This window comes from Petromyzon marinus, unplaced genomic scaffold (genome assembly GCF_048934315.1).
Source record: "Petromyzon marinus isolate PM22_M1 ecotype Great Lakes invasive population unplaced genomic scaffold, UKy_Petmar_22M1.pri1.0 PM_G_Scaffold_9, whole genome shotgun sequence".
NCBI lineage: Eukaryota > Metazoa > Chordata > Hyperoartia > Petromyzontiformes > Petromyzontidae > Petromyzon > Petromyzon marinus.
This window is the reverse complement of record NW_027423046.1, coordinates 5,717,364-5,789,452: the sequence shown is the minus strand read 5'-3', so window position 1 is coordinate 5,789,452 and position 72,089 is coordinate 5,717,364. Positions and strand designations below refer to the sequence as shown.

Sequence of the window (72,089 nt, the reverse complement as noted above, 5' to 3'; positions counted from 1 at the left end):
TGCCTGGCAAAGCGATGTTAAATAATTCTTGTCAGGACCTTTCCAGGCACACTGAGGAGTGATATGCCCCTGTCATTGTTACAGTCTGTGCGGTCCCCTTACTACAAAGTGGGGGACCACCAGGGCATCCTTCAAATCCTGCAGAACCCATCCAGTGGTCCAGACTGTTGTTATGATGTCATGTAGGGCAGTCTATGCACAAATGCCACCATCCCTCAGCATTTTGCTTGGGAGATCATCTCTGCCCGGTGCCTTTCCTGGTCTCAGGCTCTGGATCGCCTTCAGTACTTCCTCAACAGATGGCACCTCAGCCAGCCACTCACAGGGGGTGACTTCTGCTTCCAATATTTGCGGCACCTCAGCCTCAGCAGGGTCATCCCCACTTTGTCCCATGATGTTTTCCAGGCCGAGGGATTTCACCTTCCCCAGGACCTCACAGAAATGCTCAGCAAATCTGAAAACCTGTTCCTGGGGGTTGGAGATTGGATCACCGTTTTTTTCCCCTAATGATGGTAATAGGTGTGCCGCTGCAGGTTACTTTTTGATGGAATTAAAGAGCGATTTGTGATCACGGGCCATTGAGGCAGATTCCATCTCCTCAAAAACCCACGAGCACCACCCATCCTTGCAGCGCCTCACAGTTCTCCGAACCTCCGAGAGAAGGCTGCGGCCAGCCTCCTCATTCTCTGACGTGGAATGCTGTAGACAATGAGAGTGGGCCTGTCGCTTTTTCTCAGCCAGCCTGAACTTGTCCTCTGTCAGCCAGGGTCTCTGAGGAGGTGTGGACCGCGTACCCAAAGCAGCCATTGCAGCTGCATGAGTCACAGTCCTAAACCTCGCCCATTTACCCTCGACATCTGGAGGAGTGAGGGACGATGCCAACCCCAGCCGCAAGCGATGATGAAATTCTCGCTTGCAACTTTCATCAACTAGTTGAGACCAGGCCGCCTTAGGTTGAAATGGGGTCCTGGGTGTACACCCACCACCGGAGTGGAAGAATGGCAGGCGCATCTTACAGATGACAAGTCGATGGTCAGTCGGCAGATCAGCTCCACGGTAGGTCCTGGTATGAAGGACATCGGCCCGCATCCGCTGTTCTGTCACTATGTAGTCCAGCAGATGTTCTTGCTTGGACCCGGCATGCATCCATGATGTTGTGTGGATGCGCCGATGCCGGAACAGCGTGTTGGTAATTACAAGCCCATGGGCTCCACAAAAATAGCAGCCTCCTACCGTTGTTATTGAGCTGATCTGGCCCATGCCTTCCAATCACCCCAGACCAGTTGCCAGCATCATGACCAACTCGGGCATTGAAGTCACCAAACAAGACGACTCTATCCCGAGGGGCCACTTTAGCCAGCACCTGTTACAGGAGGTCATAGAAGGCATCTGACTCATCGACCTTGCCTGCATCCTCCCAAAAGATGTCCGTCTTCGGTGGGGGCTTAAGTAACCACGACCACCACTCCTCGCCTCTGGTTGATGGGAAGGCGAGCCCAAAGTAGCCTGGGGCTTACAGCTTCCCACACCACACAACAACAACCGCCATTCGCCACTAAGTGGTGGTGACATGACCACGACGCTTGTGCCAAGCTATGTGCACCCTGAGGCCACGTGAAGTGGCGAATGCCCACTGGCAGGAGGTCACGGGGCAGACCCAGGTGCCACAGGTCAACTGACTGAGATGACTGGCTGATGCACCACCTGTGCCCCCTACTGTGCCAACCTGCTGTGCTTTAGCCACCCGGCGCTCCGCTCGTTGTTGTGAGCGTCGCTCCTCCGCCCTCCGTTGTTGTTGGAGGGCGACTACCTCCAACTGCCCAGTAGCATCCTTCACGAGCCTCCTCCACAGAGGCCGATCTTGACACCGCTGGTACCAGTCATCGGCAAGTCCACTCAGCTCCACGTCCTCCTGTACTACATCACTCCATCTCTTCTCTAGCCCGAGCCGCGCCCGCTTAGCCCCCTCAATCCAGCCGAACAAAAGCTGTTTCGGCATGCGTTGGCTGGGCATGCGGGCTTACATGACCCAGCAATCGCAGCCTTGCCCGCCGGAGGAGCTCACCGATGGGACTTTGTCCAGATCTTTCAAGGATTTGTGAGCTCCTCACACAATCCAGTCTGGTTAAACCCAGGATGGATCGTAGGCAGGCCAGCCTAAATGTTTCTAACCGGCGAAGATGTTCCATTAGGGGGGTCCACGAAACCACGAGTTAAACCACACCACACACACACACATACACACAAACACCTACACACCACACACACACAAACACCTACACACTCACACACCTACACACAAACACCTACACACACACACACCTACACACTCACACACCTACACACTCACACACCTACACACACACACGTGGGTGAGTGTGTGCGTCCTGACCCTCACCTCTTCCTCCTCACCCTCCTCCTCTTCCTCCTCCTCCTCCTCCTCCATTTTCTCACCAGCAACACCATCACTACCACCATCACCACCATCACCCCCACCATCATCACCACCACCACCACCATCACCACCAGCACCACCACCAGCACCACCACCATCACCACCATCACCCCCACCATCACCACCAGCACCACCACCAGCACCACCACTACCACCACCACCAACACCACCATCACCACCACCACTACCACCATCACCACCACTACCACCACTTCCACCACCACCACCACCACCATCACCACCACCACCACCATCACCACCACCATCACCACCAGCACCACCACCAGCACCACCATCACCACCAGCACCACAACTACCACCAGCACCACCACTACTACCATCACCACCACCAACACCACCATCACCACCACCACTACCACCATCACCACCACTACCACCACTTCCACCACCACCACCACCATCACCACCACCACCACCACCACTTCCACCATCACCACCATCACCGGCGCCAGCTCCTCTTCCACGTGCAGGCGTCTCGGCCTCCCCCGTACAGTGGCGGCAGTGGACCTGTGGGAGGCAGAGAGACGAGGGCTGGTGCCCAGCGCTCCTCAGTGTGACCACTACCGCCATCGCCACCACCATCGCCACCACCGTCACCACCATCGGCATCGCCACCACCGATATCATCACCACCATCGCCACTATCGTCACCATCACCACCACCACCACCCCGACCACCACCACCACCGTGGTGGGTCACACACACCCCCACACAGACACAGACACACACACAGGGTCACACACACAGGCACCAACCCACACACACACACAGGGTCACACACACAGGCACCAACCCACACACACACAGGGTCACACACACAGGCACCAACCCACACACCCCCACACACACACAGTCACATACACCCACAGGGTCACAACAACCGCCATTCGCCACTAAGTGGCGGCGACGTAACTTCGTGGCTACGTGACGTCACCACGACGCTTGTGCCAGGCTATGTGCACCTTGAGGCCACGTGAAGTGTCCAACGCCCGCTGGCAGGAGGTGCCGAGCCCGTTTAGCCCCCTCGATCCGGCCGAACAAAAGCTGTTTGGGCATGCGGTGGCTGGGCATGCGGCTACATGACCCAGCCAACGCAGCCTTGCCTGCCGGTGAAGCTCACAGATGGGACCTTGCCCAGATCTTTTAAAGGATTTGTGAGCTCCTAACACAATCCAGCCAGGTTAAACCCAGGATGGATCGTAGGCAGGCCAGCCTAAGTGTTTATAACCGGCGAAGATGTTCCGTTAGGGGGGTCCACGTTTCGCAAGCGTAGAGAAGGGAGGGAAAGACCGTGGCCGAGGAGACAACCCCCTACATCCTCGTAGTGCCGGACGGGCAATGCTGTCGTGGACAGTGCTGTGGGGGGAGGGCCAATTCCGATTGGCTTTTCCCCTCAAGGCGTTTGTAGCTACCACAGCGGCTAAATGGGGGCTCTGGATGGGTGCGAGGGGCTGGTAACCCCTCCACCTTCAATAAATTACCACAAAATCACGTGACAAAATATATCTAACAGACACACACACACAGGGTCAACAACAACAACAACCGCCATTCGCCACTAAGTGGCGGTGATGTCACCACGACGCTTGTGCCAGGCAGGGTCACACACACACACACACACCCCCACACACACACAGGGTCACACACACACAGGGTCACACACACAGGGTCACACACACAGTCACACACACCCACGCAGGGTCACAAACACACACACAGGGTCACACACACACAGACAACCACACACACACACACAGGGTCACACACACGTAGTGTCACACACACCCGCACACACCCCCACACACACCCAGGGTCACAAACACACCCCCACATACACACAGGGTCACACACACGCACACACCCCCACACACACGTAGTGTCACACACACACAGGGTCACACACACACAGGGTCACACACACACAGGGTCACACACACACACACACAGGGTCACAAACACACCCCCACATACACACAGGGTCACACACACGCACACACCCCCACACACACGTAGTGTCACACACACACAGGGTCACACACACACAGGGTCACACACACACACACAGGGTCACACACACACAGGGTCACACACACACACACACAGGGTCACACACACACACACAGGGTCACACACACACAGGGTCACACACACACACACAGGGTCACAAACACACCCCCACATACACACAGGGTCACACACACGCACACACCCCCACACACACGTAGCGTCACACACACACAGGGTCACACACACACAGGGTCACACACACACACACAGGGTCACACACACACAGGGTCACACACACACACACAGTCACACACACACAGGGTCACACACACACCCCCACACCTGTGGGCACGCTGCAGACGGCGTGATCTGAGTCATCGTTCTCTTCCTCCTGCCGGAGACGGAGCTGTGGACAACCAGGGTGACAGTGAGACTCAGCCACAGTGACACTCACAGTGACACTCACAGTGACACTTAGCCACAGTGACACTCACAGTGACACTCACAGTGACACTCACAGTGACACTCAGCCACAGTGACACTCAGCCACAGTGACACTCACAGTGACACTCACAGTGACACAGCCACAGTGACACTCAGTGACACTCACAGTGACACTCAGCCACAGTGACACTCACAGTGACACTCACAGTAACACTCACAGTGACACTCAAAGTGACACTCACAGTGACACTCACAGTGACACTCAGCCACAGTGACACTCACAGTGACACTCACAGTGACACTCAGCCACAGTGACACTCACAGTGACACTCACAGTGACACTCAGCCACAGTGACACAGTGACACTCACAGTGACACTCAGCCACAGTGACACTCACAGTGACACTCACAGTGACACTCAGCCACAGTGACACTCACAGTGACACTCACAGTGACACTCACAGTGACACTCAAAGTGACACTCACAGTGACACTCAGAGTGACACTCAGCCACAGTGACACTCACAGTGACACTCACAGTGACACTCAGCCACAGTGACACTCACAGTGACACTCACAGTGACACTCAGCCACAGTGACACTCAGTGACACTCAGTCACAGTGACACTCACAGTGACACTCACAGTGACACTCACCCACAGTGACACTCACAGTAACACTCACAGTGACACTCACAGTGACACTCACAGTGACACTCAGCCACAGTGACACTCACAGTGACACCCACAGTGACACTCAGTGACACTCATCCACAGTGACACTCAGTGACACTCACCCACAGTGACACTCACAGTGACACTCACCCACAATGACACTCACAGTGACACTCACCCACAGTGACACTCACAGTGACATTAACCCACAATGACACTCACAGTGACACTCATCCACAGTGACACTCACAGTGACACTCACAGTGACACTCAGTGACACTCATACACAGTGACACTCACCCACAGTGACACTCACAGTGACACTCACAGTGACACTCACCCACAGTGACACTCACAGTGACACTCACCCACAGTGACACTCAGTGACACTCACCCACAGTGACACTCACAGTGACACTCACCCACAGTGACACTCACAGTGACACTCACCCACAGTGACACTCACAGTGACACTCACAGTGACACTCACCCACAGTGACACTCACAGTGACACTCACCCACAGTGACACTCACCCACAGTGACACTCAGTGACACTCACCCACAGTGACACTCACAGTGACACTCACCCACAGTGACACCCACAGTAACACTCACAGTGACACTCACAGTGACACCCACAGTGACACTCACAGTGACACTCACAGTGACACTCAGTGACACTCATACACAGTGACACTCACCCACAGTGACACTCACTCACAGTGACACTCACAGTGACACTCACAGTGACACTCACAGTGACACTCACCCACAGTGACACTCACAGTGACACTCACCCACAGTGACACTCACCCACAGTGACACTCACAGTGACACCCACAGTGACACCCACAGTAACACCCACAGTGACACTCAGTGACACCCACAGTGACACTCACAGTGACACTCACCCACAGTGACACTCAGTGACACCCACAGTGACACTCACAGTGACACTCATCCACAGTGACACTCACAGTGACACTCACCCACAGTGACACTCACAGTGACACTCACAGTGACACCCACAGTGACACCCACAGTAACACCCACAGTGACACTCAGTGACACCCACAGTGACACTCACCCACAAAAGTGTCATGCTGCTGACAGTTGGGCTACATTAACATAAGCTGCCCCGCCCATGCTGCTGACGACACTTGGGCCACGCCCATTTTCAACCTTTATAAACAGTTTGCCTTTAGAGGCTGACCCCCTTTGCCTGATGTGTGTACACACACATTCTCTGGAAAGAACCAGAGAATGTGTGTGTAAGTGTGTGTGTGTAAGTGTGTGTGTGTAAGTGTGTGTGTGTAAGTGTGTGTAAGTGTGCGTAAGTGTGTGTAAGTGTGTGTGTAAGTGTGTGTAAGTGTGTGTAAGTGTATGTGTGTGTGTGTTGGTGTGTGTGTGTAAGTGTGTGTGTGTGTGTGTAAGTGTGTGTTGGTGTGTGTACGTAAGTGTGTGTGTGTAAGTGTGTGTAAGTGTGCGTAAGTGTATGTAAGTGTGTGTGTAAGTGTGTGTAAGTGTGTGTGTAAGTGTGTGTAAGTGTGTGTGTAAGTGTGTGTGTGTGTGTGTGTAAGTGTGTGTGTGTAAGTGTGTGTAAGTTTGTGTGTGTAAGTGTGTGTTGGTGTGTGTACGTAAGTGTGTGTGTGTAAGTGTGTGTAAGTGTGCGTTAGTGTATGTAAGTGTGTGTGTAAGTGTGTGTAAGTGTGTGTGTAAGTGTGTGTAAGTGTGTGTGTAAGTGTGTGTGTGTGTGTGTGTAAGTGTGTGTGTGTAAGTGTGTGTAAGTTTGTGTGTGTAAGTGTGTGTTGGTGTGTGTACGTAAGTGTGTGTGTGTAAGTGTGTGTAAGTGTGCGTAAGTGTATGTAAGTGTGTGTGTAAGTGTGTGTAAGTGTGTGTAAGTGTAAGTGTGTGTATGTGTGTAAGTGTGTGTGTTGGTGTGTGTGTGTAAGTGTGTGTAAGTGTGTGTGTGTAAGTGTGTGTAAGTGTGTGTACGTAAGTGTGTGTGTGTAAGTGTGTGTAAGTGTGCGTAAGTGTATGTAAGTGTGTGTAAGTGTGTGTAAGTGTGTGTAAGTGTGTGGAAGTGTGTGTAAGTGTAAGTGTGTGTAAGTGTATGTGTGTAACTGTGTGTGTTGGTGTGTGTGTGTAAGTGTGTGTAAGTGTGTGTGTGTAAGTGTGTGTAAGTGTGTGTACGTAAGTGTGTGTGTGTAAGTGTGTGTAAGTGTGTGTGTGTAAGTGTGTGTGTGTAAGTGTATGTAAGTGTGTCTGTAAGTGTGTGTGTAAGTGTGTGTAAGTGTGTGTAAGTGTGCGTGTGTAAGTGTGTGTGTGTTGGTGTGTGTGTGTAAGTGTGTGTAAGTGTGTGTGTGTAAGTGTGTGTTGGTGTGTGTACGTAAGTGTGTGTGTGGGTGTGTGTAAGTGTGTAAGTGTGTGTGTGTGTAAGTGTACCTCTGGTGTTGCCGTTTGCGCGTCTTCTCCGGCACTGTGGGGACGGAGCTGTCAGAGTCCTCGTTCAATCCGGCACCACCACGGCCACCGTCACCGCGCTCACCACCGCCGTGACCGCCACGGCACTCAACACCACCACCACCACCACCATCGTCGTCATCGTCGTCGCCAATCCTGTCCATGTCGCCGGCGCTGTTGACGTCGCCGAAGCCAAAGCCGTCAACGTCGCCGATGATGTCGCCGTAGGGGACGCCGACACCGTCGCAGTCGGCGCTCCTGTCGCTGAAGGCGACGCCGCCGGAGTCGCTGCAGTCGGCGCCGTCGGAATCGCCGAAGCTGTCGACGTCGCCAAACCTCACGCGGACGAAGTCGCTGAAGGCGGCGGCGACGGCCGCGGCCGCGTCGTTCGTGGCGGCGGCTCTGACGCCGCCGCCGGACGCAGAGCGGCGGCAGGGGCACGGTCCGACGCTGCCCTCGCTCGAGGCCATCCTGCAACCTGCACACACTGCGACCACCGCCGCCGTCACCACCACCACCACCACCACCACACGCACCACCGTCACCACCACCATAGACTCAACACTGTACCATAGACTCAACACTACACCATAGACTCAACACTGCACCATAGACTCAACATTGCACCATAGACTCAACACTGCACCATAGACAAACACTACACCATAGACTCAACACTACCCATAGACTCAACACTACCCATAGACTCAACACTGCACCATAGACTCAACACTGCACCATAGACTCAACACTGCACCATAGACTCACACTACACCATAGACTCAACACTGAACCATAGACTCAACACTGCACCATAGACAAACACTACACCATAGACTCAACACTACCCATAGACTCAACACTACCCATAGACTCAACACTGCACCATAGACTCAACACTGCACCATAGACTCAACACTGAACCATAGACTCAACACTGCACCATAGACAAACACTACACCATAGACTCAACACTACCCATAGACTCAACACTACCCATAGACTCAACACTGCACCATAGACTCAACACTGCACCATAGACTCAACACTGCACCATAGACTCACACTACACCATAGACTCAACACTGAACCATAGACTCAACACTGCACCATAGACAAACACTACACCATAGACTCAACACTACCCATAGACTCAACACTACCCATAGACTCAACACTGCACCATAGACTCAACACTCCACCATAGACTCAACACTGCACCATAGACTCACACTACACCATAGACTCAACACTGAACCATAGACTCAACACTGCACCATAGACAAACACTGCACCATAGACTCAACACTGCACCATAGACTAACACTACACCATAGACTCAAGACTGTACCATAGACTCAACACTGCACCATAGACTCAACACTGAACCATAGACTCAACACTGCACCATAGACAAACACTACACCATAGACTCACACTACACTATAGACTCAATACTGCACCATAGACTCAACACTGCACCATAGACTCAACACTGCACCATAAACTCAACACTGCACCATAGACTCAACACTACCCATAGACTCAACACTACCCATAGACTCAACACTACACTGACTGTGTGTGTACTGTGTGTGGGGAGCGATAGTGTAGCGGTTAGCGCGCTGCGCTATGAACCTGGCGACCCGGGTTCGATTCCCGCTCACAGCCAACACCAGTGACGATTATCTGAACCGGTCCCGGGCCTCCCCTAGGTCGACTCAGCCTCAAATGAGTACCTGGTGCGGTGTGTAAACATCGTCACTAGGGAGACAAAGGCGGTCGGGCGTGGTGCTGGCCACCCACCCCCTCGTGTACCGTTCCAGCCTTCATAGGTGCTCGCTAACAGCACTTGCCCCTACAGTCTGTTAAGGCTATACGGGGGATCTTTGATCTTTTTGCGTGTGAAAGTGACTGTGTGGCTGGCTCACCACCCACTCACCACCCACTCACTCACTCAACACCCACTCACCACTCACTCACCACCCACTCACCACTCACTCACCACCCACTCACTCACCACTCACTCACCACCCACTCACCACCAACTCACCCTTCCACCACCCACTCACCACCCACTCACCACTCACTCGCCACTCACCACCCACTCACCCACTCACCACCCACTCACTCACCACCCACTCACCCACTCACCACCCACTCACCACCCACTCACTCACTCACCACCCACTCACCACCCACTCACTCACCACTTACCACCCACTCACCACCCACTCACTCACCACCCAGTCACCACTCACTCACCACCCACTCACCACTCACTCACTCACCACCCACTCACTCACCACTCACTCACTCGCCACCCACTCACTCACCACTCACTCACCACCCACTCACCACTCACTCACCACCCACTCACCACTCACTCACCACTCACCACCCACTCACTCACTCACCACCCACTCACCACTCACTCACCACCCACTCACCCACTCACCACCCACTCACCACCCACTCACCACTCACTCACCACCCACTCACCACTCACTCACCACCCACTCACCACCCACTCACTCACTCACCACCCACTCACCACTCACTCACCACCCACTCACCACTCACTCACCACCCACTCACTCACCACTCACTCACCACCCACTCACCACCAACTCACCCTTCCACCACCCACTCACCACCCACTCACCACTCACTCGCCACTCACCACCCACTCACCACCCACTCACCACTCACTCACCACCCACTCACCCACTCACCACCCACTCACCACCCACTCACTCACTCACCACCCACTCACCACCCACTCACTCACCACTCACCACCCACTCACCACCCACTCACTCACCACCCACTCACCACTCACTCACCACCCACTCACCACTCACTCACTCACTCACTACTCACTCACTCGCCACCCACTCACTCACCACTCACTCACCACCCACTCACCACTCACTCACCACCCACTCACCACTCACTCACCACCCACTCACCACCCACTCACTCACTCACCACCCACTCACCACTCACTCACCACCCACTGACCCACTCACCACCCACTCACCACCCACTCACCACTCACCACCCACTCACCACGCACTCACTCACCACCCACTCACCACTCACTCACTCACCACCCACTCACCACCCACTCACTCACTCACCACCCACTCACCACTCACTCACGCACCACTCACTCACCACCCACTCACCTCCCACTCACTCACCACTCACTCACCCACTCACCCACTCACCACCCACTCACTCACCACCCACTCACTCACCACCCACTCACCACTCACTCGCCACTCACCACCCACTCACCACTCACTCACCCACTCACCCACTCACTCACTCACCCACTCACCCACTCACCACCCACTCACTCACCACCCACTCACTCACCACCCACTCACCACTCACTCGCCACTCACCACCCACTCACCACCCACTCACCACTCACCACCCACTCACCACTCACTCATTCACCACCTACTCACCACTCACTCACCACCTACTCACCACTCACTCACCACCCACTCACCACCCACTCACTCACTCACCACCCACTCACCACTCACTCATTCACCACCCACTCACCCACTCACCAACCACTCACCACCCACTCACTCACTCACCACCCACTCACCACTCACTCACCACCCACTCACCACTCACTCACCACCTACTCACCCACTCACCACCCACTCACTCACTCACCACCCACTCACCACCCACTCACCCACTCACCACCCACTCACCACTCCCTCGCCACTCACCACCCACTCACCACCCACTCACCACCCACTCACCACTCACTCGCCACTCACCACCCACTCACCCACTCACCACCCACTCACCACTCACTCACTCACTCACCACTCACTCACTCGCCACCCACTCACTCACCACTCACTCACCACCCACTCACCACTCACTCACCACTCACCACCCACTCACTCACTCACCACCCACTCACCACTCACACACCACCCACCCACTCACCCACTCACCACCCACTCACCACTCAGTCACCACCCACTCACCACTCACTCGCCACTCACCACCCACTCACCACTCACTCACCCACTCACCCACTCACTCACCCACTCACCCACTCACCACCCACTCACTCACCACCCACTCACTCACCACCCACTCACCACTCACTCGCCACTCATCACCCACTCACCACCCACTCACCACCCACTCACCACTCACTCATTCACCACCTACTCACCACTCACTCACCACCTACTCACCACTCACTCACCACCCACTCACCACCCACTCACTCACTCACCACCCACTCACCACTCACTCATTCACCACCCACTCACCCACTCACCACCCACTCACCACCCACTCACTCACTCACCACCCACTCACCACTCACTCACCACCCACTCACCACTCACTCACCACCTACTCACCCACTCACCACCCACTCACTCACTCACCACCCACTCACCACCCACTCACCCACTCACCACCCACTCACCACCCACTCACCACTCCCTCGCCACTCACCACCCACTCACCACCCACTCACCACCCACTCGCCACTCACTCGCCACTCGCCACCCACTCACCCACTCACCACCCACTCACCACTCACTCACCACCCACTCACCCACTCACCACCCACTCACCACCCACTCACTCACTCTCCACCCACTCACCACCCACTCACTCACCACTCACCACCCACTCACCACCCACTCACTCACTCACCACCCACTCACCACTCACTCACCACCCACTCACCACTCACTCACTCACCACCCACTCACTCACCACTCACTCACTCGCCACCCACTCACCACTCACTCACCACCCACTCACCACTCACTCACCACCCACTCACCACTCACTCACCACCCACTCACCACTCACTCGCCACTCACCACCCACTCACCCACTCACCACCCACTCACCACTCACTCACTCACTCACCACTCACTCACTCGCCACCCACTCACTCACCACTCACTCACCACCCACTCACCACTCACTCACCACCCACTCACCACTCACTCACCACTAACCACCCACTCACTCACTCACCACCCACTCACCACTCACACACCACCCACTCACCCACTCACCACCCACTCACCACTCAGTCACCACCCACTCACCACTCACTCGCCACTCACCACCCACTCACCACTCACTCACCCACTCACCCACTCACTCACCCACTCACCCACTCACCACCCACTCACTCACCACCCACTCACCACTCACTCGCCACTCACCACCCACTCACCACCCACTCACCACTCACCACCCACTCACCACTCACTCATTCACCACCTACTCACCACTCACTCACCACCTACTCACCACTCACTCACCACCCACTCACCACCCACTCACTCACTCACCACCCACTCACCACTCACTCATTCACCACCCACTCACCCACTCACCACCCACTCACCACCCACTCACTCACTCACCACCCACTCACCACTCACTCACCACCCACTCACCACTCACTCACCCACTCACCACCCACTCACTCACTCACCACCCACTCACCACCCACTCACCCACTCACCACCCACTCACCACCCACTCACCACTCACCACCCACTCACCACCCACTCACCACCCACTCACCACTCACTCGCCACTCACTCGCCACTCACCACCCACTCACCCACTCACCACCCACTCACCACTCACTCACCACCCACTCACCCACTCACCACCCACTCACCACCCACTCACTCACTCACCACCCACTCACCACCCACTCACCACTCACCACCCACTCACCACCCACTCACCACTCACTCACCACCCACTCACCACTCACTCACTCACCACCCACTCACTCACCACTCACTCACTCGCCACCCACTCACTCACCACTCACTCACCACCCACTCACCACTCACTCACCACCCACTCACCACTCACTCACCACCCACTCACCACCCACTCACTCACTCACCACCCACTCACCACTCACTCACCACCCACTCACCACCCACTCACCACCCACTCACCACCCACTCACCACTCACCACCCACTCACCACGCACTCACTCACCACCAACTCACCACTCACTCACTCACCACCCACTCACCACCCACTCACTCACTCACCACCCACTCACCACTCACTCACTCACGCACCACCCACTCACTCACCACTCACTCACCCACTCACCCACTCACCACCCACTCACCACCCACTCACTCACTCACCACCCACTCACCACTCACCACCCACTCACCCACTCACCACCCACTCACCACCCACTCACCACTCACTCACCACCCACTCACCACTCACTCACCACCCACTCACCACGCACTCACTCACCACCCACTCACCACTCCCTCACTCACCACCCACTCACCACCCACTCACTCACTCACCACTCACTCACCACTCACTCACCACCCACTCACCACCCACTCACTCACCACTCACTCACCCACTCACCCACTTACTCACTCACCCACTCACCCACTCACCACCCACTCACTCACTCACCACCCACTCACCCACTCACCACCCACTCACTCACCCACTCACTCACCACCCACTCACCACTCACTCGCCACCTACTCACCACTCACTCACCACCCACTCACCACCCACTCACTCACTCACCACCCACTCACCACTCACTCACAGGGTAGCAGTAGTGATAATAACAGTAGTAATACTCACAAGGTAGCAACAGTAGATATATAAGTAGTATTAGTTGTGATTGTGATACTCACAGGGTAGCAGTAGTGATAATAACAGTAGTAATACTCACAAGGTAGCAACAGTAGATATATAAGTAGTATTAGTTGTGATTGTGATACTCACAGGGTAGCAGTAGTGATAATAACAGTAGTAATACTCACAAGGTAGCAGCAGTAGATATAAAAGTAGTTGTTGTTGTTGCTTGGCGATGTCCGAGCGTCTCTCAACACCACGGCGACCTCAGACGCCCCCTGCTGTCGCGAGGCGCTCCACCGATTGGCTGCCGGCGTTGCCGCGTCACCCCCCCCCCAACCCCTCTTTTGATTGGTGGAATGAAAACCCATCACGGAAGATGGCTTCCTGTTACAGAAGGTGACCGCCCCGTGCCAGGCTAGGTGCACGAGGAGGTCACGTGGGCAGACCCAGTTGTCACGTGTTGACCTCCCTGTGCCAGGCTAGGTGCACGGGGGCTGACCTCCCCCTCCCCACTGTGTGTGTGTGACTGTGTGTGTGACTGTGTGTGTGTGACTGTGTGTGTGACTGTGTGTGTGACTGTGTGTGACTGTGTGTGTGTGTGACTGTGTGTGTGACTGTGTGTGAGTGTGTGTGTGACTGTGTGTGACTGTGTGTGTGTGTGACTGTGTGTGTGTGTGAAAGTGACTGACTGTGTGTGTGTGACTGTGTGTGTGACTGTGTGTGTGTGCCTGTGTGTGTGACTGTGTGTGTGTGTGACTGTGTGTGTGTGTGACTGTGTGTGTGACTGTGTGTGTGTGACTGTGTGTGTGACTGTGTGTGTGTGACTGTGTGTGTGTGGGTGACTGTGTGTGTGACTGTGTGTGTGTGACTGTGTGTGTGACTGTGTGTGTGTGACTGTGTGTGTGTGTGACTGTGTGTGTGTGTGACTGTGTGTGTGTGTGAAAGTGACTGACTGCGTGTGTGTGACTGTGTGTGTGACTGTGTGTGTGTGACTGTGTGTGTGTGTGACTGTGTGTGTGTGACTGTGTGTATGTGTGACTGTGTATGTGACTGTGTGTGTACTGTGTGTGTGACTGTGTGTGACTGTGTGTGTGTGACAGTGTGTGACTGTGTGTGACTGTGTGTGTGACTGTGTGTGTGTGAGACTGTGTGTGTGTGTGAAAGTGACTGACTGTGTGTGTGTGTGTGACTGTGTGTGTGACTGTGTGTGTGTGACTGTGTGTGTGTGACTGTGTGTGTGACTGTGTGTGACTGTGTGTGTGTGTGTGAAAGTGACTGACTGCGTGTGTGTGACTGTGTGTGTGACTGTGTGTGTGTGTGTGACTGTGTGTGTGTGTGTGACTGTGTGTGTGTGTGACTGTGTGTGTGTGACTGTGTGTGTGACTGTGTGTGTGTGACTGTGTGTGTACTGTGTGTGGGGAGCGATAGTGTAGCGGTTAGCGCGCTGCGCTATGAACCTGGCGACCCGGGTTCGATTCCCGCTCACAGCCAACACCAGTGACGATTATCTGAACCGGTCCCGGGCCTCCCCTAGGTCGACTCAGCCTCAAATGAGTACAAGGTTCGATGTGTAAACATCGCCACTAGGGAGACAAAGGCGGTCGGGCGTGGTGCTGGCCACCCACCCCCTCGTGTACCGTTCCGGCCTTCATAGGTGCTGCTCGGTAACAGCACTTGCCCCTACAGTCTGTTAAGGCTATATGGGGGATCTTTGTCTTTATCTTTGTGTGTGATAGTGACTGTGTGTGTGACTGTGTGTGTGACTGTGTGTGTGTGACTGTGTGTGTGTGAAAGTGACTGTGTGGCTGGCTCACCACTCACTCACCACCCACTCACCACTCACTCACTCACCACTCACTCACTCACCACCACTCACCACCCACTCACCACCCACTCGCCACTCACTCGCCACTCACCACCCACTCACCCACTCACCACCCACTCACCACTCACTCACCACCAACTCACCACCCACTCACCACCCACTCACTCACTCACCACCCACTCACCACCCACTCACCACCCACTCACTCACCACCCACTCACCACTCACTCACCACTCACCACCCACTCACTCACCACTCACTCACCACTCACTCACTCGCCACCCACTCACCACTCACTCACTCACCACCCACTCACTCACCACTCACTCACCACTCACTCACTCGCCACCCACTCACTCACCACTCACTCACCACCCACTCACCACTCACTCACCACCCACTCACCACTCACTCACCACCCCCTCACCACCCATTCACTCACTCACCACCCACTAACCACTCACCACCCACTTACCCACTCACCACCCACTCACCACTCACTCACCACCCACTCACCACTCACTCACCACCCACTCACCACCCACTCACCACTCACTCACTCACCACCCACTCACTCACTCACCACCCACTCACTCACCACTCACTCACTCACTCACCACCCACTCACCACCCACTCACTCACCACTCACTCACCCACTCACCCACTCACCACTCACTCACTCACCACCCACTCACTCACCACCCACTCACCACTCACTCGCCACTCACCACCCACTCACCACTCACTCACCCACTCACTCACTCACCCACTCACCACTCACTCACCACCCACTCACTCACCACCCACTCACCACTCACTCGCCACTCACCACCCACTCACCACTCACTCACCCACTCACCCACTCACTCACTCACCACTCACTCACCACCCACTCACTCACCACCCACTCACCACTCACTCGCCACTCACCACCCACTCACCCACTCACTCACGCACCACTCACTCACCACTCACTCACTCACTCACCACCCACTCACCACCCACTCACTCACCACTCACTCACTCACCACCCACTCACCACTCACTCGCCACTCACCACCCACTCACCACTCACTCACCCACTCACTCACACACTCACTCACCACCCACTCACTCACCACCCACTCACTCACTCACCACCCACTCACCACTCACTCACCACCCACTCACCACTCACTCACCACCCCCTCACCACCCACTCACTCACTCACCACCCACTAACCACTCACTCACCACCCACTTACCCACTCACCACCCACTCACCACCCACTCACCACTCACTCACCACCCACTCACCACTCACTCACCACCCACTCACCACGCACTCACTCACCACCCACTCACCACTCACTCACTCACCACCCATTCACCACCCACTCACTCACCACCCACTCACCACTCACTCACGCACCACTCACTCACCACTCACTCACTCACTCACCACCCACTCACCACCCACTCACTCACCACTCACTCACCCACTCACCCACTCACCACTCACTCACTCACCACCCACTCACTCACCACCCACTCACCACTCACTCGCCACTCACCACCCACTCACCACTCACCACTCACTCACCCACTCACCCACTCACTCACCACCCACTCACCACTCACTTGCCACTCACCACCCACTCACCACTCACTCACCACCCACTCACTCACCACCCACTCACTCACCACCCACTCACCACTCACTCGCCACTCACCACCCACTCACCCACTCACTCACGCACCACTCACTCACCACTCACTCACTCACTCACCACCCACTCACCACCCACTCACTCACCACTCACTCACCCACTCACCCACTCACCACTCACTCACTCACCACCCACTCACTCACCACCCACTCACCACTCACTCGCCACTCACCACCCACTCACCACTCACTCACCCACTCACTCACACACCCACTCACCACCCACTCACTCACCACCCACTCACTCACTCACCACCCACTCACCACTCATTCACCACCCACTCACCCACTCACCACCCACTCACCACTCACTCACTCACCACTCACTCACTCACCACCCACTCACCCACTCACTCACTCACCCACTCACCACCCACTCACCACCCACTCACTCACCACCCACTCACCACTCACTCGCCACTCACCACCCACTCACCCACTCACCACCCACTCACCACTCCCTCACCACCTACTCACCACTCACTCACCACCCACTCACCACCCACTCACCACCCACTCACTCACTCACCACCCACTCACCACTCACTCATTCACCACCCACTCACCCACTCACCACCCACTCACCACCCACTCACTCACCACCCACTCACCACTCACTCACTCACTCACCACCCACTCACCACTCACTCACCACCTACTCACCCACTCACCACCCACTCACCACCCACTCACTCACTCACCACCCACTCACCACTCACTCATTCACCACCCACTCACTCACTCACCACCCACTCACTCACTCACCACCTACTCACCACTCACTCACCACCCACTCACCACCCACTCACGCACTCACCACCCACTCACCACTCACTCATTCACTACCCACTCACCACCCACTCACCACCCACTCACTCACTCACCACCCACTCACCACTCACTCACCACTCACTCACCACCCACTCACCACTCACCACCCACTCACCACTCACTCACCACCTACTCACAACTCACTCATCACCCACTCACCACCCACTCACTCACCACCCACTCACCACTCACTCACTCACGCCCCACTCACCACTCACTCACCACCCACTCACCACCCACTCACTCACCACTCACTCACCCACTCACTCACTCACCACCCACTCACTCACCACCCACTCACTCACCACCCACTCACCACTCACTCACCACTCAGCACCCACTCACCCACTCACCACCCACTCACCACTCACCGCCTACTCACCACTCACTCACCACCCACTCACTCACCACCCACTCACTCACCACCCACTCACTCACCACCTACTCACCACTCACTCACCACCCACTCACCACCCACTCACCACCCACTCACTCACACACCACCCACTCACCACTCACTCACTCACTCACCACCCACTCACCACTCACTCACCACCTACTCACTCACCCACTCACCCACTCACCCACTCGCCCACTCACCACCCACTCACTAACCACCCACTCACCACCCACTCACCACTCACTCGCCACTCATCACCCACTCACCACCCACTCACCACTCACTCACCACCTACTCACCACTCACTCACCACCCACTCACTCACTCACCACCCACTCACCACCCACTCACCACTCACTTACCACCCACTCACCCACTCACCACCCACTCACCACCCACTCACTCACTCACCACCCACTCACCACCCACTCACTCACCACCCACTCACCACCCACTCACTCACCCACTCACCACCCACTCACCACTCACTCAACGTGACTTTTACCTAAAGAGCTAAGAATAAGATGGTTGATGGTGTTAACGATTTGCGATGATGATGATGATGATGCCGACGACGACGATGATGATGATCGTGGTCTTTAATGGGGACGCTTAATTGCAGGTCAGACATCATCATCGTGAGTTTTGTTTACCTCGGAGGCATTTCTGCGTCGTGTTAATCCCCAGTAGTCGAAGGTAAAATAACAACAACCATTTGCGGAAATTCGTTACGACTAGATCGTCCGGCAACATTCTGAGGATAATTATTTTGTATTTATTGAAATAAATTGTTCAATTGTCTTGACACTCCCCTTCCCCCCCCCCTTTAAGAGTTGTGCTCCTAATCTCAGCTCGTTACCTGTATAAAAGACACCTGCTGAGATTAGGAGCACTCCCTTTAAGAGTTGTGCTCCTAATCTCAGCTCGTTACCTGTATAAAAGACACCTGCTGAGATTAGGAGCACTCCCTTTAAGAGTTGTGCTCTTAATCTCAGCTCGTTACCAGGTGTCTTTTATACAGGTAACAAGCTGAGATTAGGAGCACTCCCTTTAAGAGTTGTGCTCCTAATCTCAGCTCGTTACCTGTATAAAAGACACCTGGGAGCCAGAAATCTTTCTGATTGAGAGGGGGTCAAATACCTATTTCCTTCATTAAAATGCAAATCAATTTATAACATTTTTGACGTGCGTTTTTCTGGATTATTTTGCTGTTATTATGTCTCTCACTGTTCAAATAAACCTACCGTTAAAATTATAGACTGATAATTTCTTTGTCAGTGGGCAAACGTACAAAATCAGCAGGGGATCAAATACTTTTTTTCCCTCACTGTACGTAGAAGTTTATCGGTTAATCTCGACATACCCGAAACAAAATTCCACTGACGTCGAGTTGGGGAGTTTTGCACAAATTTTACGGCAAAAAAAGCGTCGCTTTTCGATGACATTTCGTGGGCCTGTTGCCGTACAGGTTTTGATGCTAAGTCCGCCAATTGTTCAAGTAGTGGTACCACAAACTTTCGCAGCACATGCGTGTGCATGTGCACCCGCATGTTCACCCTCTCTACACCTTTCATCATGCTAAATCCGCCAATTAAATGCTAATTTTTTTATGCTGATTCCTTTGTTGAGGCACCTTATATCCCTCTCACGCAGCTTAAAGGTCCGCGGTCTGAGCGTGGCCGTGTTTCACTCCAGCGCTGTCCTCCAGACAGCCCGGGCCCTTCACCCGATGAAGGCCACTTGTGTTGTGGCCGAAACATCGTGATTTTTGTTGTTTCATTTTTTTTACCTACGTGGTGACTTTACCGAATAGAACCAATGCTAAATTCTATGCTAATTCCTTTGTCAAGGGGTGCCTCTCCGGATGTGTATACTTTAATTTAGCTATTTCAATGCTAAATTCTATGCTAATTCCTTTGTCAAGGGATGCCTCTGCGGATGTGTATTCTTTAACTCAGCTATTTCAATGCTAAATTCTATGCTAATTCCTTTGTCAAGGGGTGCCTCTGCAGATGTGTATACTTTAACTCAGCTATTTGAATGCTAAATTCTATGCTAATTCCTTTGTCACGGGGTGCCTCTGCGGATGTGTATACTTTAACTCAGCTATTTCAATGCTAAATTCTTTGCTAATTCCTTTGTCAAGGGGTGCCTCTGCGGATGTGTATACTTTAACTTTAACATAGCCTTTTCTGTGAACAGTCACAAGCTTATCACTCAGCCATTTCAATGCTAAATTCTATGCTAATTCCTTTGTCAAGGCGCTTTGTTTCCTCTCACACAGCTTAAAGGCCGTGATCTGAACATGGCTCTTTCACTCCAGCGCTGTCCTACCAGACAGTCTCGTCCCTTCACCTGATGAAGGCCGCTTGTGTTGTGGCCGAAACGTCGTGATTTTTATAATCTTAGTTCTTTCGGAAAAGTCACGTTGAAGGGAAACAATAAAATAATAAAATATATATAAAACAATACAAAAATTCTCACGACCGTTTGTGTTGTGGTCGAAACGTCGTGAGAATTTTTATATTTATATATATTTTATTATTTTATTGTTTCCCTTCAACGTGGTGACTTTACCGAAAGAACTAACAATATGAATTACTGCAGTCACGAAAGCTTTAAATCAAAAAGTCGTGATTTTTGTTGTTTTATTTTTTTACCTACGTGGTGACTTTACCGAATAGAACCAAAGAGTGCAGGTTTTGATGGCTCGTGCTGCAAAGCAAGGAGCTTGCGTGCTTTTTTTGCGAAATTTTATCTACGTAAAAAAAAAATTTTTAAGCGCATTTCTGAAATTTGACGCGGCATTCCCCCGCTCGCCTCTCCTCACCCTTTGTAGAAAAAAAATAAAAACGCAAAAAATTTTGCCGGTCTCGATTTCCCCATCGTCTGGAACATTCCAGAATTTTTGTCGAGCGCACAATGACCACGGAAAGGAAAATGTTCGATTCAAAGTGGAGTTGGCTCCACCTCTGACCGATTCGCCATCTAGCTGTTTAATTTTGATGTGTTCCCACCACCACCCCCCACTACCACCACCACAATCACCCCCACCACCGTCACCACCGTCACCACCGTCACCACCACCCCCACCACCACCCACACCACCACCACCACTACCACCGTCACCACCATCACCCCCACCACCACCACCACCACCCCACCCCCCACCACCACCCCACCCCCCCAACTCTCCTGTCCGCTCAATGCTTCCTGTGTGTGCTGCTCGCCAGCGAAAAGCTGCGGCTGCATTCAGCTGTCAGCAGCAGCAGCAGCAGCCTGAACATCCATCGCAGGGAGTTTCCTCCTCCGAGTGGAAAACGCGGCCTGCCTCGATTTCACAGAAGGCTGCTGAGCACCGTTACACCGATGGCGAGCGAGTGCCTCGCAACACGAGCGTGGACTTCCTGCACGGCGGCATGTTAATCGTGCTCCATCGTAACAACAACGGGAGGTGGTGGTGGAGGAGGAGGGGGGCCAATGTATCCAGCCGCTCGCATCGTTCCACTCCACCCCACCACGTCAGTAGCCCCCTACCCCCTCCCGCCGGGAGGCTCGTGAAGCTAAACCCACGAGGTGAATTCCGCGAGCCCCCCCACGACTCCAGGGGGGGGGAGTCTCGGGCCCTCAACCCGCGCGACGGATCAACGGGGGGCGCTCGCGTGACGTCACTCGCCGAGCGACGTCGGCCACGACGTTCAAGGACGGAACCCTGGGGCGCGCCGAGTTCAACGGCGCGGCCGCAGCCGGCCACCGCACGGCCACCCTGCACAACTCCGCTGAATGTCGTTTGCGAAATTCGCGATCGCAACGCTCTCGGGCACGCACTTGTCAATATTTCGGCGAGCGATATAATGTCTCACAGGGCTATACCAAATAAATGAACTATGAACTATGAACTCTCTCTGTGTCTCTGTGTTGTTGCTGTGTTTCTCTCTCTCTCTGTTTCTCTCTGTGTTGTTGCTGTGTCTCTCTCTCTCTTTGTGTCTGTCTCTGTGTTCTCTCTCTGTGTCTCTGTGTTGTCTCTCTCTCTCTGTGTCTGTCTGTGTGTCTATGTTGTGTGTCTCTGTCTCTGTGTTAGCAGTGGTGTAGGCAATTCCAACAAGACCTACATCTCTGCTTTATTGACCTGGTCAAGGCCTATGATACCATCAGTAAGCCTGGGCTCTGGGTTGTTCTTCGTGCTTTTGGAGTACCTGACCCTCTGCTCACGATCATTAAGGACCTTCATGATGGTGAGCGGACCCGGGTAAAACTACGTGGCTGGGAGTCAGAGCCATTCCCTGTACACCTTGGGGTGCGACAGGGATGTCCTCTGGCTCCCACATGATTTAACATCTATTTTGACCACGTAGTTCGTGAAACCTTCAGTAGCTGTACCAGAGGAATTTCCATCTGGTACAGATACAATCGGAGGCTGATCGATGCCCGGGTGCAGTCAATGGATGGCTCCCTATTGGTCAACCACGTTATGTATGCCGACGACCTGGTAATTGGGGTTCACTCAGAGGAGGCGTTTGAGGTGCTGCTGCTGAAACTGGAGTGTGCCACTAAGAGGTGGGGCCTTACCATCAGCCCCACCAAAACTAAGCACCTGCCTGGGTATTTTGTACCATCGGGCACTCCACCCCCGAAACTCACAATCGGTGATGGGACAGTTGTGGAGAGAGTGGAGAGTTTCCCATACCTGGGCAGTGTGCTCATGGCCGGCTCCAGTTTAACAGCAGAGGTCTCACTCCGAATCAGTCGAGCGGCATTATCTTTTCATCGGTTGCGTAACGCTGTGTGGAAGCTACATGGTCTGTCGCTCAGCATCTCTACGCTTGCGAAACATGGACCCCCCTAATGGAATATCTTTGCCGGTTAAAAACATTTAGGCTGGCCTGCCTACGATCAATCCTGGGTTTAACCAGGCTGGATTGTGTGAGCAGCTCACAAATCCTCGAAAGATCTGGACAAAGTCCCATCGGTGAGCTCCTCCAGGCAGGCAAGGCTGCGTTAGCTGGGTCATGTAGCCCGCATGCCCAGCCACCGCATGTCTAAACAGCTTTTGTTCGGATGGATTGAGGGGGCTAAACGGGCGCGGCACGGGCTGGAGAAGAGATGGAGTGATGTGGTACAGAAAGAAGTGGAGCTGAGTGGACTTGCCGATGACCGGTACCAGCGGTGTCAAGATCGGCCTCTGTGGAGGAGGCTCGTGAAGGACGCTACTGGGCAGTTGGAGGTAGTCGCCCTCCAACAACAACGGAGGGCGGAGGAGCGACGCTCACAACAACGAGCGGAGCGCCGGGTGGCTAAAGCACAGCAGGTTGGCACAGTAGGGGGCACAGGTGGTGCATCAGCCAGTCATCTCAGTCAGTCAACCCGTGGCACCTGCTGGGTCTGCCCCGTGACCCCCTGCCAGCGGGCGTTCGACACTTCACGTGGCCTCAGGGTGCACATGGCCTGGCACAAGCGTCGTGGTGATGTCACCGCCACTTAGTGGCGAACGGCGGTTGTTGTTGTTGTTGTCTCTGTGTTATCTCTCTGTGTCTGTGGCGAGGGGTGATGCAGCGGGCCGTGAGCGGTGTGCTCCCTCTCCACGCCCCCGCGCTACGTCCTGATGACACCCAAACGGGCAGAATCATTCTTCGTTACATTTTCGGAAAAGGCAAACAGCGATGCTGCTGCTGATGATGATGATGCTTGTTACTGCATGATGATGGGTGATGATGATGCTGCTGATGATGATGCTGCTTGTTACTGCATGATGATGGGTGATGATGATGCTGCTGCTGCTGATGATGATGCTGCTTGTTACTGCATGATGATGGGTGATGATGGATGCTGCTGATGATGATGATGCTGCTTGTTACTGCATGATGATGGGTGATGATGGTGCTGCTGCTGCTGATGATGATGCTGCTTGTTGCTGCGTGATGATGGGTGATGATGCTGCTGATGATGATGATGATGCTTGTTACTGAATGATGATGGGTGATGATGGATGCTGATGATGATGATGATGCTTGTTACTGAATGATGATGGGTGATGATGGATGCTGCTGATGATGATGATGCTGCTTGTTACTGCATGATGATGATGGATGCTGCTGCTGATGATGATGCTTGTTACTGCATGATGATGGGTGATGATGGATGCTGCTGCTGATGATGATGCTGCTTGTTACTGCATGATGATGATGAATAGGGGAGTGTATTGCCTAGAGCTCCTGCGTTATCTCCCGCAGCTGCAGCAGCAGCTGGAGCTGCAGCAGCAGCAGCTGGAATTCCAGCAGCAGCGGCTGGAGCTGCAGCAGCAGCAGCAGCTGAGGCGTCAGCAGGAGGAGCTGCTTTTCCAGCAGCTGGACGCGAGCCTGGAGCTGCACCTGGTGACGAGGCTTCAGCACCACGAGTGGCTGGAGCAGGCGGAGCTCCGGCAACAGCAGCAGGAGCAGCAGCAGCATCTGGAGCTGCGGCACCAGCAGGCGCTGGAGCAGCAGCAGCAGCAGGAGCTGGAGCTGCAGCAGCAGCTGCAGCAGCAGCCGCTGGAACTTCGGCAGCAGCAGCAGCAGCCGCTGGAGCTGCGGCACCAGCAGCAGCTTGTGCAGCAGCTGGAGCTGGAGCTGCAGCAGCAGCTGGAGCTGCTGTAGCAGCAGCATCAGCTGGAGCAGCAGCAGCAGCGGCTTGAGTTTGAGGAGCAGCAGCTGGACCCGCACCTGGAGCTGCACCTGGTGCTGAGGCACCGGCAGCATCAGCGGCCGCAGCAGCTGGAGCTCCGGCAGCATCAGCGGCCGCAGCAGCTGGAGCTCCGGGAGCAGTGGCTGGAGCAGCGGCTGGAGCATCCGGAGTGGCAGTAAGCTCCAGCGGATGTAGCTTGACCTGGAGCATGCGGAGCGGCAGGCTGCTGCTGCCGCTGCTCCTCGGTGAGCATCCAAACGACGTCAATCAGCCGACGCTGACACCGAGAGTGGTGGTGCTGGGGGTAGCGGTGGTGGTGGTGGTGTCAAGAAGCCGCTGTTTGCTTCTCTTGGACAGCCGCTCAGCGTGCAGCAGCACGATCACAGCCAGATGCTGAGTGAGCTCTTGAGTCGAAAGTGATTGGGGGGGGGGCAATAAGCCAATTGCTTGACCACATTCATTTTTTTATTTTTCCATCCCCATAGGAGATACTCTGAGGCGCCACAAGCGCCGGTGCTTTTGCCGAGATTGTTGACAAAGCACGCTGGCCTTGAACCAGTTGATGCGTGCTGCTGTATGCCTCTTCGTGCTTACCTGCAGCGTGGAAAATAAAGACGATTTCTTGTCTTCTGTCCGGGCCACTTTATCACAGTTCGTTACACAACACTCGCCTGCTAGGCCCGTCGCTCGTTCGCTCCCTCACTCGCCTCGTCCTTATCCTATTACTACACTCCTTCACGATCCTATTACTACCCTCCTTCACGATCCTATTACTAAACTCCTTCCCGATCCTATTACTACACTCCTTCACGATCCTATTCACTACTCTCCTTCCCGATTCTATTACTACTCTCCTTCACGATCCTATTACTACACTCCTTCCCGATCCTATTACTACCCTCCGTCACGATCCTATTCACTACTCTCCTTCCCGATCCTATTACTACTCTCCTTCCCGATCCTATTCACTACTCTCCTTCACGATCCTATTCACTACTCTCCTTCCCGATCCTATTCACTGCTCTCCTTCCCTACTCTCCCCGTTTCACCCCTCCCGGCTGCCGTGTCTCGCCGTGTCTCAGCAGCCCCCGGGGGGTCAAGCGTGCCGATGTACGGACCGCGCTTAACCCCCTAGCGGCCCTACCCTAGGTAGCTATGCAGGGCCACACAGGGCCACTCTCAGCCTGGCGAGCTTGGCCGGTCCGGCTTCTCTCGTCCTCTGTCTTCATCGACTCGACCCCTCCGGCTCGTCTTGCCTCCCTCTCTCTCGTGTGTCCCTCGTGACCCCTCCCAAGTCTCCCCGTCGATCCTCTCGTTTTGTTTATTTCCGTGTTTTTTTGCGTGCACCGGGATCATCCGTCCCGAGAGACAAAGTGCACGGCGGCTTGCGGCTCTTGGTTTTGATTGACGTGCCATTAAATGACCCCCATTGGGCGAGGCAGTCACGCCCCAAAACCCGTTGGTTGGCTTCCGCTACATTTGCTGTCCTTGGCCTGCAAGCAGACAGGTCGGAAATTAATACATCTGTAACTTTAGACGGTGGTGCACGTGGGGGCGCATTGTCAGAACTCCACAATTGTGCTGTAAATTTAAGTCGTTAATACCAGCTAACATCGTCAATACCAGCTAACATCGTCAATACCAGCTAACATCGTCAACACCAGCTAACATCATCAACACCAGCTAACATCGTCAATACCAGCTAACATCGTCAACACCAGCTAACATCGTCAATACCAGCTAACATCGTCAACACCAGCTAACATCGTCAACACCAGCTAACATCATCAATACCAGCTAACATCATCAATACCAGCTAACATCATCAATACCAGCTAACATCATCAATACCAGCTAACATCGTCAATACCAGCTAACATAATCAATACCAGCTAACATCGTCAATACCAGCTAACATCGTCAACACCAGCTAACATCATCAATACCAGCTAACATCATCAATACCAGCTAACATCGTCAATACCAGCTAACATCATCAATACCAGCTAACATCGTCAATACCAGCTAACATCGTCAATACCAGCTAACATCATCAATACCAGCTAACATCATCAATACCAGCTAACATCGTCAACACCAGCTAACATCATCAATACCAGCTAACATCATCAATACCAGCTAACATCATCAATACCAGCTAACATCATCAATACCAGCTAACATCGTCAATACCAGCTAACATAATCAATACCAGCTAACATCGTCAATACCAGCTAACATCGTCAACACCAGCTAACATCATCAATACCAGCTAACATCATCAATACCAGCTAACATCGTCAATACCAGCTAACATCATCAATACCAGCTAACATCGTCAATACCAGCTAACATCGTCAATACCAGCTAACATCATCAATACCAGCTAACATCATCAATACCAGCTAACATCAATACCAGCTAACATCATCAATACCAGCTAACATCATCACACGCCTCACCAAAGAGAAGCAGTTCCAGCCCATCGCATTAGGGGGCGAGTTAATTAAATGTTTGACCAAATATTAACGGGCAAATTTTTAAGTTGATGATTTTGTATGGCCCTGCGAATGATGATGTTATAAATATCCGAATGTCCCTTGGCAGAAAAAATGTTCCCCACCCCTGCTCTAAGACTTCCAGTGATTTCTTTTCAGCTGTCATTGCTTCAAGGAATGCAAGAGGGCAGCTTTACAGGAGGCACTTAGCACAACAAGCTGCAACCATAACCTGCTGTACCAGCTGGGTTGTGACGAGTGTTGTCGTGGTGTCGTTGTGCACGGTACGATACCAGTTCTCGCTATTAGGTACGACGATTGTCGCGATATATGAACGTTCCATCACGGGAGAGAAAACCACAGACTCGGTATTCATATCCGTTATTAACGTTTTAATGTTCGGTTTTTCACGACTGCAACAGACGTAAAAAAAAAAGTTACCGTCAAAATAAACGAAATGTATAAACACTTGAACACGTGGTAGCAGTAGGAAGCTTTTGCGACCAATTTTATCCATGAGGAGTTTTTTTGGGGGGGGAGTTAGATCACTTAAATGTGTGTCGTGAAACCCGCCACCACCCGACAGCCAAACAGGGAGGTTTGTCACGTGAACAAGACGTGCCAATTCGTTACGAGTGCAGCACGACACCGGCTGTGTGTTGGGGAGCCAAATCTGGCTGTCGCCTGATGATGCCGGCTGTAATTACTGGTGAAACAGCATCCTCAAATAGTAAATGTTGTGGATTTACCCTCAAACACAGCGGTGTGCTGTACTAGTAAGGAATTGTCCACGTTCTATTTACACTCAAACACAGCGGTGTGCTGTACTAGTAAGGAATTGTCCACGTTCTATTTACACTCAAACACAACGGTGTGCCGTACTAGTAAGGCATTGTCCACGTTCTATTTACACTCAAACACAGCGGTGTGCTGTACTAGTAAGGAATTGTCCACGTTCTATCTACACTCAAACACAGCGGTGCGCTGTACTAGTAAGGAATTCTCCACGTTCTATTTACCCTCAAACACAGCGGTGTGCTGTACTAGTAAGGAATTGTCCACGTTCTATTTACACTCAAACACAGCGGTGTACTGTACTAGTAAGGAATTCTCCACGTTCTATCTACCCTCAAACACAGCGGTGTGCTGTACTAGTAAAGAATTGTCCACGTTCTATTTACACTCAAACACAGCGGTGTGCTGTACTAGTAAGGAATTGTCCACGTTCTATTTACCCTCACACACACCGCTGTGCTGTACTAGTAAGGAATTGTCCACGTTCTATTTACACTCAAACACAGCGGTGTACTGTACTAATAAGGAATTGTCCACGTTCTATTTACCCTCAAACACAGCGGTGTGCTGTACTAGTAAGGAATTGTCCACGTTCTATTTACACTCAAACACAGCGGTGTACTGTACTAGTAAGGAATTGTCCACGTTCAATTTACCCTCAAACACAGCGCTGTGCTGTACTAGTAAGGAATTGTCCACGTTCTATTTACCCTCAAACACAGCGGTGTGCTGTACTAGTAAGGAATTGTCCACGTTCTATTTACCCTCAAACACAGCGGTGTGCTGTACTAGTAAGGAATTGTCCACGTTCTATTTACCCTCAAACACAGTGGTGTGCTGTACTAGTAAGGAATTGTCCACGTTCTATTTACCCTCAAACACAGCGGTGTGCTGTACTAGTAAGGAAATGTCCACGTTCTATTTACACTCAAACACAGCGGTGTGTTGTACTAGTAAGGAATTGTTCACGTTATATTTACCCTCACACACACCACTGTGCTGTACTAGTAAGGAATTGTCCACGTTCTATTTACACTCAAACACAGCGGTGTACTGTACTAGTAAGGAATTGTCCACATTCTATTTACACTCAAACACAGCGGTGTGCTGTACTAGTAAGGAATTGTCCACGTTCTGTTTACCCTCAAACACAGCGGTGCGCTGTACTAGTAAGGAATTCTCCACGTTCTATTTACCCTCAAACACAGCGGTGTGCTGTACTAGTAAGGAATTGTCCACGTTCTATTTACCCTCAAACACAGCGGTGTGCTGTACTAGTAAAGAATTGTCCACGTTCTATTTACCCTCAAACACAGCGGTGTGCTGTACTAGTAAGGAATTGTCCACGTTCTATTTACACTCAAACACAGCGGTGTGCTGTACTAGTAAGGAATTGTCCACATTCTATTTACACTCAAACACAGCGGTGTGCTGTACTAGTAAGGAATTGTCCACGTTCTATTTACCCTCAAACACAGCGGTGTGCTGTACTAGTAAGGAATTGTCCACGTTCTATTTACCCTCAAACACAGCGGTGTGCTGTACTAGTAAGGAATTGTCCACGTTCTATTTACACTGAAACATACCGCTGTGCTGTACTAGTAAGGAATTGTCCACGTTCTATTTACCCTCAAACACAGCGGTGTGCTGTACTAGTAAGGAATTGTCCACGTTCTATTTACACTGAAACATACCGCTGTGCTGTACTAGTAAGGAATTGTCCACGTTCTATTTACGTGACACCATACCAATTGGTTGGCGGGTTTAACGGCACATTTGTATTGAAGTGATCTCACCCAGAAAATAAAACCGTATGGATATATAACTGTCTTGGTACGAAGCGTACCAAATGCCACTAGGTTTTTATTTAAATTCTAGTATGCATTATCTCCACTAGGGTGCACACACACATATACATTGTACCCAGGTTTAATGATATCTTATCGCAAAGAGGAAACATGCTCTTTGGTTCTTTCGGTAAAGTCACGTAGGTAATCAAATAAAATAAATGACGTTTCGATTGTAACACAAGCGTCCATCATCATCATTGGGAAAACCACAGCAAGAATTGCGTGGACGCTCCCCTCCCCCTACCCGATCAACGTTGAAGATAAACAACAAAATAATAAAATATATAAAACAATAAAAAATTCTCACGACGTTTCGACCATAACTCAAACGGTCATCTTCAGGTGTTTATGCAAACCAACACACCTGAAGATGACCGTTTGAGTTATGGTCGAAACGTCGTGAGAATTTTTTTTATTGTTGTTTCTCTTCAACGTGACTTTACCGAAAAAACTAAGAATATGAATTACTGCAGTCACGAAAGCTTTAAATCAAAACTGTATAACCTCTTACCACAGCATCTCTCTCCCACTTCATCAAATAAATGTTCTTGCTGTGTCCTGACTGTAGTGAGTGTCAAGGCACGTGCATGCTGGGTGTGTGTTCACTGTCATCAGGAAACGTTTATTAAGAAGTCTGTTTACTCTTTAATTCAGCAGGACGTGTTTATTTAAAGTTGCGCATTTTGACGTGACGTCACATTTCTCAAACACCCCCCCCACCTCCTCACACATCGTCACAAATGTCTGACCTCTCCCCCACCCCCCCAGCTGGGTTACGTCATTTATGGACGGCCCCTTAACACATGTTTCAGCTATCATTTGTATTACCATACTCATCCTATCTACGAAATTCATTATATTACCTATCCAGACTAGGATTTAAAGTCTGAATCTTATCCTGGCTATCATTTGTATTGCCCGACTTATCACGTCTATGATAAGCACTAAACAGCCCCGCCGTGACTGAGAGGGACAATACGAATATCTTAGCACTGTGAGAATCACTGCAGAGCTTACGTTAACTAGAACCGATAACGCTCGCGATCATTCATCAATCAAGCGATACGTAAGGTCTAACTTACACACGTTACGACTAAGCAAAATGGGCCTCAATTCTGGCAGCCCAAACAAATGAACAATTTCAAACGCAGCAAAATCGTCAACAACTATTTAATACTTATTTAAAACAATTAACAAATAAGTGTACGCGCAGACACACACACAGACACACACACAGACACACACACAGACACACACACACACAGACACACACACAGACACACACACACAGACACACACACACACACAGACACACACACAGACACACACACAGACACACACAGACACGCACACAGACACAGACACACACACAGACACACACAGCGATCAAACCCCTAACATCGATGCGCTAGCCATGCGGATCGCACGCCCAGAGAGAGACGAGACATCGCCCTGGAGAGAGACGCCGCCACCACCCATCATCGCCCTCCTCCGTGTTCGCGTGAATCACCTTCGCCACCTTCGCCACCTTCGCCACTTTCGCCACCTTCGCCACCTTCGCCACCGTCGTCGTCCACACCGCCGCCACGTCCGACTAAAGAGTTTCGTGGGGGGCTACGGCAACCGGGGGGGGGGGGAGGATTGGGGGGGGAGGAGGAGGGGGGACAGCCCCCCAGGACCTGGGCAGCTCTCCCTCACGCCAAAAACAAAACCTTCACTCGCGACGTCGTCGCCATCGCCGCCAACGACCGGGACGTGACGAGAGTGGCACGCGGACGAGGGGGACCCACTACCAGGGTCCCTCTACCGGGGTCCCCCTACCAGGGTCCCTCTACCAGGGTCACTCTACCAGGGTCCCACTACCAGGGTCCCTCTACCGGGGACCCTCTACCAGGGTCCCTCTACCAGGGTCCCTCTACCAGGGTCCCTCTACCGGGGTCCCCCTACCAGGGTCCCTCTACCAGGGTCCCTCTACCAGGGTCCCTCTACCGGGGTCCCACTACCGGGGTCCCTCTACTGGGGTCCCACTACCGGGGTCCCTCTACCAGGGTCCCTCTACCAGGGTCCCTCTACCAGGGTCCCTCTACCAGGGTCCCTCTACCAGGGTCCCACGACCAGGGTCCCACTACCAGGCCTCTACCAGGATCCCTCTACCAGGGTCCCTCTACCGGGGTCCCTCTACCGGGGTCCCTCTACTGGGGTCCCACTACCAGGGTCCCTCTACCAGGGTCCCTCTACTGGGGTCCCACTACCAGGGTCCCTCTACCAGGGTCCCTCTACCAGGGTCCCTCTACCGAGGTCCGTCTACCAGGGTCCCTCTACCAGGGTCCCTCTACCAGGGTCCCACTACCAGGGTCCCTCTACCAGGGTCCCTCTACCAGGGTCCCTCTACCAGGGTCCCACTACCAGGGTCCCTCTACCAGGGTCCCTCTACCAGGGTCCCACTACCAGGGTCCCTCTACCAGGGTCCCTCTACCGGGGTCCCTCTACCAGGGTCCCTCTAACAGGGTCCCTCTACCAGGGTCCCACTACCAGGGTCCCACTACCAGGCCTCTACCAGGATCCCTCTACCAGGGTCCCTCTACCAGGGTCCCTCTACTGGGGTCCTTCTACTGGGGTCCCACTACCAGGGTCCCTCTACCAGGGTCCCTCTACCAGGGTCCCTCTACCAGGGTCCCCCTACCAGGGTCCCACTACCAGGGTCCCTCTACCGGGGTCCCTCTACCGGGGTCCCTCTACCAGGGTCCCTCTATCAGGGTCCCACTACCAGGGTCCCTCTACCAGGGTCCCTCTACCGGGGTCCCTCTACCGGGGTCCCTCTACCAGGGTCCCTCTACCAGGGTCCCTCTACCAGGGTCCCACTACCAGGGTCCCTCTACCAGGGTCCCTCTACCAGGGACCCTCTACCAGGGTCCCTCTACCGGGGTCCCTCTACCGGGGTCCCTCTACCGGGGTCCCTCTACCAGGGTCCCTCTACCAGGGTCCCTCTACCAGGGTCCCTCTACCAGGGTCCCTCTACCGGGGTCCCACTACCAGGGTCCCTCTTCCGGAGTCCCTCTACCAGGGTCCTACTACCAGGGTCCCACTACCAGGGTCCCACTACCAGGGTCCCACTACCAGGCCTCTACCAGGGTCCCCCTACCAGGGTCCCTCTACCAGGGTCCCTCACCGGGGTCCCTCTACCGGGGTCCCACTACCAGGGTCCCTCTACCAGGGTCCCTCTACCAGGGTTCCACTACCAGGGTCCCTCTACCAGGGTCCCTCTACCAGGGTCCCAGGGTCCCTCTACCGGGGTCCCTCTACCAGGGTCCCCGCTAGTCTGAGGCGCTAGTCTGAGGCGCTAGTCTGAGGCGCAAGTCTGAGGCGCTAGTCTGAGGCGCTAGTCTGAGGTGCTAGTCTGAGGCACCAGTCTGAGGCGCTAGTCTGAGGCACTAGTCTGAGGCACTAGTCTGAGGCGCTAGTCCGAGGCGCTAGTCTGAGGCGCCAGTCTGAGGTGCTAGTCTGAGGCACCAGTCTGAGGCGCTAGTCTGAAGCGCTAGTCTGAGGCGCTAGTCTGAGGTGCTAGTCTGAGGCGCAAGTCTGAGGTACTAGCCTGCGGCGCTAGTCTGAGGTGCTAGTCTGAGGCGGTGCCCTCGTGAGGACCGCTCCTGCGGCTGCGCTTGCTGGGAATCTCCTCCTGGCTGCAGCCCTGGAAAGGGAGGGGGTGGGGAGTTACCCACACACAGAGACCCAAAGACTCACCACACATAGAGACCCATAGACTCACCACACACAGAGACCCATAGACTCACCACACACAGAGACCCATAGACTCACCACACACAGAGACCCATAGACTCACCACACACAGAGACCCATAGACTCATCACACAGAGACCCATAAACTCACCACACACAGAGACCCATAGACTCACCACACATAGAGACCCATATACTCACCACACACAGAGACCCATAGACTCACCACACACAGAGACCCATAGACTCACCACACACAGAGACCCATAGACTCACCACACACAGAGACCCACAGACTCACCACACACAGAGACCCATAGACTCACCACACACAGAGACCCATAGACTCACCACACATAGAGACCCATAGACTCACCACACAGAGACCCATAGACTCACCACACACAGAGACCCATAGACTCACCACACACAGAGACCCATAGACTCACCACATAGAGACCCATAGACTCACCATACACAGAGACCCATAGACTCACAACACACAGAGACCCATAGACTCACCACACACAGAGACCCACAGACTCACCACACACAGAGACCCATAGACTCACCACACACAGAGACCCATAGACTCACCACACACAGAGACCCATAGACTCACCACACACAGAGACCCACAGACTCACTACACAGAGACCCATAGACTCACCACACACAGAGACCCATAGACTCACCACACACAGAGACCCATAGACTCACCACACACAGAGACTCATAGACTCACCACACACAGAGACCCATAGACTCACCACACACAGAGACTCATAGACTCACCACACACAGAGACCCATAGACTCACCACACAGAGACCCACAGACTCACCACACACAGAGACCCATAGACTCACCACACACAGAGACCCACAGACTCACCACACAGAGACCCATAGACTCACCACACACAGAGACCCATAGACTCACCACACACAGAGACCCATAGACTCACCACACAGAGACCCATAGACTCACCACACACAGAGACCCATAGACTCACCACACACAGAGACCCATAGACTCACCACACACAGATACCCACAGACTCATCACACACAGAGACCCATAGACTCACCACACACAGAGACCCATAGACTCACCACACACAGAGACCCATAGACTCACCACACACAGAGACTCATAGACTCACCACACACAGAGACTCATAGACTCACCACACACAGAGACCCATAGACTCACCACACACAGAGACCCATAGACTCACCACACACAGAGACCCACAGACTCATCACACACAGAGACCCATAGACTCACCACACACAGAGACCCATAGACTCACCACACACAGAGACCCATAGACTCACCACACACAGAGACTCATAGACTCACCACACACAGAGACCCATAGACTCACCACACACAGAGACCCATAGACTCACCACACACAGAGACTCATAGACTCACCACACACAGAGACTCATAGACTCACCACACACAGAGACCCATAGACTCACCACACACAGAGACCCATAGACTCACCACACACAGAGACCCACAGACTCATCACACACAGAGACCCATAGACTCACCACACACAGAGACCCATAGACTCACCACACACAGAGACCCATAGACTCACCACACACAGAGACTCATAGACTCACCACACACAGAGACCCATAGACTCACCACACACAGAGACCCATAGACTCACCACACACAGAGACTCATGGACTCACCACACACAGAGACCCATAGACTCACCACACACAGAGACCCATAGACTCACCACACACAGAGACTCATAGACTCACCACACACAGAGACCCATAGACTCACCACACACAGAGACCCATAGACTCACCACACACAGAGACCCATAGACTCACCACACACAGAGACCCACAGACTCACCACACACAGAGACCCATATACTCACCACACACAGAGACCCATAGACTCACCACACACAGAGACCCATAGACTCACCACACACAGAGACCCATAGACTCACCACACACAGAGACCCACAGACTCACCACACACAGAGACCCATAGACTCACCACACACAGAGACCCACAGACTCATCACACACAGAGACCCATAGACTCACCACACACAGAGACCCATAGACTCACCACACACAGAGACTCATAGACTCACCACACACAGAGACCCATAGACTCACCACACACAGAGACCCATAGACTCACCACACACAGAGACTCATAGACTCACCACACACAGAGACTCATAGACTCACCACACACAGAGACCCATAGACTCACCACACACAGAGACCCATAGACTCACCACACACAGAGACCCACAGACTCATCACACACAGAGACCCATAGACTCACCACACACAGAGACCCATAGACTCACCACACACAGAGACCCATAGACTCACCACACACAGAGACTCATAGACTCACCACACACAGAGACCCATAGACTCACCACACACAGAGACCCATAGACTCACCACACACAGAGACTCATGGACTCACCACACACAGAGACCCATAGACTCACCACACACAGAGACCCATAGACTCACCACACACAGAGACTCATAGACTCACCACACACAGAGACCCATAGACTCACCACACACAGAGACCCATAGACTCACCACACACAGAGACCCATAGACTCACCACACACAGAGACCCACAGACTCACCACACACAGAGACCCATATACTCACCACACACAGAGACCCATAGACTCACCACACACAGAGACCCATAGACTCACCACACACAGAGACCCATAGACTCACCACACACAGAGACCCACAGACTCACCACACACAGAGACCCATAGACTCACCACACACAGAGACCCATAGACTCATCACACAGAGACCCATAGACTCACCACACACAGAGACCCATAGACTCACCACACATAGAGACCCATATACTCACCACACACAGAGACCCATAGACTCACCACACACAGAGACCCATAGACTCACCACACAGAGACCCACAGACTCACCACACACAGAGACCCATAGACTCACCACACACAGAGACCCATAGACTCACCACACACAGAGACCCATAGACTCACCACACACAGAGACTCATAGACTCACCACACACAGAGACCCATAGACTCACCACACACAGAGACCCATAGACTCACCACACACAGAGACTCATAGACTCACCACACACAGAGACTCATAGACTCACCACACACAGAGACCCATAGACTCACCACACACAGAGACCCATAGACTCACCACACACAGAGACCCACAGACTCATCACACACAGAGACCCATAGACTCACCACACACAGAGACCCATAGACTCACCACACACAGAGACCCATAGACTCACCACACACAGAGACTCATAGACTCACCACACACAGAGACCCATAGACTCACCACACACAGAGACCCATAGACTCACCACACACAGAGACTCATGGACTCACCACACACAGAGACCCATAGACTCACCACACACAGAGACCCATAGACTCACCACACACAGAGACTCATAGACTCACCACACACAGAGACCCATAGACTCACCACACACAGAGACCCATAGACTCACCACACACAGAGACCCATAGACTCACCACACACAGAGACCCACAGACTCACCACACACAGAGACCCATATACTCACCACACACAGAGACCCATAGACTCACCACACACAGAGACCCATAGACTCACCACACACAGAGACCCATAGACTCACCACACACAGAGACCCACAGACTCACCACACACAGAGACCCATAGACTCACCACACACAGAGACCCACAGACTCATCACACACAGAGACCCATAGACTCACCACACACAGAGACCCATAGACTCACCACACACAGAGACTCATAGACTCACCACACACAGAGACCCATAGACTCACCACACACAGAGACCCATAGACTCACCACACACAGAGACTCATAGACTCACCACACACAGAGACTCATAGACTCACCACACACAGAGACCCATAGACTCACCACACACAGAGACCCATAGACTCACCACACACAGAGACCCACAGACTCATCACACACAGAGACCCATAGACTCACCACACACAGAGACCCATAGACTCACCACACACAGAGACCCATAGACTCACCACACACAGAGACTCATAGACTCACCACACACAGAGACCCATAGACTCACCACACACAGAGACCCATAGACTCACCACACACAGAGACTCATGGACTCACCACACACAGAGACCCATAGACTCACCACACACAGAGACCCATAGACTCACCACACACAGAGACTCATAGACTCACCACACACAGAGACCCATAGACTCACCACACACAGAGACCCATAGACTCACCACACACAGAGACCCATAGACTCACCACACACAGAGACCCACAGACTCACCACACACAGAGACCCATATACTCACCACACACAGAGACCCATAGACTCACCACACACAGAGACCCATAGACTCACCACACACAGAGACCCATAGACTCACCACACACAGAGACCCACAGACTCACCACACACAGAGACCCATAGACTCACCACACACAGAGACCCATAGACTCATCACACAGAGACCCATAGACTCACCACACACAGAGACCCATAGACTCACCACACATAGAGACCCATATACTCACCACACACAGAGACCCATAGACTCACCACACACAGAGACCCATAGACTCACCACACAGAGACCCACAGACTCACCACACACAGAGACCCATAGACTCACCACACACAGAGACCCATAGACTCACCACACAGAGACCCATAGACTCACCACACATAGAGACCCATAGACTCACCACACACAGAGACCCATAGACTCACCACACACAGAGACCCATAGACTCACCACACACAGAGACCCATAGACTCACCACACACAGAGACCCATAGACTCACCACACACAGAGACCCATAGACTCAGCACACACAGAGACCCATAGACTCACCACACACAGAGACCCATAGACTCACCACACACAGAGACCCATAGACTCACCACACACAGAGACCCATAGACTCACCACACACAGAGACCCATAGACTCATCACACACAGAGACCCATAGACTCACCACACACAGAGACCCATAGACTCACCACACACAGAGACCCATAGACTCACTCAAACAGAGACCCATAGACTCACCACACACAGAGACCCATAGACTCACCACACACAGAGACCCATAGACTCATCACACACAGAGACCCATACACTCACCACACACAGAGACCCAGAGACTCACCACACACAGAGACCCATAGACTCACAACACACAGAGACCCATAGACTCACCACACACAGAGACCCATAGACTCACCACACACAGAGACCCATAGACTCACTCACACAGAGACCCATAGACTCACCACACACAAAGACCCATAGACTCACCACACACAGAGTCACAGCATTACCGTCCGACACCAATGAGGTAGGGGATCGTTTCGCTGGACAGACAAACACACGCACACTTACACACAAACACACGTACACACACACGTACACATCCACACACACACACACATGTACACACAAACACACACACATACACACAAACACACATACACACAAACACATACACACACAAACACATATACACACGTACACACACAAACACGCACACATACACACAAACACACATAAACACATATACATACACGCGTACACACACAAACACGCACACATACACACAAACACACACACACGTACACACATACACACAAACACACGTACACACACGCACAAACACACACACGCACACGTACACACGTACACACACACAAACACGCACACATACACACAAACACACATACACACGCACACAAATACACATACACACAAACACACGTACACACGCACACACATACACACATACACATACACACGTACACACACACACACACCACGCATCGTGACGGTGCCCTCACCAGGTCAGCCAGCAGTGGAGTGAACTTCCCACTGCTGCTGTTGCCGCTGCTGCTGTTGCTGTTGTTGTTGCTGCTGCTGCTGTTGTTGCTGGGTAGCTCCTCGGTGCCCGGCCCTCGTAGAACCTCGGTTCCACTCCTGGCCAGGGCTGACGCACGGACGGCGCCACCACCACCACCACCAGCGACCATTCCTCCTCCGCCGGCAACGAGCACGGCGCCGGCGGCGCCGTCGGCACCGAGCCGGGGAGCCGGCGACGCCGCCGACGGGCACAGCCGCGCCACCACGGCGCTCACGTTGTCGGCCTTGGTGCCGAGCCGGTGCCAGCGGGACAGCGCCTCCGCCACCAGCGCCTGCGCCAGCGTCAGGTCTACACCGCTGCTGCTGCTGCTGGCACCACCGGCACAACAACCAGCACCACCAGCAGCACAACCACCGGCACCACCAGCAGCACAACCACCGGCACAACCACCGGCACCACCACCAGCACAACCACCGGCACCACCACCGACATCACCACCACCACCACCGGCACCACCACCACCGCTGGCCTGCAGGATGAGACGTGTAAGTGCATGTAGACGTGTGTGTGTGTAGATGTGTGTGTGTGGATGTAGACGTGTGTGTGTGTATGTAGACGTGTGTGTGTGTATGTAGACGTGTGTGTGTGTATGTAGATGTGTGTGTGTGTATGTAGACGTGTGTGCGTGTATGTAGACGTGTGTGTGTGTATGTATAGTGTGTGTGTGTAGACGTGTGTGTGTATGTAGACGTGTGTGTAGACATGTGTATGTAGACGTGTGTGTGTATGTAGACGTGTGTGTGTGTATGTAGACGTGTGTGTGTGTAGATGTGTGTGTGTGGATGTAGACGTGTGTGTGTGTATGTAGACGTGTGTGTGTGTATGTAGACGTGTGTGTGTATGTAGATGTGTGTGTGTATGTAGACGTGTGCGCGTGTATGTAGACGTGTGTGTGTGTGTATGTATAGTGTGTGTGTATGTAGACGTGTGTGTGTGTATGTAGACGTGTGTAAGTGTATAGTGTGTGTGTATGTAGACGTGTGTGTGTGTATGTAGACGTGTGTGTGTGTATGTAGGCGTGTGTGTGTGTGTAGACGTGTGTGTGTGTATGTAGACGTGTGTGTGTATGTAGACGTGTGTGTGTGTGTGCATGTAGACGTGTGTGTGTATGTAGACGTGTGCGTGTATGTAGACGTGTGTGAGTGTATGTAGACGTGTGTGTGTGTATGTAGATGTGTGTGTGTATGTAGACGTGTGTGCGTGTATGTAGACGTGTGTGTGTGTATGTATAGTGTGTGTGTGTAGACGTGTGTGTGTATGTAGACGTGTGTGTGTATGTATGTAGACGTGTGTGTGTGTGTATGTAGACGTGTGTGTGTGTATGTAGATGTGTGTGTGTATGTAGACGTGTGTGCGTGTATGTAGACGTGTGTGTGTATGTATAGTGTGTGTGTGTAGACGTGTGTGTGTATGTAGACGTGTGTGTGTGTAGACGTGTGTGTGTGTAAACGTGTGTGAGTGTATGTAGACGTGTGTGTGTATGTATGTAGACGTGTGTGTGTGTGTATGTAGACGTGTGTGCGTATGTAGACGCGTGTGTGTGTGTAAACGTGTGTGTGTGTATGTAGACGTGTGTAAGTGTATAGTGTGTGTGTATGTAGACGTGTGTGTGTGTATGTAGACGTGTGTGTGTGTATGTAGGCGTGTGTGTGTATGTAGACGTGTGTGTGTGTATGTAGACGTGTGTGTGTATGTAGACGTGTGTGTGTGTGCATGTAGACGTGTGTGTGTATGTAGACGTGTGTGTGTATGTAGACGTGTGTGTGTGTATGTAGACGTGTGTGTATATGTGTGTGTGTGTATGTAGACGTGTGTGTGTGTATGTAGACGTGTGTGAGTGTATGTAGACGTGTGTGTGTATGTAGACGTGTGTGCGTGTATGTAGACGTGTGTGAGTGTATGTAGACGTGTGTGTGTATGTATGTAGACGTGTGTGTGTGTATGTAGACGTTTGTGTGTATGTAGACGTGTGTGTGTGTGTGTATGTAGACGTGTGTGAGTGTATGTAGACGTGTGTGTGTATGTAGACGTGTGTGCGTGTATGTAGACGTGTGTGAGTGTATGTAGACGTGTGTGTGTATGTATGTAGACGTGTGTGTGTGTATGTAGACGTTTGTGTGTATGTAGACGTGTGTGTGTGTGTGTATGTAGACGTGCCCGTGCTCGCTGCTGCTGCTGTGCGTCCGCACGATGACAGAGCGCCACGGCCTCTGTGGGCGTGAGGACATCCCAGACTCCGTCGGTGGCCAGCACCAGGTAGCGGTGGTGCCCTGGGTCCAGCCTGTAGGCGCTGACGTCCGGCTCGGGGGAGACCACAAACTGGGCGCTCGCAAAGTCGTAGCTCCAGAGGTCCCCTGTGGGATATCGCCAACACACACACACACACACGTACACACACACACACACGTACACACACACGTACACACACATACGTACACACACACACGTACCACACACACACACGTACACACACACACGTACACACACCCACACGTACACACACACGTACACACGTACACACACACACTCACACACGTACACACTCACACACGTACACACTCACACACACGTACACACACACACACGTACACACACGCACACGTGCACACGTACACACACACACACACACGTACACACACGTACACACACACGTACACACACACATACACACACACACGTACACACACGTACACACACACTTACACACGTACACACACACGTACACACACGTACACACACACGTACACACGTACGCACACACATGGACATGTACACACACGGACACACGTACACACACACGTACACACGTACACACACACGTACACACACACACACGTACACACACGTACACACACACGTACACACACGTACACACACACGTACACACACACGTACACACACACATGTACACACACGTACACACACTCGTAAACACACACGTAAACACACCTATGCGTACACACACATATACATGAACACACGTTTCACAACAACCGCCATTCGCCATTAGGTGGCGATGACATAACCAGGGCGCCTGTGCCAGGCTACGTGCACTTTTAACGCCAGATGAAGTGTCGAATGCCCGCTGGCAGGAGGTCGCCAGGAGGTGCCACGGGTGTGTATAGGTGTGTGTGTGTGTGTAGGTGTGTGTGTAGGTGTGTGTAGGTGTGTGTGTGTAGGTGTGTGTGTAAGTGTGTGTGTGTAGGTGTGTGTGTGTAGGTGTGTGTGTAGGTGTGTGTAGGTGTGTGTGTAGGTGTGTGTGTAGGTGTGTGTAGGTGTGTGTATAGGTGTGTGTGTAGGTGTGTGTAGGTGTGTGTGTAGGTGTGTGTGCCGGACGGGCAACTCTGTCGTGGACAGTGCTGTGGGGGGAGGTCCAATTTTGATTGGCTCCTCTACATACACACACAGGGGCTAAACGGGGGCTCTGGATGGATGCGAGGGGCTGGTAACCCCTCCACCTTCAATTAATTACCACTAAACCACGAATTAAGAATATATAACTAATAAGCTTGTGCCGGAGGCCCCGGGAGGCCAGGCGTCTATGACGTCTCCTGGCCAAACCCCAATTGGCGGAGCCAGGAGATTGAATATCTACCCTCGGGGCTCCTCCAGAAACAACGAAAAACCACTACGGGTGGCCACGTGGAATGTTCGAACACTCACTGCGGAGGAGAGGCTGCCACTCCTCTGTCGGGAGCTGGACCGGTACCGCCTGGATCTATGTGGCATTCAGGAGGTCCGGTGGACCGGCTCTGGCTCCTGCCACTATGAGGGGTGGACAGTCCTCTACTCGGGGCAGCAGACTGCCAAACAACAGGGTGTGGCTCTTCTTTTGAACAAAAGAATAAAGGGGCGTGGGAACATGGCGGTGAGGTGTGGGAAGCTGTAAGTCCCAGGCTACTTTGGGCTCGCCTTCCCATCAACTGGAGGCGAGGAATGGTGGTCGTGGTTACTTATGCCCCCACCGAAGATGAACATCCGTGGAGGGATGCAGGCAAAGCCGATGAGTCAGATGACTTCTATGACCTCCTGTCACAGGTGCTGGCTAAAGTGGCCCCTCGGGATAGAGTCATCATGTTGGGTGACTTCAATGCCCGAGTTGGTCATGATACTGGCACCTGGTCTGGAGTGATTGGAGGGCATGGGCCAGATCAGCTCAATAACAACGGTAGAAGGCTGCTAGATTTTTGTGCAGCCCATGGGCTAGTAATTACCAACACGCTGTTCCGGCATCGGCGCATCCACACAACATCATGGATGCATGCCGAGTCCAAGCAAGAACATCTGCTGGACTAGATAGTGATGGACCAGCGGATGCGAGCCCATGTCCTTGACACCAGGACCTACCGTGGAGCTGATCTGCCTTCTGACCATCCGACTAGTCATCTGTAAGATGTGCCTGCTATTCTTCAACTCCGGTGGTGGGTGTACACCCAGGACCCCATTCCAACCTAAAGTGGCCTGGTCTCAGTTATCTGATGAAAGTTGCAAGCGAGAATTTCATCATCGCTTGCGGCTGGGATTGGCATCGTCCCCGACTACTCCTGATGTCGAGGGTAAATGGGCGAGGTTTAGGACTGTGACTCATGCAGCTGCAATGGCTGCTTTGGGTACGCGGTCCAGACCTCCCCAGAGACCCTGGCTGACAGAGGAAGTGTTCAGGATGGTTGAGAAAAAACGACAGGCCCACTGTCATCAGTTACAGAATCCCATGTCAGAGAATGAGGAGGCTTACCGCAGCCTTCGCTCGGAGGTTCGGAGAGCCATGAGGTGCTGCAAGGATGGGTGGTGGTCGCGGGTTGCTGAGGAGATGGAGTCTGCCTCAGTGGCCCGTGATCACAAATCTCTATTTAACTCCATCAAAAAAGTAATCTGCAGCGCCACACCTATTACCATCATTAGGGAAAAAAACGGTGACCCAATCTTCGACCCCCAGGAACAGGTTTGCAGATTTGCTGAGCATTTCTGTGAGGTCCTGGGGGAGGGAAAATCCCTCAATCGGGAAAACATCGTGGCACAAAGTGAGGATGACCCTGCTGAGGCTACGGTGCCTCAAATATTGGAAGAAGTCACCCCCTGTGAGTGGCTGGCTAAGGTGCCATCTGTTGAGGAAGTACTGAAGGCGATCCGGAGTCTGAGACCAGGAAAGGCAGCGGGCAGAGATGATCTCCCAAGCGAAATGCTGAGGGAGGGCGGCGTTTGTGCACAGACTGCCCTATATGACATCATAACAACAGTCTGGACCACTGGACGGGGTCCGCAGGATTGGAAGGATGCCCTGGTGGTCCCCCTTTTTAAGAAGTGGGACCGCACAGACTGTAACAACTACAGTGTGCCGGGAAAGGTCCTGGCAAGGATTATTCAACATCGCCTTGCCAGGCACGCTGAGGAGAGGCTTGCGGAGCCCCAATGCGGTTTCAGGAAAGGGCGGTCCTGCAAAGATGCCATATTTTCTGTCCGTCTGCTACAGCAGAGGTGTAGGGAATTCCAAAAAGACCTACATATCTGCTTTCTTGACCTGGTCAAGGCCTATGATACCATCAGTAGACCTGGGCTCTGGGTTGTTCTTCATGCTTTTGGAGTACCTGACCCTCTGCTCACGATCATTAAGGACCTTCATGATGGTGAGCGGGCCCGGGTAAAACTACGTGGCCGGGAGTCAGAGCCATTCCCTGTACACCTTGGGGTGCGACAGGGATGTCCTCTGGCTCCCACATTATTTAACATCTATTTTGACCATGTAGTTCGTGAAGCCTTCAATAGCTGTACCGGGGGAATCTCCATATGGTACATATATAATGGTAGGCTGATCGATGCCTGGGTGCGGTCAAGGGATGGCTCCTTATTGCTCAACCACGTCATGTATGCTGATGATTTGGTAATAGCTGCTCATTCAGAGGAGGAGTTGGAGACGCTGCTGCTGAGACTGGAGCGTGCCACTAAGAGGTGGGGCTTTACCATCAGCCCCACCAAAACTAAGCACCTGCCTGGGTATTTTGTACCAGCGGACACTCCACCCCCACAACTCCCAATCGGTGATGGGGCAGTTGTGGAGAGAGTGGAGAGTTTCCCATACCTGGGCAGTGTGCTTATGACCGGCTCCAGTTTAACAGCAGAGGTCTCACTCCGAATCAGTCGAGCGGCAATATCTTTTCATCGGTTGCGTAACGCTGTGTGGAAGCTACCTAGTCTGTCGCTCCGCACTAAGCGTCAAGTCTTCTCGGCCACAGTCATTCCCTCCCTTCTCTACGCTTGCGAAACGTGGACCCCCCTAATGGAACATCTTCGCTGGTGTGAAACATTTAGGCTGGCCTGCCTACGATCCATCCTGGGTTTAACCAGGCTGGATTGTGTGAGGAGCTCACAAATCCTTGAAAGATCTGGGCAAGGCACCATCGGTGAGCTCCTCCGGCGGGCAAGGCTGCGATGGCTGGGTCATGTAGCCCGCATGCCCAGCCACCGCATGCCGAAACAGCTTTTGTTCGGCCGGATCGAGGGGGCTAAACGAGCGCGGCACGGGCTAGAGAAGAGATGGAGTGATGTGGTACAGGAGGAGGTGGAGCTGAGTGGACTTGCCGATGACTGGTACCAGCGGTGTCAAGATCGGCCTCTGTGGAGGAGGCTCGTGAAGGATGCTACTGGGCAGTTGGAGGTAGTCGCCCTCCAACAACAATGGAGGGCGGAGGAGCGACGCTCAGAACAACGAGCGGAGCGCCGGGTGGCTAAAGCACAGCAGGTTGGCACAGTAGGGGGCACAGGTGGTGCATCAGCCAGTCATCTCAGTCAGTCGACCCGTGGCACCTGGGTCTGCCCCGTGACCTCCTGCCAGCGGGCGTTCGACACTTCACGTGGCCTCAGGGTGCACATAGCCTGGCACAAGCGTCGTGGTGACGTCACCGCCACTTAGTGGCGAATGGCGGTTGTTGTTGTTGTTGTGTAGGTGTGTGTATAGGTGTGTGTGTAGCTGTGTGTGTGTGTAGGTGTGTGTGTGTGTGTAGGTGTGTGTGTGTAGGTGTGTGTGTGTGTAGGTGTGTGTAGGTGTGTGTGTGTAGGTGTGTGTGTAGGTGTATGTGTGTAGGTGTGTATAGGTGTGTGTGTAGGTGTGTGTGTAGGTGTGTGTGTGTGTACCGAGGGAGCGTGACACGGCCAGGAAGGGGATGTCCTCCGTGGCTGAGCTTTGCTGCCCAGGGCCGCAGTGAGCCACAAGGGGCCTCCTCCAGGCCACACGGCAAGGCCCCCCTGGCTTCCTCATCACCCTGGTGGGCAGACACACAAAGACAAAGATCCCCCGTGTAGCCTTAACAGACTGTACGGGCAAGTGCTGTTAGCGAGCACACACAAAGACAAAGATCCCCCGTGTAGCCTGTAACAGACTGTAGGGGCAAGTGCTGTTAGCGAGCACACACAAAGATCCCCCGTGTAGCCTGTAACAGACTGTAGGGGCAAGTGCTGTTAGCGAGCAGCACCTACGGAGGCCGGAACGGTACACGAGGGGGTGGGTGCCCAGCACCACGCCCGGCCGCCTTTGTCTCCCTAGTGGCGATGTTTACACACCGTACCAGGTATTCATTTGAGGCTTAGTCGACCTAGGGGAGGCCCTGGACCGGTTCAGATAATCGTGACTGGTGTTGGCTGTGAGCGGGAATCGAACCCGGGTCATCAGGTTCGTAGCACAGCGCGCTAACCACTACACTACTCCTCCCCATACACCCATACACACATACACACACACATACACACACACATACACACACATATATACACACACACAACAACAACCGCCATTCGCCACTAAGTGGCGATGACGTCACCACGACGCTTGTGCCAGGCTATGTGCACCCTGAGGCCACGTGAAGTGTCGAACGCCCGCGAGCAGGAGGTCACGGGGCAGACCCAGGTGCCACGGGTCGACTGATTGAGACGACTGGCTGATGCACCACCTGTGCCCCCTACTGTGGCAACCTGCTGTGCTTTAGCCACCCGGCGTTCCGCTCGTTGTTGTGAGCGTCGCTCCTCCGCCCTCCGTTGTTGTTGGAGGGCGACTGCCTCCAACTGCCCAGAAGCGTCCTTCACAAGCCTCCTCCACAGAGGCCGATCTTGACACCGCTGGCACCAGTCATCGGCAGGTCCACTCAGCTCCACGTCCTCCTGTACCACATCACTCCATCTCTTCTCTAGCCCGTGCCGAGCTCGTTTAGCCCCCTCAATCCGGCCGAACAAAAGCTGTTTCGGCATGCGGTGGCTGGTCATGCGGGCTACATGACCCAGCCATCGCAGCCTTGCCTGCCGGAGGAGCTCACCGATGGTGCCTTGCCCAGATCTTTCAAGGATTTGTGAGCTCCTCACTACAATCCAGCCTGGTTAAACCCAGGATGGATCGTAGGCAGGCCAGCCTAAATGTTTCACACCGGCGAAGATGTTCCATTAGGGGGGTCCACGTTTCGCAAGCGTAGAGAAGGGAGGGAATGACCGTGGCCGAGAAGACCTGAAGCTTACTGTGGAGCGACAGACCAGGTAGCTTCCACACAGCGTTACACAACCGATGAAAATATATTGTCGCTGGACTGATTTGGAGTGAGACCTCTGCTGTTAAACTAGAGCCGGTCATAAGCACACTGCCCAGGTATGGGAAACTCTCCACTCTCTCCACAACTGCCCCATCACCGATTGGGAGTTGTGGGGGTGGAGTGTCCGATGGTACAAAATACCCAGGCAGGTGCCTGGGTATTATACACATACACACACACAGACACACATACACACACACATACACACACACACACAGACACACAGACACACACATACACACACAGACACACACACATACACACACATACACACACACATACACATACACACACACACACACATACACAAGAACAACAACAACAACCGCCATTTGCCACTAAGTGGCGGTGACGTCACCACGATGCTTGTGCCAGGCTATGTGCACCCTGGGGCCACGTGAAGTGTCGAACGCCCGCTGGCAGGAGGTCACGGGGCAGACCCAGGTGCCACGGGTCGACTGACTGAGATGACTGGCTGATGCAGCACCTGTGCCCCCTACTGTGCCAACCTGCTGTGCTTTAGCCACCCGGCGCTCCGCTCGTTGTTGTGAGCGTCGCTCCTCTGCCCTCCGTTGTTGTTGGTGGGCGACTGCCTCCAACTGCCCAGTAGCGTCCTTCACGAGCCTCCTCCACAGAGGCCGATCTTGACACCGCTGGTACCAGTCATTGGCAAGTCCACTCAGCTCCACGTCCTCCTGTACCACATCACTCCATCTCTTCTCTAGCCCGTGCCACGCCCGCTTAGCCCCCTCAATCTGGCCGAACAAAAGCTGTTTCGGTATGAGGTGGCTGGGCATGCGGGCTACATGACCCAGCCATCGCAGCCTTGCCCGCCGGAGGAGCTCACCGATGGGACCTTGTCCAGATCTTTCAAGGATTTGTGAGCTCCTCACACAATCCAGTCTGGTTAAACCCAGGATGGATCGTAGGCAGGCCAGCCTAAATGTTTCACACCGGCGAAGATGTTCCATTAGGGGGGTCCATGTTTCGCAAGCGTATAGAAGGGAGGGAATGACCGTGGCCGAGAAGACCTGAAGCTTAGTGCGGAGCGACAAACCAGGTAGCTTCCACACAGCGTTACGCAACCGATGAAAAGATATTGCTGCTCGACTGATTCGGAGTGAGACCTCTGCTGTTAAACTGGAGCCAGTCATAAGCACACTGCCCAGGTATGGGAAACTCTCCACACTCTCCACAACTGCCCCATCCCTGATAGGGAGTTGTGGGGGTGGAGTGTCCGATGGTACAAAATACCCAGGCAGGTGCTTAGTTTTGGTGGGGCTGATGGTAAGGCCCCACCTCTTAGTGGCACGCTCCAGTCTCAGCAGCAGCGTCTCCAACTCCTCCTCTGAATGAGCAGCTATTACCAAATCAGCAGACATAACGTGGTTGAGCAATAGGGAGCCATCCCTTGACCGCACCCGGGCATCGATCAGCCTCCCATTATATCTGTACCATATGGAGATTCCCCCGGTACAGCTATTGAAGGCTTCACGAACTACGCGGTCAAAATAGATGTTAAATAATGTGGGAGCCAGAGGACATCCCTGTCGCACCCCAAGGTGTACAGGGAATGGCTCTGACTCCCGGCCACGTAGTTTTACCCGGGCCCGCTCACCATCATGAAGGTCCTTAATGATCGTGAGCAGAGGGTCAGGTACTCCAAAAGCACGAAGAACGACCCAGAGCCCAGGCCTACTGATGGTGTCATAGGCACACACACACATACACACGAATGTCTTACCGCCCGCCCAGCCTCTCGATGCGTTCCCTCTCCACTGGATCCTCCGGCTTGTGGTCGCGCGTCAACGCCACGGCAAGTAGCGGCACCACCTCGTCCACCACCTCGTCCACCACCTCCTCCTCCACCTCGTCCACCTCCTCATCCACCACCTCGTCCACCTCCTCCACCACCTCGTCCACCTCCACCACCTTGTCCACCTCCTTGTCCACCACCACCTCCTTGTCCACCTCCTCCTCTTCCACCTCGTCCACCACCTCCTCCTTGTCCACCTCCTGCCGGGGCGGTGGTGGTGGTGGTTGTGACAGTGGTGGCCGTGGTGGTGGCGGTGGTTGTGACAGTGGTGGTGGTGGTTGTGACAGTGGTGGTGGTGGTTGTGACAGTGGTGGTGGTGGTTGTGACAGTGGTGGCCGTGGTGGTGGCGGTGGTTGTAGTGGTGGTGGTGGTGGTTGTGACAGTGGTGGTGGTGGCGGTGGTGATGGTGGTTGTGACAGTGGTGGTGGTTGTGACAGTGGTGGTGGTGGTTGTGACAGAGGTGGTGGCCGTGGTGGTGGTGATGGTGGTGGTGGTTGTGACAGTGGTGGTGGCCGTGGTGGTGGTGGTGATTGTGACAGTGGTGGTGGTTGTGACAGTGGTGGCCGTGGTGGTGGTGGTGGTTGTGACAGTGGTGGTGGTTGTGACAGTGGTGGTGGCCGTGGTGGTGGTGGTTGTGACAGTGGTGGTGGTGGTGGTTGTGACAGTGGTGGCCGTGGTGGTGGTGGTTGTGACAGTGGTGGTGGTGGTGGTTGTGACAGTGGTGGTGGTGGTTGTGACAGTGGTGGTGGTGGCGGTGGTGGTGGTTGTGGTGGTTGTGACAGTGGTGGTTGTGGTTGTAGTTGTGGTGGTTGTGACAGTGGCGGTGGTTGTGACAGTGGTGGTGGTTGTGGTTGTGGTGGTTGTGACAGTGGTGGTGGTTGTGACAGTGGTGGTGGTGGTGGTTGTGACAGTGGTGGTTGTGGTTGTGGTGGTTGTGACAGTGGTGGTTGTGGTTGTAGTTGTGGTGGTTGTGACAGTGGCGGTGGTTGCGGTGTTGCCACGGCTTGGCCGATGGCCGCTATGAAGTCCGCCACGACTTGGCCATGCGTAGGTGGGGTTCCGTCCCAGGCTAGGTGGGCCTTCACAGAAGGGGGGCCCATGTCCGAAGGGGGGTCCGCTGAATAAATGGGGCGCAAGGAAGAAGGGGGGCCCGCTGAATAAATGGGTCGCAGTGAGGAAGGGGGGGCCAATGAATAGACGGGGTGCGTTGAAGGGGGGGGGGGTCCGTCTGTGGGGGTGCCCCCCCCCCGGGGGTGGCGCTGGGTGATGACGGCTCGCGAGTCTCCCACGTGGGCGACGTAGAGCTCGTCACCGCCCCTGATGAGGCAGCAGCAAGCCGTGGTGCCTGTCGTGCTGGGATGGCCCTGCCGTGTGCGCGACCAGCTGCCTCCTGTAGGGGGGGGGGGGAGTTAGACAGGGGTGTGGGTGAGTGACTGTGTGGGTGGGTGGGTGAGTGAGTGATTGAGTGGGTGGGTGAGTGAGTGGGTGGGTGGGTGAGTGATTGAGTGGGTGGGTGAGTAACTGAGTGGGTGAGTGACTGAGTGGGTGGGTGATTGAGTGGGTGGGTGAGTTACTGACTGGGTGAGTGACTGTGTGAGTGGGTGGGTGGGTGGGTGATTGAGTGGGTGGGTGAGTGACTGAGTGGGTGAGTGACTGTGTGGGTGGGTGGGTGGGTGACTGAGTGGGTGGGTGGGTGAGTGACTGACTGGGTGAGTGACTGTGTGAGTGGGTGGGTGGGTGATTGAGTGGGTGGGTGAGTGACTGAGAGGGTGAGTGACTGTGTGAGTGGGTGGGTGGGTGAGTGATTGAGTGGGTGGGTGAGTGACTGAGTGGGAAGTGACTGTGTCAGTGGGTGAGTGATTGAGTGGGTGGGTGGGTGAGTGACTGTGTGAGTGGGTGGGTGAGTGATTGAGTGGGTGGGTGGGTGAGTGACTGTGTGGGTGAGTGACTGAGTGGGTGAGTGACTGTGTGGGTGGGTGGGTGAGTGATTGAGTGGGTGAGTGAGTGACTGAGTGGGTGAGTGACTGTGTGAGTGGATGGGTGAGTGATTGAGTGACTGTGTGGGTGGGTGAGTGACTGAGTGGGTGAGTGACTGTGTGAGTGGGTGGGTGGGTGAATGACTGTGTGGGTGAGTGACTGTGTGAGTGGGTGGGTGGGTGAGTGATTGAGTGGGTGGGTGAGTGTGCCAAAAAAAACCTCTGGAAGGTAAGATGGACAATTGTTGCTAGGAATTTTATGTTATTAAATTTGTTATAACAAAAATTAAATTGTAAAAGTTTTTTTTGTATTTTGAAACGTTTTACAATTTTCAATGTTATTGAACAAAAATATATCAAATATGAAAAATGTTGCGAGAATCTCTTACACATTAGCCATGGGCGAAATAAATGTATCGTGCAACATTCACTGCCATTAATGCAGTGCTACAGTGAAATGCAACGAAGTGTTTGATGACGTTATTTCTGACAATATTCCCTGCCATTACATTGAGACAAAATAAAATTAGACTCTGATCAATTTATTGGTAACTCTACCGCTTCTCTTTGCTCTTCGTTATTTCCTAGGTAACTTCAGACAGCATCAGCCACACTCACGTTTCTTCACTCTCCGCTATCAAGCAGCGTCCATCGGAGAAGATCAAATTCATTATGAGACCTCCTTTGCCAGTAACAATATATAGTAATAGGTTTTACCCTTTTAACTGGCAGAAAAACTGACACCTTTATTCAAAGCATCATGTTTGCAATAACCACAGCACAAGCAGTCAAAATGCAAACAAAAGAGACAACTCTGATAATAATATTGGCACTGTCCTTGAATTTGATTGGTCCACACCCGAGACGGCTTTTCTTAGAGCCTAGTCTCCACTGGTGTTGGACCAGAAGACGCCAAAAGGCGTACAACTCAAAAACAGCGTACTATCAGAGTATTGAGGGCTCGGGGTGAGCATTTACAACCTAGTAATAGTTTTTACCCTTTTTATTATCAGAGTTGTCTCTTTTGTTTGCATTTTGACTGCTTGTGTTGTGGTTATTGCAAACATGATGCCTTGAATAAAGGTGTCAGTTTTTGTGCCAGTTAAAAGGGTAAAACCTATTCCTATACTAAGATCAAATTCGTCAGTTAACAGCTTCGGGTGATTGAAAACAGCGCTAAGGTGAAGTTACGGGGGGGGGGGGGGTTGTTCAAATTGCGCAGCAGGCACAGAGAATGTTCCCCCTTCGTCTATTGTGGAAGATACAGAAGACTTCCCTGATCAACAAATTAAACCAATTTCAATGTTTATTTTGCCTCTATCAGCTACATTTGGCCCCAATCATACACGACAAAACGTTGCGCCTTTTGGCGTCATCATCACCTGGTCTAACACCGCAAGTGTGAGACGTCATCATCATCTGGTCTAACACCGCAAGTGTGAGACATCATCTGGTCTAACACCGCCTGTGTGAGACGTCATCATCACCTGGTCTAACACCGCAAGTGTGAGACATCATCATCATCTAGTCTAACACTGCGTGTGTGAGACGTCATCATCACCTGGTCTAACACCGCAAGTGTGAGACGTCATCATCACCTGGTCTAACACCGCAAGTGTGAGACATCATCATCATCTGGTCTAACACCGCAAGTGTGAGACGTCATCATCATCTGGTCTAACACCGCAAGTGTGAGACGTCATCATCACCTGGTCTAACACCGCAAGTGTGAGACGTCATCATCACCTGGTCTAACACCGCAAGTGTGTGACGTCATAATCACCTGGTCTAACACCGCAAGTGTGAGACGTCATCGTCACCTGGTCTAACACCGCAAGTGTGAGACGTCATCATCACCTGGTCTAACACCGCAAGTGTGAGACGTCATCATCATCTGGTCTAACACCGCAAGTGTGAGACTTCATCATCACCTGGTCTAACACCGCAAGTGTGAGACGTCATCATCATCATCTGGTCTAACACCGCGTGTGAGACGTCATCATCATCTGGTCTAACACCGCAAGTGTGAGACGTCGTCATCACCTGGTCTCACACAGCGTGTGAGACGTCATCATCATCTGGTCTAACACCGCGTGTGTGAGACATCATCATCACCTGGTCTAACACCGCAAGTGTGAGACGTCATCATCACCTGGTCTAACACCGCAAGTGTGAGACGTCATCATCATATGGTCTAACACCGTGTGTGTGACGTCATCATCACCTGGTCTAACACCGCAAGTGTGAGACGTCATCATCACCTGGTCTAACACCGCAAGTGTGAGACGTCATCATCATCATCTGGTCTAACACCGCAAGCGTGAGACGTCATCATCACCTGGTCTAACACCGCCTGTGTGAGACGTCATCATCACCTGGTCTAACACTGCGTGTGTGAGACGTCATCATCACCTGGTCTAACACCGCAAGTGTGAGACATTATCATCATCTGGTCTAACACTGCGTGTGTGAGACGTCATCATCACCTGGTCTAACACCGCAAGTGTGTGACATCATCATCACCTGGTCTAAAACCGCAAGTGTGAGACGTCATCATCACCTGGTCTAACACCGCAAGTGTGAGACGTCATCATCACCTGGTCTAACGCCGCAAGTGTGTGACGTCATCATCATCATCTGGTCTAACGCCACAAGTGTGAGACGTCATCATCATCTGGTCTAACACCGCAAGTGTGAGACGTCATCATCACCTGGTCTAACACCGCAAGTGTGTGACATCATCATCACCTGGTCTAAAACCGCAAGTGTGAGACGTCATCGTCACCTGGTCTAACACCGCAAGTGTGAGACGTCATCATCACCTGGTCTAACACCGCAAGTGTGAGACGTCATCATCACCTGGTCTAACACCGCAAGTGTGAGACATCATCATCATCCGGTCTCACACCGCAAGTGTGAGACGTCATCATCATCTGGTCTAACACCGCGTGTGTGAGACGTTATCTTCACCTGGTCTAACACCGCAAGTGTGAGACGTCATCATCACCTGGTCTAACACCGCAAGTGTGAGACGTCATCATCATCTGGTCTAACACCGCGTGTGAGACGTCATCATCACCTGGTCTAACACCGCAAGTGTGAGACGTCATCATCATCATCTGGTCTAACACCGCGTGTGAGACGTCATCATCATCACCTGGTCTAACACCGCGTGTGAGACGAGGCTCTAAGGGAAGCTGTCTCGGGTGTGGACTTATCAATTCCACCGCCAATGCATTATCAGAGCTGCGTGTTTTGTGTTTGCATTCCGACCGCAGGTATTGTGCTCAATGCACAAACAATGACTCCTTGTATACGAAAAAAATGGTGTCAGTTTTGTTGCCAGATGAAAGGGTTAAAAAAAAATAATTATCATATTGTGTTACAGGCAAACGAGGTTCCAATGGTGGAACAAAACGTTAATTTAGTGTAGTGTATAGTGTAGTGTATAGTGTAATGTAGTGTGTAGTGTAGTGTGTAGTATATAGTGTAGTGTATAGTAGTGTATAGTGTAGTGTATAGTGTATAGTAGTGTATAGTGTAGTGTATAGTGTAGTGTATAGTAGTGTAGTGTATAGTAGTGTAGTGTATAGTGTAGTGTATAGTAGTGTATAGTAGTGTAGCGTATAGTAGTGTATAGTAGTGTATAGTGTAGTGTATAGTGTAGTGTATAGTAGTGTAGTGTATAGTAGTGTATAGTGTAGTGTATAGTGTAGTGTATAGTAGTGTATAGTAGTGTAGTGTATAGTGTAGTGTATAGTAATGTATAGTAGTGTAGTGTATAGTGTAGTGTATAGTGTAGTATATAGTGTAGTGTATAGTAGTGTATAGTGTAGTGTATAGTAGTGTATAGTGTAGTGTTTAGTGTAGTGTATAGTGTAGTGTATATAGTAGTGTATAGTAGTGTAGTGTATAGTATAGTAGTGTATAGTGTAGTATATCTAGTAGTGTATAGTGTAGTGTATAGTATAGTAGTGTATAGTGTAGTGTATAGCGCAGCACGCGTGAGACCCACCCAGCTCCTCCCACATGGCGCGCTGGCACGCCAGGAAGCCGTCACGGATGGCGTGGCAAACTCCCGCGGGGTCGGTGGCGCCCCACAGCCCGGGCTGGGCACGGATCGAGGGCCAGAGGCAGCGGCGGGCGAATCGAGCGGCCTGGGGGCCGCCGTGGCCGTCGAACACGGCCAGGAAGATGGCGTCCCCGTCGCCCTCGGTGGAGACCTGCGGGCACGGGGCGGCGAGGGGAACGTCACGTGACGCGAGCGGTGCATTGTGGGTCGGTCCTAGGCCTCGACCGGCGACCCGGCGGACAAAGATCCCCCGTGCAGCCTTGGCGGACCGTAGAGGCGAGTGCCGTTAGCGAGCGGCGCCAGCGATGGCCGCGAGGGCACACGAGGGGGTGGGTGGCCGGCACCACGCCCAGCCGCCTTTGTCTCCCCGGTGGCGATGTTCACGCACCGCACCGGGTACTCGTTTGAGGCCGAATCGACCTAGGGGGAGGCCCAGGACCGGTTCAGATAATCGCCACTGGGTGTTGGCCGTGAGCGGGAATCGAACTCGGGGTCGCCAGGTTCATAGTGCAGCACGCTAACCGCTACACTATCGCTCCCCACACACACAGAGACACACACAGAGACACACACAGAGACACAGAGACACACACACGCAGACACACACAGAGACACACAGAGACACACACACAGAGACACACAGACACACACACAGAGACACACAGAGACACACACAGACACACACAGAGACACACACACAGAGACACACAGACACACACACACAGACACACACACACACAGAGACACACACACAGAGACACACAGACACACAGATACACACACAGAGACATACAGAGACACACACAGACACACACAGAGACACACAGAGACACACACAGACACACACACAGAGACACACACACACAGAGACACACACACAGACACACACACACAGACACACACAGAGACACACACACAGACACACACACAGAGACACACACAGACACACACAGAGACACACACACACAGAGACTCCGCCCACCTCTGTGATGTCCTCCATGTAGCGCCGCCCCCCACGGTTGGAATCGGCGCTCACGATCAGCTTCAATGGGCTCGACATGGTGCAACCTTAACACACACACAGACAGACACATACAGACACACAGAGACACACACACACATACACACACACAGACACACACACAGAGACACACACAGACACACACACACACACAGACACACAAACAGACACACACACACAGACACACACACAGATACACAAACACAGATACACACAGACACACACACACAGACACACACACACAACAACCTGTGTCTCTGTGTGTGTGTGTCTGTGTGTGTCTTTGGTGCAACCTTACCCCACACATACACACACAATAACCTGTGTGTGTCTGTGTGTGTGTCTCTGTGTGTCTCTGTGTGTGTCTCTTGTGCAACCTCACCCCACACACACAACCTGTGTGTGTGTGTCTCTGTGTGTGTCTGTGTGTGTGTCTCTTGTGCAACCTCACCCCACACACACACAACCTGTGTGTCTGTGTGTCTGTGTGTGTCTGTGTGTGTGTCTCTTGTGCAACCTCACCCCACACACACAGACACACAACCTGTGTGTTTGTGTATGTCTGTGTGTGTAGTCGTGCTCTCAGTGCGGGCTACTCACAACACTGATGACAAATGTCGCCGTGACTACCACGTTTTTGCCGTCGTAAAATGACAGATTAATAATAAACAAAAATTAGGTTAATAATGAAAAATGACAGATTAATAATACACACAAATTAGGTTAATAATGAAAAATGACATATTAATGACAGGCTCATAATCAACAATGACAGATTAATAATGAAAACCACAGACTAATCATGGAAAATGACAGATTAATAATAAACAGAAAAGCCTTAAAGCCCTAAGCGTGTTGTGGTGGCAGCAGCAGCAGCAGTGACGAGGCACACCACGTGACGTTGCTGGGGCAAGCCAGGGCAAGCCAGGGCAACACACGCCTCACACCACACACACAGCCTCACACTACACACACAGCCTCACAGTACACACACAGCCTCACACTACACACACAGCCTCTCATTTACACACCGACCCCCCTGGTTCCATCTGTGGGGGGCTAGTGCCCCCCTCCACACTCCCCATTAGGTGGGGGGGGACTGATCTTCCCCTCCCCCCTCCCCCGCGAGCGGGTGGGGTGTGACGTCAGCACCCCTCCACCCCCCCCCCACTCGCCGCTGGCGGCTGCTCAGAGTTAATTATTTATTTATACTAAGCCGTTGTGTCAACAGCCAACGGGCGCTGGACGGCCCTCCCCCACCCACGTGACCCCCCCACCCACGCGCGCGACCACCCACGCGCGTGGGTGCGGGCAGCCGTAGTAGGGTAGTTTAATATGCACGCGCTGGGTAAGCAATTAATTAATTAATCTCTGCGCGCGCTCGGTAAGCAATTAATTAATTAATCTCTGCACGCGCTCGGTAAGCACTTAATTAATTAATCTCTGCGCGCTCGCTTGCGGTGAGAGTCAAACGTCCCTCTGTTTAATTATTTATTTACAGGTGCCTATGCTGATTAAAGCCACCCACACACACGCACAGCCGATCGCTGTCCCACCGCTCTTCACAAAGATCCCCCATATAGCCTTAACAGACTGTAGGGGCAAGTGCTTCCCACCGCTCTTCACAAAGATCCCCCATATAGCCTTAACAGACTGTAGGGGCAAGTGCTTCATAGCAGCACCTATGAAGGCCGTAACCGCTCTTCACACACGCACACACACGCACACCGTCGTATGCCGATCGCTGTCCCACCGCTCTTCACACACATGCACGCACACACGCACACACACACGCACACACATGCGTCACAAAGTCAGTAGTCTGCGCTAAGATTTATTTCCCGTGTATGTCCCCCTCCAGCCAGCAGCAGCCCTTCCTCCTCTCTCACCTACCCGTCTCAGAGTGCGTCCACCGCCTGAGCCCGAGCCGACCGAACTGACCTCCTTTGTCCGTGTCCGCCGCTCACCTCTGCGGCCGCTGCCGCCCGACGGGGCCGAGGAAGATGTTTCTCTCTCTCGCCTTGGGGGACTTTGTGTCGTCGATCGCTCTCAGCTCCACCCTGCAGGCGTCCCGAGCGCGGACCCTGAGGACGGCTAGCTCCTCTCTCTCTCCGCTGCCGCCGCTCCAGAAGGACTCTGCCACAAATTCTCCCTCCTGCACCACACTTATATATGTAGCAAGCCCCTTAACCCCGCCCCCCAACCCCCCCGGGTCATGTGACGTCATCCCACGCATCCAATCGAATCCTCTTTGCGGCCGTTAGGAGCGCTCTGGCCGTTGGGGATGGGGGGAGTCACGTCATCCCCCTGTTGTATATATAGGTGTTATGAAAATTGATGAAAATACTGAGAATTAAATTAAATTTGCATAATTTATCCGAAATTATGTTAATTGTGTAATTATGCGCATACATTATGCTGATTCGAGATATAATCGTATTAATTTATGCGAGTGGGCGTGGTTATGATAATGCAGGTCATTATGGATTATAAGGTCGAGCCTCGGTGACGAGGATTGTGTTATGAATTGGAATAACGCAATTAATCGTATGCAGTGACGCAGGCGTTGTGAGCGTGAATGAGAGAGAGTCGATTCGACTCTGCTCTTAAATTCCGTATTATCGATAAGGATACAATTACTCTCGATTGAACATTATGAATTATGTGTGTTATGGATTATGTGTGGTGATAGTGTGCTTATGATAGGTCCCCAGGATTCAGATCTCATACGCAGAACAATATTATGCAGAATTTCAGGAAGAATCACACACAAACCTTCTGCTTTGATCAATTTTATTTTCTAGCTAACTTTAATTTTTGGATAATATGAAAACTCAATCTCGGGATGTTGGAATTTCAACACAGCGTTAACATGATACCATCACGATTGCGTTGTTTCACCTCGATAGCGGCACCTGTGGTTAATTCCCGACACGTAACGCAATCGATCGGTTGTTGAGAGAGAGATTAAAAACAAGCGAACTATTCTATCAAAACCTTAACCTTATAATATGCAAACTCGTATTCTTGAATGATTACACAACACGGCACTCGGTCTTTGATTCGTATCCAATCCTTAACACATTCTGATATGCAAAATTATTATGCTTGAAATCGTCAGCACAGTACCACGGCGATGTTCGTTCATTGATTCATCAACGATTATGCAATTAAAGCGTTCGACTGAAATAATTCTGATTGCCTCATCAACGTAACTCAATGGGTGGCGATGTTTTTCGTTATCAGCTAATAGTTGATGCAGTTATCATGAGTCTTGTATGTTTAATGGGAGGGTTGTTGATTTCTTGCGTTGAGCAAACGCCTAGGTTGATTTCCTTGTCAAAAAAATGTTTGTTCGTTGTGTAGCGGTGGGGGAGTGAGAAGGGAGTGTGGGGGAGGGGCATACGAACGACTGCCAGTTTCTGTCCACCGCTGGCTGGATGAGTCAGCACAACGCTCGCCGTCGTCGCGCCGACGACGGTGACGCGAAGTTGCGTGCTGTAGCACGCTGGTGGCACGCTGTTGGCACGCGCTGGTGCTGGTGGCACGCTGGTGGCGCGCTGTTGGCACGCGCTGGTGCTGATGCTGGTGCTGATGGCACGCTGGTGGCGCGCGCTCCCTCTCCTTGAAGATGCGCGAACGCGCCCGTGCTGGTTCGCTGATAGCAGTTTCTCTCCACTGCTGGCTGAGCTGCTGCACGCTCTTGCTTGGCGTTGCTGGCCGCGCTCTTTCTCCTTGAAGATGCGCGAACGCGCCCGTGCTGGTTCGCTGACAGCAGGTTTCCTCCACTGCTGTATGACTCACTTTTGTTGATACATCGCGACTCAGCGATCCTCGCTACTCAGCGAGGCTCGGAGCCAGCCGCTCCATGCGACTGCTCGTCCTGTGGACGTCTTGACTCGCTGATCTGTCTTGACTCTTGACTTAACTTCACTCTTTTGAAAATGCGGCTGACCGTTATATTCAAAGACAATTCTCTCTGCGCAGTGGAAAAGGGGGGGGCGGGGTCTGTGTGTGTGAGTTCGTGTGTGTGTGTGTACAGATGGCTCCTGCGATAACGATCTGTTTGCCCTGGCGTGAAATTCCTCTCTCGCGCTCTTCGGGAGAGACAACGGTGGTAGGGAGTACCTATCTCTTTATACTTTCGACTTTATATTTCTCAAATACCATTTGGTCCCATGTTCGCCAAGACTCGTGTTTGTAACTACGTCCTCCCGACACCCCTCTCGGGTTACCGAGGTTCGCATTGATATGATGGAGTTATTAGAAAGAAAAATAATTTTCATCCTGAGTTTAAGAGGTCCGTTTCCAGATTGTTGGAATCCATATCCCTTGGTTCTGTAAGGTTCTATAATGGAATATCGTTTAAGGTTAACACGTTGTTATTATTATTATATTGCAATTTTCTTTAAAACTTTGTTTGCCTGGTTGCTGTGTGTGGGGTGGGGTGTGTCTCCTCATCAAACCCGGCTGGCTTTTCCAGATGGCCCCTTGTGATAAGGTGTAATTCCTGCTTCTCCGCGCTGTGAGAGAGACAAAGGTGGTCGGGGTTGCTTGGGATATTGTTTAAACTCTTTCGTAAGTTTGCCCATTCGCCTCATTCCTTCTCGATAACCTTTGATGTGACTCGGTATTTTGTCTCCAAGCTTTGTTTTAACAGTAAAAGTATTAAAGGTGAAAATCATTTGATAGCGAATTAATTATTGGATAATAATTCACTGATGTATCTGGTGGCCTGGTCTTGATTGGAGTGAGCGCGAGGACCGCTAACTTTAGCTTATTCTTGTTATTGCATTTCAAATTTGAACCGTTGTTTTAATCACAAAGGAAAAAAATATATATATGGTTTAACCCGTGGGCGTCCTCGTTTCTGGCTTGCGGAGGGCTTCCCTCTGCGTGACCTCCCTTAGGGCACATCAAACTCTTGTTCATCTGGAGATCTTCGCAGATAGCTGCTAACATTCTCGCCTCGAGAGTTTTATTATTTCTTTATTTTTTAATGGTCTGTTTATGATCGACATCTGGTTTTTCGTGTGCCTGGCTTACGGGATTTATTGATTATTTTTTTGTTTGTTAAAAAAATATATATAACGCAAATATTATTGTTAATATCCATTTTGGAAAAGGCTCATATACAACAGTTTTGTTTGCATTTTGACTGCAGGTATTGTGGTTAATGCAGTGACATGAATCCTTGTAAAAAGGTTTCAGTTTTGTTGCCAGAAAAAAGGGGAAAAACCCTATTATTACAACTTGGCAGGATCTTCCTATGCAAGTCACACAACACTCGGTGAACACAAGTGCAGTAGTAGTAGTAATAAAATGACGAGCTGCATTTCTCCGGGCATGAAGCAATCAGACCCAAGCCGTGCAGATCCGTTCCTGAGAAGGCCATGCCTAGCTCGGGTTTCTCCCCCGGGCCACTGGCTTGACCCCTCCCTTCCGCCCCCCTCCTCGCCATCACGGCGGAGAAGTGATCAGAATTGAAGGTTCAATGCATATTTGGGGTTAGCCGGTGTTACCCCCCCCCCCCCCCGCAAGTTTTCGTTTTTATACGTCGCTTTCGAGATTTTTCCGCATTCACTTCTTTGAACATTGAAAACGCGGATCCGTGAGTCGACATAAAGCGACAGACGCCGTTAGCAAACGCGCATCTTCGCCGTGAAGCCACGAGGCTTTCCGAGGGTCGGGCCCCGCTCAGAGTGGCTGGAGCCTCCCGGCGTTGGCAAAGTGGGCCATGCGGCCCGTAAAATGATGAGCCGAAATTTACTCGGGCAGAGCTTGCGGACTTTCGTGGGAATTTGTGATTTGCGACTGTGCGTTCGTGTCTGAACTGGCCTGCATTATCACCAGCTGTGGTCTCAACAGGGGTTTCCCCCCGGTGTGTAATAAAGTAAACCTGTCAATTCTAGATACCAAGGTTCTTTGCAAACCCACGGGTTTTTATCACAGATTTGTTCACGAGGCAATTCAGATCTACAAACACAGACACAATTTCAACTGAGAAGATGGTTTCAAATTAAGCAACCATTGGAAAGTTGTTCTAAATCGAACCAAACAATAAACTAATTTTCAATGGTACAGTATATTTTTCAAGTAATGGTACCCCAAACTTTCGCAGCTCTTAAAAATTCCCTTTTCACACCATCAATAGGTAAACTCCCCCTCCCTCCCCTGCGCCAACCGGCATGTGCACCCGCACGTACAACACCTCTATGCTAAGTCGGCCAATCAAATGCTAATTTTTATGCTAATTCCTTTGTCAAGGCACCTTGTTTCCTCGCACACAGCTTAAAGGTCGCGGTCTGAGCATGGCTGTGTTTCACTCCAGCGCTGTCCTCGAGACAGCCTGATTCCTTCACCTGATGAAGGCCGCTTGTGTTGTGGCCGAAACGTCGTGATTTTTGTTGTTTTATTTTTTACCTACGTGACTTTACCGAATAGAACTAAAGAGTATGGATCCCTGCAGTCACGAAAGCTTCAAATCTCTTTAAAGAAACGTTGCTTGATTCCATGAGGCTGAACTTATGTGTGCATTTGGATGCCTTCTCTCAGCGAGTCGGGCAACCACAAAGAGTATAAACCTGTCAACCTAAAATAACCGTCTGTCACGTTAGACGCGGCTTAAAAACGTGCGTTAACGGAGACAAACTTGTACGTACGTACGTTGAACTTCTTTTGCACCGTATGTAGCCAACCGCGCTAACCAGAGGTGCGGTCGGCTAAATCGCCGCGCGTCGTCCGTGCGGCACAGGGCCCAGGCTACTGCGTGCCGCGGCCTCCCTTCGAGCCGGGAGTCTTCCCGAGCGGCTCCTCCGACGGGAGCGTGCGGCTGTGGGAGGGTGGACCACGACGTCCCCCCGTGCCCACCCTGCGGTGCGGCGGTCAGGCTGCGCTGGACGCCGCCTGGTCCCCCCACAGCCCCGCGCTCGCTCGTGGCCGCGCTCGCCGCGGAGGCTCCGCGCGCGCGGGAACTGTCCAGCGGCACGTGCGTCAGGCCGCGTGCACGCCGCAGTGGCCGGGGTGTTAACCACACCTCGCCCGTTACGCAGCTCGCGGTGCGATCCCGAGGCCTGCGTATTTGGAGTTTTGCAGGCCTCTCTCCCCGCGTGGTTGCGTGGATTATTTCTCCGGCTCCTCCGGTTTTTCCCTCCGCACGTAGGAAACATCACGTTGGTCAGCTTCACAGTGGAACGGACTTCAGCAGCAAGCCGCGATGCCAAGGAGCGTGAAAGGCAGCAGCGGAGAGGCCGGTCGTCGCCGTGCCGGTTTTCTGTCGACGCTAGAAGCTAGCCGCTATGAGGGCGCTGAAGGCGACGGTCTGTCAGCAGCAGCCACGGCTGGTTCGGGATTCTGGCTCGTTCGGGAGGCAGTTATGGGTCGATGATTGGGGTCAAGTCTAGCGAGCAAAGGCACGATCCATCGGCTTGGAGGTGGGCAGCAAGCGGGATAGCCACGGCCGACAATTACCCCGATGGATTTAACCCTGTGTAGTGATTGTAGAATCACTACTGTGTACACACGCACAAGCGTGACGTCACTATGCGGGGGAGCGTCATGACCACGCGGGTCTACACACACGCATGACGTCATCCCGGCTGGAGGCGGGAATGACATCAGGGCCGGTTCTGGGCTCCGGGAGGCCACGAGGGTGGTGTGAGGCCGTGGCACTCTCTGTGACTCCGGCTGGACACGTGACTGGACCCCAGTGGGGGCTGGGGGCCTAGGGGGCACCTCGGAGGGCACGTGGACAGCAGGGGGGCTTCGAGAGGGTTCTCGAAGGGAGGCGTGGCCGGGGTGGGGCCCGGGCATGCCGAGGCCCATATAAGCAGCCTCCTCACGAGGTTCGAGGCTGCCCGTATCAAGAACGAAGATGCATCGTGAAGACGCCAAGAGGAGTCAAGCCTTCAGTCAGCGGACCTGGCAGTAGCCCACCTGGCTGGATTAATGCTAGAGTATTTGAGAAGTATGTGTTAGCTAGAGTAGGTCGGTGGTCACCACCTTATGTGCAGTGTTATATTACTTACCGTTCTAATAAATCAGCGTTGCCTCCCAAGGAGTCGTGTGTGCACCTAATTCGAACCCACTACATTTGGTGTCAGAAGTTGCGGAAAAATAAATAACCTTAGGTGTTACCCTAGTCAGTATAATATGTGCACGATTACTACAACTTACCTGCTCACTTTCACACAACGAGGAGGCGAGACGATCATCTTCGGGGCAGCCCCGGGGTTCTGCAGCCTCGGTGAAGGAGGGATGAGGCGCTGCAGGCGGGGCAGCAGCACGCACATCACGTCGCTGCTTTGCCGCCATCGAGAGAGAGAGCGACGGAGCTGGAGGAGAGAGGACGCCACCGCTGCTGCTGCTACGGGTGCCTGGGCGGGAAATTCGCGCGCGCATGGTGCACACGCGGCCGCCATCTTGGCGGGCGGTCGGGACGCGGTTCCCGCCAAAACGCCGTTCCCGCCATTCTCAACGCCTGTGGAGGGAGATCTTGGGCCGTCTTGGTGGCATCCTGTGCTCACCATCCAAGAGTCTTCAAGTTCCACAGTGCAGCCTCCGTTCCTCACAGCCTCTCAGGCGAGTCGTGACACAATGCACCCGGCCCTAAAAACACACTTCACCCATCTTGCGTGCGCTGGGTTGTGATTAGGTGTTTTTTTTTACTCGCTGGGTTGCGAAGCGTGTTAGTTGGGTTGGGTGCGTGGCAGATTGACGCGGTGCCCGTGCGTGTGTCTGCTTTGTAACAGTGTTGTTAAGTACGGCGTCGGGATTGTTATCTTAAGGAGCCAGTTAATGATTAATTCGGCTATGTGGGGGGTCTCGGGCTCCGTTAAGATCCAGTGAATTGCCGGGTTAATGATTTGTTGACACTTTGTTTGATTGCCGTTGCGGAGTCGCGATTGTTTTTGCGTATACAGTATGGCGCTTCGCTCGTGAATGTTGTCAATGTGTGACTGTGCGAAACTTTGCTTGTGAGTGTTAACAATGTATGCTTTGTATGGAGCTTTGTTCGTGATTGTTAATATATAGCTTGTGCCACATTTGTTAACGAAGTGTTGATTGTATGGGATTTTTCTCGAGATCGCTATGTGTGGACTGTGTGTACTGCATAGACTCTCTCTGCACTGATACGGGTTGTGACGTACATTGTTGTGATCCTTGTTGCGGATCGTTAAATTGTGATGGTGACATATGGTGCCAGTGATTTGGATTGTGCTGCTGGCTGTGGCTAATCTGGGCCAAAGATCCTGACCAGAATGCCCCCCTGTCATTGTTGCGTGTTGACACGAGTGTGGTCCCGTCATGGTGTGGCTGACGGCTTGACCTGACAGCCCGGAGATTGAGACACTCCGTGGCGTGTCTATCCTAGTGGGCAGTTCGCTCACATGGCTCGGAGAGTGTGGTCCCGTCATGCTGTGGCTGATGGCTTGACCTGGCGGCCCGGAGATCGAGACACTCTGAGGCGCGTCTGAGACAGTGAGCCAGAGGCTCAGGGAGCTTGTGGTGAGTTGCTCTCTCAGCTCGGTTGGTACAGCTAAATGCTGCAATGCGAGGCTTGGAGAGAGGGGTTGGTGTGTTCTCTCAACCCGGTTGGGACAGCTGATTGCTGCAATGCGAGTCCTGGAGAGAGGTGTTCTTGTGTCTTCTCAGCTCGGTCGGAACAGCTACATGCTGCGATGCGAGTCTTGGAGAGAGACGGGGTTATAATTCCCCCGATACGGCCGACACGTGCGCGTCGGAAAGGCGGGGGGTGCTACCGAGTGGCATGAGATGTCTGGGTTGGCCTTCAAGGGAGGGCTTCTGAGTTGTGCGAGCGCAGAAAACGCGCGTGGGGCCGCCATTTTGTGTGAGCGCGGGAAACCGCAGGGGATGCGGGTCGTGCATGCGGCCGCCATTTTGTACGTGCATGGGTATTTGTGTGAACCATTTCTGGGCAAGAGCAGGCATTTTTTTTGTCACGTCGATTTAACATTTTTTTTTACAAAAAATGTAGATACTGAGGCAACGCTGAAGTGCGACTTCTTTGCCCAGTACATGGGTCAACCTGGAAGCATGACTTCCTTGACCCGGGATGTTGTACAACATCCAACGGTTGTACCTTTGGTTGCAGCATACTGGCTCGACCTTGAAGAGTGACTTCCTTGAGCCAGTACATGGGTCGACCCTGAAGTGCGACTTCTTGACCTGGGATGTAGGGAGACGTCCGGAATGTTAAGTGGTGTTTGTAGGTGGGTGTTAGACTTTCGGTCTTCGCCCTATTGCCACCTGTGGGGTGGAACGGTAACAGGGCGGTGTGAGACCCTGCCATCTATGGGGTGGTTGTGTGGTTTTGGTTTGATTTACCGGTGTTGGTTGTGCATCCAACGCGTCGGAATCTATGTATTTTTGTTTTTATTTCTTCCGCCGGGCGGAATACGATCATCTCCACTTCCCTGGGCCAGGTGGCTGTCGTGTCCGACGAGCTGAGGCGTGGGCTTGTGGTGCTGTGCCTCAGGAGGTGGTTTCTCCTTGTCACAGGATACCTGCACCTGCCGCCCTTGGAGTCGCCGGTTATGCTGACCGGATGTGGACTTGAAGGGGAGAGTGGAGCGCCCGTACGTCACTCCTGCTCATCCTGTTGCCCAACTTCTGGGGAGGGGCCGTGCCCTTTTTGGGCCTTTTTCAAGTTCCCCCAGGACCTCCAGGGAGAGCGTGCTCGCCTCCCCTGGAGGCTCGGCCACGCGAATTCGTTTGAAGACTGGCCGCTGTCCATGACTCTCACACCTTGTTGATTGCCTACACCGTTGTCAAGCAGCCACATTCATATGTTGGTGCATGCGTACAAATTCACACGGATGGGCTGTGCTAAGGGATAAGTGGGTTGACCAGTTCTTTTGGTGTACATGTTGTTGTTGGTTCCCCTCATTCCATACATTCTTCCCTTCCCCTCCTCTCGGTGTGTGTACATATGTTTCTCGGGGTGATTATTGTCGGTCGCCGGTTATTTGTTGACGTTGTTGTTGGAGGCACACTGTTTTTTTTCTGTATTGTCACAGCCGAGACGGCTGGTTTTTTTACATGGGGGAGGGTGATGTAGTGATTGTAGAATCACTACTGTGTACACACGCACAAGCGTGACGTCACTATGCGGGGGAGCGTCATGACCACGCGGGTCTACACACACGCATGACGTCATCCCGGCTGGAGGCGGGAATGACGTCAGGGCCGGTTCTGGGCTCCGGGAGGCCACGAGGGTGGTGTGAGGCCGTGGCACTCTGTGACCCCGGCTGGACACGTGACTGGGGGCCTAGGAGGCACCTCGGAGGGCACGTGGACAGCAGGGGGGCTTCGAGAGGGTTCTCGAAGGGAGGCGTGGCCGGGGTGGGGCCCGGGCACGCCGAGGCCCATATAAGCAGCCTCCTCACGAGGTTCGAGGCTGCCCGTATCAAGAACGAAGATGCATCGTGAAGACGCCAAGAAGAGTCAAGCCTCCAGTCAGCGGACCTGGCAGTAGCCCACCTCGCTGGGTCACGCTAGAGTATTTGAGAAGTATGTGTTAGCTAGAGTAGGTTGGTGGTCACCACCTTATGTGCAGTGTTATATTACTTACCGTTCTAATAAATCAGCGCTGCCTCCCAAGGAGTCGTGTGTGCACCTAATTCGAACTCACTACAAATACACTGTTTAAAAATAAATAAATTTATGCAAACCGACACACCTGATGACGACCGTTTGTGTTATGGTCGAAACGTCGTGAGAATTGTTTTTATTGTTTTATATATATTTTATTATTTTATTGTTTCACTTCAACATGACTTTACCAAAAGAACTAAGAATATGAATTACTGCAGTCACGAAAGCTTTAAATCTAAATTTAATGTTTTTTATTTTTTTCAACGAGTGACGTGAATCCATTTTCTCGGACAAAATCGTTAAAGTTCGCGCAAACTATCACGCTGTGTAAGAGCACTTGGGGGGTGAAAAAAAAATTGGGTTCTTTTCATTTACGTCTTCAACACCACAAAGATGTCTTATTAAAATCCACAAAACGCAAAGCGTAGAGTAATTTTTGAACGCGGACGAATGGCACTCTTTCGCCGTGCTGTTCGGCATTTCCACGAGCAAGCAATTTGCAAACCAACGGATTTTCTCCGACGTGAACGTGTCATCAGTGCGCGGGTTGCTTCGAATAAAGGCAAACAGCGGGGCAGCGTTTACACTATGAGACCTCCTTTGCCAGGAACAAGATATAGCAATAGGTTTTACCCTTTTAACTGGCACAAAAAACTGACACCTGTATTCAAGGCATCGTGTCTGCAATAACCACAACACAAGCAGTCAAAATGCAAACAAAAAAGACAACTCTGAAAATAATATTGGCACTGTCCTTGAAGTTGATTGGTCCACACCCGAGACGGCTTTCTTTAGAGCCTAGTCTCCACTAGTATTGTACGCCTTTTGGCGTCTTCTGGTCCAACACCAGTGGAGACTAGGCTCTAAGAAAAGCCGTCTCAGGTGTGGACCAATCAAATTCAAGGACAGTGCCAATATTATTATCAGAGTTGTCTTTTTGTTTGCATTTTGACTGCTTGTGTTGTGGTTATTGTAAACATGATGCCTTGAATAAAGGTGTCAGTTTTTTGTGCCCGTTAAAAGGGTAAAACCTATTTCTATAGCGAGGCAGTATTTATACTGCGAGGCCGTGGGGCTCCATGAATGAGGAGGCATAAAAGGCGTTCCCATCGTGATCTCAGGGTATCTGCTCTGGGGGTTTCGTGTGAAGTTTTTGTTCAACAAAAAGAGCTTTTGGCCAAGTGTGCTGTACAACAACCAGAATAAACACCGTGGCCAATGATGACATCTGGTCACCGTTACATTGCATTTATGGCTTTTATTTTGGTGATTTCGAAAAGTTTTTTTTGGTTTTGGCCATGTTTTTGTTTATTGTAGTACGGAGTTAGACTGATGGCCTTAATCTAAGTTGTCTTGTGGTTGTTGTTGTTTGACTTGCATCCCACTGGGATTTTTGCACACAGCGTTGGTGGTGTACGGTGCTATTTCAGGAATATTTTGATGTTTTTTTCCTGGATTTTCTGTTTGCAAAGTCACACACAAAGTCACTTTAAGATGTTTTCTTGTTCATGTTTTTGTTTGTTGCGGTTGCACCCGATTCAAGAGCCGGATGGCTCACAGGGCTATACCACATAAATGAAACTATGGAACTAAATGAACTATGGAGAACAGACTTGCTGAAATGTACAAATTGTGCATGAAAAGAGTCAACTTACACGAACGGTAAGCAAAAGTACGAGTCCAACATTGGCAGAAGAAATTGCTTGTGAGTTTTTTTGACGTAATAAACATCAACTTGTATGCGCATTTGAAATTTAAATTTGTGCAAGCTTTCAGAATTTACGTGTATTTTAAATCAATAATGCTTCCATCAAAAGCGCAATTGATTAGCACCTCACATTATCACGTCTGGCTACGTACGGTGCGAAATAATTGCAACATACATACATTAAATATTGTTTGGATTCAAACAGAACGTCACGTTAATGTCAATCACGTATGGCTACGTACGGTGTGAAAT

At 52.5% G+C, this 72,089-nt stretch overlaps 3 protein-coding genes across 3 annotated transcripts in view; all 3 read right to left on the bottom strand.

Annotated features, from left to right (window-relative positions):
* The window catches only part of LOC142921860 (uncharacterized), a 12,741-nt gene extending 4,199 nt beyond the window's left edge, over positions 1-8,542 (bottom strand). The window contains exons 1-3 of the mRNA XM_076063195.1: positions 8,049-8,542; positions 4,827-4,890; positions 2,644-2,983 (exon numbers count right to left, since the gene is read on the bottom strand). Coding sequence (XP_075919310.1) covers positions 2,644-2,983; positions 4,827-4,890; positions 8,049-8,536 — 892 coding nt within the window. The 5' untranslated portion in view covers positions 8,537-8,542. The remainder of the gene's footprint in view (positions 1-2,643; positions 2,984-4,826; positions 4,891-8,048) is intronic.
* Positions 8,543-34,866: 26,324 nt separating this feature from the next.
* Positions 34,867-52,829, bottom strand: LOC142921821 (uncharacterized). Its single transcript, XM_076063158.1, has 5 exons — positions 51,373-52,829; positions 48,190-48,317; positions 43,219-43,415; positions 40,982-41,530; positions 34,867-34,993 (listed from the first exon to the last, which is right to left on the bottom strand). Exons 1-5 carry the CDS (start codon positions 52,542-52,544, stop codon positions 34,919-34,921), a joined length of 2,121 nt encoding a protein of 706 aa, XP_075919273.1. The 5' UTR covers positions 52,545-52,829; the 3' UTR covers positions 34,867-34,918.
* A 1,205-nt stretch (positions 52,830-54,034) lies between these two features.
* LOC142921859 (protein phosphatase 1D-like) lies at positions 54,035-59,386 on the bottom strand. Its single transcript, XM_076063194.1, has 4 exons — positions 59,114-59,386; positions 58,475-58,560; positions 57,436-57,643; positions 54,035-54,054 (listed from the first exon to the last, which is right to left on the bottom strand). Exons 2-4 carry the CDS (start codon positions 58,550-58,552, stop codon positions 54,035-54,037), a joined length of 306 nt encoding a protein of 101 aa, XP_075919309.1. The 5' UTR covers positions 58,553-58,560; positions 59,114-59,386.
* Positions 59,387-72,089: the final 12,703 nt, after the last annotated feature.

Excerpts from the sequence above, each read along its gene's own strand:
- LOC142921859 (XM_076063194.1), bottom strand. The coding sequence starts at position 58,552 with ATGTCGAGCCCATTGAAGCTGATCGTGAGCGCCGATTCCAACCGTGGG. Across the intron at positions 57,644-58,474 it reads ACATGGAGGACATCACAGAG|GTCTCCACCGAGGGCGACGG; the intron begins GTGGGCGGAGTC and ends CCGTGCCCGCAG. Across the intron at positions 54,055-57,435 it reads CGCCATGTGGGAGGAGCTGG|CGGAGAGTGAAGAAACGTGA; the intron begins GTGGGTCTCACG and ends GCTGCTTGATAG.
- LOC142921821 (XM_076063158.1), bottom strand. The coding sequence starts at position 52,544 with ATGGGCCCCCCTTCTGTGAAGGCCCACCTAGCCTGGGACGGAACCCCA. Across the intron at positions 48,318-51,372 it reads ATCGAGAGGCTGGGCGGGCG|GGTGATGAGGAAGCCAGGGG; the intron begins GTAAGACATTCG and ends TCTGCCCACCAG. Across the intron at positions 41,531-43,218 it reads AGCAGCAGCAGCGAGCACGG|GCCAGCGGTGGTGGTGGTGC; the intron begins GCACGTCTACAT and ends CTCATCCTGCAG.